At 44.3% G+C, this 72,089-nt stretch overlaps 1 protein-coding gene across 1 annotated transcript; it reads right to left on the bottom strand.

Annotated features, from left to right (window-relative positions):
• Positions 1–17,000: 17,000 nt before the first annotated feature.
• On the bottom strand, positions 17,001–69,046 carry IFITM10 (interferon induced transmembrane protein 10). Its single transcript, XM_054970004.1, has 3 exons — positions 68,984–69,046; positions 67,789–68,196; positions 17,001–17,961 (listed from the first exon to the last, which is right to left on the bottom strand). The coding sequence occupies exons 1-3, from the start codon at positions 69,044–69,046 to the stop codon at positions 17,812–17,814; spliced, it is 621 nt and encodes a 206-aa protein (XP_054825979.1). The 3' UTR covers positions 17,001–17,811.
• Positions 69,047–72,089: the final 3,043 nt, after the last annotated feature.

The raw sequence follows: 72,089 nt of genomic DNA, 5'->3' as shown, positions 1-72,089 counted from the left end.
GGCAGAAACTACTTCCACAGTACAAGGATCTTCATTGTGTGACTGAAGGTAAACTGTAGCAGCTATTTTGTGGCTGGCTCTGCCTCCTGCAGCAACCATTTTGTGACAGTCGTTTTGTTGTTACACCGACCACACTGTGTCAGAATTCTAAATGTGCCTGCAGACTCAAAAAATTTGAGAACTAGTTTAGCCAGTATTCCATTTATTTATTCATTTATTTTATTTATTTCAAATTTCTATTCCGCCCTCCCCTCGGGCAGGCTCACAATAAAAATTTCTTCTACATTAAAACATCATTAAAACAGCAGCATATTTCTGTTAATACAAATTTAAAAACAGGATGGTGGACAGCTTTCACAGGGAGAGTTAGAATTTGTTTCTGTCAGGAAAAGGCAAGGGGAGGGAGAAGGGCCCTTTCCAGGGTTGTTTTGGCCTTGGAGGGAAGACTCATGGGGCCAGGCCCAGAAACAACCACTGGACAGTCCAGAAACAACCACTGGACTTGCAAGACTCACTCAGGTCGAGCTTCTTGCTACTATTCAACAGCAGCCCCCCTAACAAAAACCAGTGTAGTGTAGTGGTTATAGTTTCAGAGTAGGATCTGGGAGACTCAAGTTCAAATCACTACTCTTCTGGGGAAGCTCACTGGGTGATTTTGAGCCAGTCCTACTCTCTCAGCCTATCTATCCTACTTCACAAGGTTGTGGTGAGGATAATTTGGAGGCAAGAAGAATATTGTGAAGAAAGAGCTGCCAGGTCCTCCCAGTGGGGGCAGCAGATCCCTCTCTCCCAGCCTCCCTCCCCCACCATTCACCTGGCTGGTGGGGAGGAAAGGCCCAGGGAATGGGCCCAGGAGGCAAAAAAACACCCAGGCCAGTGTGCTGTGGGCACGTTCCCACCAAGCGTGATGATGTCACTTCTGGAAGTGGTGTCATTGCGCCCAGCAGTGGGCATGCTCCGTCCCATGCATCACAGCATGCCCGCCACGCGCAATAACGTCACTTCCAGAATTAATGTTGTTACATCTCCCCGGGAGTGCTTGTGCACTGTGTGAAAGAAAATCTCAAGATAAGTGCCAGACTTCTCTCCCCCCACTCTTTCTGCAAGGAGGGTAAGGGGATTTGGCAACACTAGAAAGGTGTTGCCAAATGAAGTAAATTAGTAAATATAGGTAAAGGGGGAAGATAAAGGGTAAATTGTTTAGTGGGTTTGAAGGAGAGAAGAACTTAGGTAAGGGTGAGCATATGGAGACTGCAAAGAGGAGGGAAAGAAGATAGTATGGGGTAGGAGATAATGGAGAAAGTGAAATCCCTACCCCACCCCCCACAAGTCCTTGCATACTCCCCACCATGCAACTAGCCTTGGCTCAGTCGGCACCATGCAACTGGGCCATAGTAGAGAAGTTGCCTGTGGGGGGCAGGGGAAAAGGTGAAGATGGGGCAGGGGCAGACAAAGCTTGGTGGGAAGGAGGGAAGGAAGCAGGAAAATGGGGAAAGGCTGTGAGGGCAGCCAGGGAAGGGAAAGATGACATGGTGGGGGAGCAACAAATGAGATGTCCCCCTGCGAGTCCTTATGGGTCCTCCACATGTTTTAATTAACGTGTCAGTGCTGCTGAGGTTGGCATGATTTCATACTTTAAAACTATTTCATTTCTCCCAATGTCCACTAGGTAAATTTTAAATAGTATAAATGTATTTTGTCATTTTTAAAAAATGATTGGATTATACTAGGTTCGCTTTACCTTGGACAGGTTTTAAAAACACAGTACTTTGCAATTGTCTGAGAAGGAGCCTTTGATGTGCTGATGCTCCTCCTATATGATGTTGTTATATAATTACTTGGATAAATCAAGGGCTTGACATATGATATGGAGTATTAGCATTACAGATGTTCTTGAAAATTTAATATGGTGCATGCAATGCTTCAGCCCAGTCATTTTCCCGTTAGAAGGAAAATAAGAAATCATTCACTGGGGAGGTCTCCTTCTGTTGCACAGCTGCATAATTTTCTGCAGATGTCCCACTGAATGCCACTGACTCCTAATGAAATAGAGGTCTGAGACACCTCTTCATCTCAAACTAGTTTTTTAATCTTCAAACCTAAGGTGCCTTTCCTGCCCTTAAAGACTCCCCTTTAATACTGTCCAGTCCCCAGAGCTCCAGGGACATCAACAGTCTTAGTCCATCTGGCCATAGGCAAAAGTCCACTCCAAGCTCACCAGTTTGGCTGCATGATCAGCTTTTCAGTGATGCAAAACCTTTGAAGGCTGATGATGTTGGCTTCAGGCTGCACTCTCAAAAGTTGTGTTATTGTCCCAGAAGAAAGATTCCAAAATTGAGAGAGAGCATTGATGTTCTAGAATCCCCACAGAGGAACAGCCACTCCTATAGCAAATTTGTTCTCCCCAGCCCTATAACAGTCCTATATCTGTGTATTGCAGAACAATGTTGTTAGGACTATTAATTTTTTCCACCCAATTCACCCACCCAATTCTTTCCATCCAATGATTAAGAATAATTTAGCAAAACACCAAACCTTGCTTATTTTCTGTGTGAAAAAATGCATTTTAACCAATTCTTGTTTTCCATGAACAATTTTCATTGTTGAAACCAGGGCTTTTTTTCTGGGAAAAGAGGTGGTGGAACTCAGTGGGTTGCCCTAGGAGAAAATGGTCACATGGCTGGTGGCCCCGCCCCCTGATCTCCAGACAGAGGGGAGTTTAGATTGCCCTCTGCACTGCTCGGCATTTATGGAGGACATTGCCCATCCTGCAGCATTTCAGAATCAGGCCACAAAAAGCACCTGTCTTTGTGGTTTGACACACTAATTAGCTTTTGAGACCAATGGCTATGGACCAACATACCTTAAGGTATGAACCTTCTTGACCGTGTGTGTGTGTTAACTGTGTATGTGGTCTTTTTAATTGTTTTATATTTATACTATATTTTAATGTTTCTTTTAATATTTGTGATTGTTTGCCACCATGGGGGAAAGATGGATGGAAAGGAGGCATAACAATGTTTTAAATAAATATAACAATTAAATAGGCCTGTGTGCCAGCATGAATACTCATATCACATATCTTTTGCCTTCTTAGATCTGCATTAATATTACTCTTATTATTTGCAGTATTAAAAGGAACTAAAATAGCTGCTTTCAGGGGCAGTTTAATTATGAACTAAACTTTGTGAAGAATCTTGTCTGTAAAGAAATCTTATTGACCCTGTCCCTACTGAAATCTGAAATGATACCCCTAAGTGCAGAGGCACTTTTTGTTGATACCAAAAGAATATGAATCAGAGCAGTTTGACACATTGAGGTGACATGTAAATCAAGTTTGTTCTTTATCTTCCTTGACCTGAATAGCCTAGTCAAGCCCAATTTTGTCCAATCTGAGAAGCTAAGCAGGACCAGCCTTGGTTAGTAGTTGAATGGGAGACCTCCAAAGAAGACCAAGTTTGCAGAACCAGGCAAGGGCAAACCATCTCTGTTTGTCTCTTTCCTGGAAGACCCCAGCAGGGGTACCATAAGTGAGCTACGACTTGATGCCACTTTCTACCACCACATGTTCTCTATCTAATAGAGCATACTTCTTTAGCTGTACCATAACATGAATCCCTATGCACATGACCCTTCCTTGCATTGATGGAACACATGTAGAGGAGGAATGAGCAGAAACACTGGCTCCACTCCCTACCGCCACATGATCACCAGCTTGCAAGCACAGCATCTATGCATGGAAACAGCACCCATGTATATGCTTCCTCCCCGTGATTAGATATGCTGCTTTCCAAATATTGATGATAGTGGGAAGGGAGCATAAGCACAGATACTGCTTCTGAGCATGGGTGCTAGCTCACAAGCTGTTGATCACACAGCGGTGGGGGGCAGGTTGCTCATGCCCACTCTGGCTCTCTGTGTCTTCATTTAATATGTGGAGGGGTCACACATACAGAGCTAGGAACACGTCAGCTTTCATATTAAGAATATAAGAATAACCAAGCAGTGTCAAACCAAAGGTCCCTGTATCCCTTTTCCAGCATTCTGTCTCTGATAGAGGCATCCTATCTGCCACCTACCTGCCTTCATTATACTGAAGATCTTGGGAACATATAGACTGCATACTTAGAAAAAAAGAAAAGTTAATTATAGTATTGAACTCAATTTATAGTCTTCTTTAAAAAAAATGAGATAGACAACATGTTTGAACTAGGCATAGATGTCATTATGGTTATCACAATATAAAGTGTAAAGAAAGCCTTTAATCTCTACCACCCATTCTCTTTAATCAGGCATCAAAATCAAAAACATAGCTGGGGATGCCAGAATGATTCACTTTTCTTTAGGATATCTGAGGTTTTAAGAAATAAGAAACAGAAGTTGATAATGAATTTTGTGAAACGTCAGAAATCTGATCAGATTGAGTATTTGACCAGTCAGAAAACATGGGGTATCCAATCCTACATAAACATTAATGAAAAGATGCAGTTATGCAGTCCCTCATTTCAGAGGAACCTAGTTTGTCCACAAGGAAGAATTCACAAGATGATTGTGGCTTGTCTTTTTCTCCCCATTGCGTATGCATACAGCAAGAAGGACATGTAAATGGTTTAGCACATAGCACAACTCACCATTTTGAACTCTCCCTGTATATGTAGTGACATATATTGCATAGTGAGCAATTCTGTTCTCCCCTTTTTCATAGGCATTTTTCACCATTAGAAAGAGGAATAAATGAAACTCTGCATGCAGATCAGTCATTTGAATCTGAAAGTTTAATTGATTGCAGTGAAATTTTCCCAAATAGGTTGGTCACTTAAGTAGCATAGTATTCATCAAGCTGAATTACAAACTGATCATTTAAGTACATTAGCAGAGTAATGGCAAAGCCTTTGTGAGTTTGTACAGTATAGTGAATAAGAGCATGTGCTCTGATTTAGGAAGTCGCTGACATGATCCTTGCCCATTGAAATGGCATTACAACTCTTCTTGTTCACTTTTCCAATAAAAAAATTGTATTGCGTTATATTTATATTAATTATAGTGTAGGATTCTTTCCAGCTGCTTAGAGACAGTCATCGTCATCATTTATACCAACCTTCTGGACAGATTAGCACCCACTCAGAGCAGTGAACAAAGTCAGTGTTATTATTATCCCCACAATACAGCTGGAGAGCTGGGCCTGCAGATCTCATGGCAGTAGAGGGATTCCAACCAGCAGAGTGCTGATTCACAGCCCAACCATGAAACCACTATGCTACAGCAGTTGTCATGCCATGGGAAATAGCTTTGTTGTAGAGAATGAAAATAAAGTCCTGTGATACTTTTCCTTAAAGAGTGGAAAATATGTCCTCCAGTCCAAGACTAAGACCTCACAACCTTCATCAAAGCTGGGCTTTAATATGGGCTGACAAGGAGCTTCTCCATTTTGTCTTGTTGGTAGTAAAATATCCAGTGAATCAAGGCAAAGTCCAGAGAAACCACATGCAACTCCATGGTCAAGGTAAGGTCTCCTATTATACTAAATGGCAGATCCATCAGTGGCTTCTTACTTTTATTATGACATTTCCAGGGAGTGGAGTGTGAAAGGAGAACTCATATGCTCCAGCTGCTGCTGCCCTAAGTCCTAATAGAAAACATGCATATTCTCCCACTGAATACTACACCAGAAATATGCACAAACAAGAGATGTACAACTTGCGATGCATCTCCTGCTCAATGTTTGTTGTAATGTCTCGAGCCACCTTTTCTTTCAGCTCCCATGGCTGCATGGTACAAATGAAACTTTCTAAACTCTTCTAAAAGATTTATTTTTCTCAGGGGCCCCTGTACAGCACATGAAGCCACAACAGCAATAAGGTTGTTGTGTTTTTTGTGCGGTGTCAGTATTGTAATAATATAGATTAAAGCACATTATATTAATGAACACTAAGCTAATACATAGTAGCGGCTTGTATTCTAGGTGAACTTTTAAACTTTTCATGAACTGTGTGCATTTTTTAGAGCGTTAGGTAACTAAAACAGGTGCGATTTAATCTTTTGACAGCTAATTAAAAATAGTGGACTCCATCTAGATTAATGTTTCTTTATCAGAGACTGGACCAATAGTAATCTAGTATCTTAACTCTTCTTGTCATTTCTCACGGATTTATGGCTTTGTTTTGCAAGTTAGCTATAATGTTATTTTTGGCTAATTAGAAGGTTATACAATAGAAATTATGAATATTCAATGAAGCATTAAACCAATCATAGTTTACTTATGCTATTATGTGAAAAGATCTTAGATATTTGCATATAATGGAGCTTCCAGTTTGGGACCATGGTGGTCTGAAGTGATTCAGGGAGCTGGATAACCCTAACCCATCCTCCACAATCTTACTGATTGTTTGCTTCTCCCTTTTCTTCTTCAGTTGCCAAGCCAAATATTTCCCTGGTTTGTTGGCTCCTTCAAATGCTTTTTGTTTCATCCTTTTTAACTCCCATTCCACTTCTTTATTCTCCATTGTTCTAATTTGTTCCTGTAATAGTTTAATTTCTTGTTTTAACTTCTTTTTGCCCGGTCTTTTCTTTAACTGTTGTTCTTTTAGCTTAATTTTTCCTTGAATTTCTTTCAACTTCAACTCTTTGTTTTTCTTATCTCTGGCATTTAAATCCATAAGTACTCCTCGAATCACCGCTTTGTATGCATCCCATACTTTATGAATTGCCACTCCTTGATCCACATTATATTGTATAAAGTCTTTAGTCTCTTTCTTAAGAACCTCCACATTAGCATGACTGCTCAAAAGATCCTCATTTATTCTCCATCTCCTTTTTTTACCTCTCATTCCAAATCTCCAAAACACAGGATTGTGGTCTGAGCTAACTTTTGGCAAAATGTCCATTTCTTTTGTACACACAGCAAGCTCTTTAGATACCCAAATCATATAAATTCTTGGAAAGGATTGATGTCTTGCTGAAAAAAAGGTGTATTGTTTGGCATTAAATTTCCTCCATATATCTTCCAAACCCTCTTGTCCTTGAAACAGGTTAGTCCAGGAAACAGGTTATATCCTGTTCTAGATGGGGTTGCACTCTCCTGAAAAAAGTAGGTTTGTAATCTGGGGGTGCTGATGGACCTGGGCCTCTTGTTAAACAAGCAGGTTGCAGCAGTTGCCAGGGGTGCTTCTCACCACTTTTGGCTGGTGAGCCAGCTGTAGGCTTCCTGGGCAAGAAAGATCTTGCCACTGTAGTACATGCCCTGGTAACACTCAGATTAAATCAATGCAATGATCTTTATGTGGGGCTACCCTCAAAGAGTGTCCAAAAGCTACAGATGGTACAGAATGCTGTAGCCAGAATGCTGACTGAAGTGGGTCATTAGGACTGTATCACTCCAGTCTTGTTACATCTGCATTGACTCCCAGTTTGGGCCCAATTCCAGGTGCCTGTATGTCTTGGGGGACAGCATACTTTAAGGACCATCTTCTCCTATATGAACCTATTCATTTGCTCTGGTCATCTCTGGGGGCCCTGCTTCAGGCGACCCCATCACATGAGGCTAGATAAGTGGTAAAGGCCTTCTTGGTCATGGCGCCAAAACTTTGGAACTCTGTACCCCAGGGACATTTGTCTGTCCTTTTGCTATCTTCCACCAGCGACAACCTTGGTACTTTTCGCACTCGGGTTTTAAAGCATGTCTGTACCTGTTCCGCATCCCATGTTTTCAGGGGTTTCACATTTGCAAGCTGGTCATAGGACGCAGTGCCGCTCTTTTCCCCCATTACCCCAATTTTTCTCCCTGCTGATATAGCCTGATGTTAATTTTTAATCAGCTGCGCAGTCAGGGCAGACGCGATTAATGCCAACATGAACGTTTTGTGGCGCTCCTCCCCCTCTTCTTTTCCCTAGTTGCTGATTGGATTGTGTGAAATTAAGCACACCCACATAACTCAGCTCTCTGAACTCCTATTTTCCGCCATTTTTTTGGCTGCACGTACAGTCTCTCTTACTTTATGACTCTGACATATACTTTTCTTTTGGGTGGGACCTGCAAGGGAGGGGGGGGTTGTTTTAACTTCATTCCCCTTTCTCTGCTTTATGTGCTATCCCTGCACCCCGGCATGTTTCATGCGAGCGCTGCCTGTTTAGGTTGGGTTATTTTCCTCCCCTTCCCCTCAGCCTGGATCCATTTCCTTTTCTCTCCTTCCCTCAAGAGCATCTCTCAAAACGCTGTCAGTGGCGGGGCTTCTCTTTCATCTCCCCCCCTCCACCCTTTCAAGCCAGTGAGTGAGAGCGCGAGGTGGGGGCAGAGGAGTGGGTGGCGGGGATGTTAAAGTTACATTACTGGTGTGAGGGAGAGGGAAAGAGAGAGGCGTACACACAGAGAGAGAAGCTCTCCACTGGCTCTCCACTTCACACAGCCAACTTGCTAAGCTCAGCCAAATTGTGCCGGGTTCAAGAGCTGCTGCAGCCTCTCCTCTCTGGAGTGTGCGCGTGCAATCTCCACACAAGAGAGAATTTCCAGCCCCAGCTCGGCGCTTCTCAGCAGAGCCAGAGGCGGGTATGAGTCTGCTTCCCCCCACACACCATGCACAACCCCTGGGGAGGCAAGTCCTGCCTTACCCCGGGAAGAGTGAGGTGGGAGTGGGTGGTTGAAGGGGTGGCATGGGGGGAGGCTTGTCTGTCTGAAGATGTAATGCAGGGTCATTACCACGCATGCTCAAAGTTTTTTTTTTAAAAAAAAGCTGACGAGCACTGCGATGCCCCGAAAGTCCGAAGCTGAACAGAGGCTTCCAGGCAGAATCACAAGAGGCCAAATCGAAACTGTTGGGAAGAGTGAAAGGATCAGTGCCAAGCCGATGCCACTGCGGTTGCTAAAAAAATGGTGCTTTAAACTCTGAGTGCGAAATCCACCCTTGTTTCATTTGACATACTCTCAATAATTGTTATTGGCCTCCCTGATCTTTGTGTTGCGTGTTTGTGTGTGTGTTTTTATTGAATTATTTTAATACTATTTTAAATGTTTTAAATTTTTTAATGTTTGCCTCCTTGGAGAGCCTATTCAGGTGGAAAGGTGGCATACCAATGTCTTAAATAAATAAACAAAAAATGAAGCAGGTACTACAAAAATGCCTTAAGTCTCCAGACCTATCTTCTCCAAAAGGAACCAAGGCCAGGTAAATGCTACACCTGAATTTATCACTGCTTGAGTATGTGGGGTGTAGGTAACAATATTATAATAGTTGAAATTCAGTATTTTCTAACCAATTTCAGACTTTTCAAAGTTATTTTCCTTACAAGCATCCTTGTATAAGTAAGGTTCTTAGTCTTGGCAAGATCTCTACATTTAATGAACCAGTTGCTCAGTTTAGTTATTCCTTTAAATGATCAAATTTAGTATAAAGGTTGATTGTCATCATCATATAAAATAAAACATGATATATTTCTTTTGGCACCGAACCTTTAAGAAAAGTTTATAAGCCTATGTTAGGATCATGATGAATGTTACGGTTAAATTTCTTCTTACAGTTAAACTGTTAATCATGCCAACAACTTTCTTCTGGAATTTAGATGCTTATGGAACAAGACTGGCTGTGTTTATGCAGACGTTTTTGCACCCAAACCATGGATGGGTCATTAATTGCCTAGAGAATATTTGGGGTGACCCACAACTGGATCCATTGCACATTCAGCACTGAAGATCTTTGTGCATTCATGATGGCATCTCTGCTGTACTTGTATTTAGGGCAAGGAAAATCTTACAGTGCAATCATGTACAGAGTTATTCTAGTGTAAGCCCATGGAAATCACTGGACTTAGACTGGAATGGCTGCAGAGACTGCGCTGCCAAAAAGGTTGGAGATTTTGGAAAATGGCACCCTTCTTAACTGTTTGCATAACACAAAAGCCACAGGAACCTAGTATCTTCCAGTTACACAACTTTTCATTCAGCTAACACGTTTTCCCTGTTTTCCCTCTCTTCCAGCTGTACTTCAGCCCTTATGGATGCAGGGAGGAGGGACAAAAGTTACCTTTGGAGATGATATGGAAGATTTTCCCAAGTCACACAATGTTAAACAATTACAGATAAGGAATAAAATGGAAGAGGCTGGAGCTCTATTAGGACCTGGGCATGCCAGGTAAGGGGAGGGGTTTGCTTCAGGATCTTCAACTCTTATTTATCAAGGGCTGGAAATTTTCGGAGGCAGATACAAAAATCTAGAGCTACCTCTGCCGCTCTTTATACAAACATTGCACAGTGTGAGAGAGCCCTCTATCGGCCACGTTAATGTCATGTAATAATTGCTTGTTAATGGAGCTTCTGCAGAAGTCCCAGTCAGTGCAAGACAAACAGAAAAGAGCTAGATAGCATTGATCCGGAGACCTGACTCGATTGCTGTGAGCAGAAGCTGCGTATTTTAAAAACCCTTGCAAACTAAACGATACCTTGAGCACTTAATGACTCAGATGGCTTGCTCACCACAAGTAGGGAGCAACCATGATCTAAGGAGAGAAAATGTGGGTACCGTGAGCTCAGTGACAACCTGAAACAGCCCAGGTCTGCTTCAATTGGTGGTAATTTTGCATTGGGAACACGAATTAACTAACCAGCTGTGAAGTACTGTTTTCATATTCACATGGTCAAAAGCATCTTATTAAGGCTCCCAACTGAGAATATCACAAAAATGAAGAAAATTCAGAACATTCCTTGTTCAAATATTGAAGTAGGCTTTGAACAGCTACAAATACCTTTCCTTTGAGATGTCCTGTGTAAGCATCCTTTCCACCCATTATTAACATTTTTTTCCATTCAGAACTTTTTATCATTTCTGATTCTGCAGTCCTTCTAAAAATGAAGAACCATTCAGATCAGCCCCTGTTAGCGTCTGTCAGGTTACAAAGTAACATTTCACTGTGTTCTGATATGATAAGACACAAAGCATCTGAAATAAGTTCCCCGTTGCCTCCACGCCTTTGGAGAAAGCTGGATATTTCTGTCCTTTCTCATATGTTCATACGACTTCTTTCTCAAGACCAGTTCAAATATGTAAATTGTTTACTTGCATTATGTCACTCAAGGTAGATCAGCAACCACATGCTTGCTGGCCTTTTTTTCAGTGGAGAGAAATCATTTGTTTGTTTAGTTTTATTTTTATTCTATCAAATTCAAAAATGCATAGAAAAATAAAAAAAACCTCAAATAGAGAACATTAAATCCTGATCAAATTATATATTATACTGAACCAATATTGCCCGTATGTGCCATCGCTTGATTCCATCCATCTATGCCAGTAAAACTTTTAGCTTTCATAAGATAAATCAAACTGACTATTCAAAAATAATCTTTACATTTGTCCAGCTGTTCTTGGAGAAATCATTTGTTACTGACTAATCCCAGAAAACCACGGGTGTAAACTGACACCAGCACTGTTTTAAATCTGCTCAGCTTCAAGCAAAGGATACTGGCATGACCTTAACGACCATGGCACAAGGAATCTGTTCCCCTTTAACCCCTTTTTATTTACTGCTTTTGCAGCACCCAGCCGGATGAAGAATTCTGGGGATCTCAAAAGCTTGCATATTGTTTTATGTTATTTTGGGTGGTCCTAATAAAAGGTATTACATGACCTGTGTTTTTTGAGTTTTCTCGTTTGCTCATGCAAACAACTGCTGACCATAGGCCTGTTGTAGAAAAGGAATGAATGAGAACCTGTTGGACTGCTGTCCTGAGAGTGAAGGCAAGAGGTGGGACTTAATTTGAGCCAAGATCTCCAGTCATTTGGCTCAGAACCTGTTTTCTACCAGAAAAGTTCAGCCTTTCAGTGTGTGGAGCAATAATAAGCAAGAAGGTAACTGACATATGCACCCCAGTCTTTTCTCTCACTACTGAATAATGGGGCAATTGACTCTATTTCAAACCACAGATACTATTTTCCATGAGTACTTTTATTCCTGGTTATTATATGAAAACAGAAATGTTCAGGAGGACATTTTTATGAAGGAAATTGGGCTGTAGTATAGTGAGTGGTTCAGGAGGGTGCTTTTATAAAGGGAGTAGGATAGTCATCTGTTGCACTCTTCGTTGTATGTATTATCTTGGTGTGCTGCCTTCTACTTTTGTAATCTGTTTCCTGCATTATTCATGATATGTCATGAGTTAATGCATTTTTTTGGTCTGCTGGTTTTGTAATCCTAGTCCTATTGCATTGATCATTGGATTTCTTATGATGTCTGATTGCATTGTTTTTATGTTTTGTAATCTTCTTGGTGTCTCAGCAAGTAAAGTAGCTATAATTGAAATAAATAAACTTCATTCTGTACATACTCGTGTCACTTGCACAGCTGCATTCTACACTGCAGATACAATCAAAACTTAGGAGGGTAGGGCAGAGCATCACATATCCTCAGCTTCTTAGTATAGCCTTTTGACTGCTCAGAAAACATGATATTCTCCAAAATATTAGCACTAATATTGACAGGATACAGGAAGACTGCGTTACAAGTTAAAAGATCAAATATGCTTTCCATTTTTCCTCCCTTTCTTAGCTGAGAATCCAGAATCTAGCAGGCACCAAACATCCTGGTGGAACCAAGGAGGCCCATTCTGAGATCTGTGGTTCTTTATCTACAGCATTGTGATCAGAATTGGTGGAGCTCTTCAGGCTGACCCCCAAAGAGCCTTTCATGACTAACCTCTTTTAATCATGTGGTGAGATATGGTGTGTCTTTAACTTTCTTGTTATTTTTCTCTCTCTCTCTGGGTATGTAACGCTGCCACCAGGAATTTAATTCCAACCCAATTAATTATTTTTTTCCATAATATTGTGCCCAAAATCTAAGACTCCTTCGTTGGACTACGCGGTCCTGAGAATGAGTCTGTTGTACGGTAATAGCATATAACTCTAGGTTTAACAAATAAACAAAATAAAACTTTATTTGTACAAGAAGCATATTGATTTCAGGATATTTAGCAACTTTTCTTCAGTAACTAAAATGATGTATGTTAATAACTTTGGATTGAGGTGTCACAATCTTTCATTTCACAATCACCCCTCTCTCTCAAATCCTCCTTTCTCTTCAGAATGTACTTTGTTCAAACTTTATTTTATTTTGCTCAGTTAATCTCTCTGTTTTAACTCAGATTTCTGTCAGCTTCTTCCTCTCACACTCTTATAATACTCTGACAATACACTCTGCCCATACACTCTCAATCACCAACCAGTCACCTCACTCACCCCCTCTTTTACCCCCCCCCCTTGTCCTTCTGCAACTTACCAAGCATTTAAAGAAACATACACTTAAAAATCTAAATCATTACAGAGTCACTTTGAACCTGCGACACCCTTTCATGATGCACTTGGGGTGTGAATTGTTTACAGACTGCACACCACGTGATGTCATGATCTTCACCCAGACAGAAGAGGCATTTATCATGCACATCATATTGGGACATCTTCGTCCCACAACGGGAGCACTTCTTGAAGAGGGCCTGAACCCCACAGAACCGAAGGCTCTAACTTGCATAAAGCATGATGGATCTGAGAAGCGGAGAGAAGAGACATCCTTTAGTGGCAGAAAAAGAAGAAATGATGGAGTCACTTGTTCTGCCTTTTATAGCTGCACCTGGGGGAAAATTTCACAAAAACTAAGCGAGCATCTTGCGCCTCTAGGAGCTTTAGAACATTACAACTGGCAAGCGCATGCACAGATTCCATGATGGTGATGTTTAATTAAATTTTCAGGAATGTATTGCTCTCCCCACGTACTCTATTGTGTTTGGGTGATTCAGTCTTGCTTGCACTGTAAAGCCATTGCTGCTGATCTAACTGAACTGTTAGCAAAGAAAGGGCCATTCTATTAGCATCCTGCAAATGGGGAGTATGTGCATGAATTGATATTCTTAGATTTTCTGAACTTGGCAATTAAAATACAAAGTACTGTGAATGGAGGTACAAAAAGGACCCTCTGCACAGGTTTAGGGACTCTGTTATGACTCCATGTATTGCTGAATGAAAAATGCAACTATTACCAAGCCCTGCACAAAACTAAGCCCTGGAAAAACTTAATATGCCAGTTACAGCTGGAAAGAAAGATCTTTACATACAAAGAACTGCCTTTACTTTAAAATCTTTCTTTCTGAGATTATTAAGCTGCCAGAAATGATAAAAACTGTATCATAAGTAAGAAGTATAAGCAGTATATATCTGCCAGCCTTGAACTGGAATTTAGCTGAGTCAGGCAAATTATAATAAACTTTTTGCTAATTAAAAACTTGCAGTGCTTTGCTTTCTCTTTCTGATATAGTTCTGTTGTGGCCTCCAGTGATGAAAGAAGTGGTTTGCTCCCCTTGTATACCCAGGGATGTCATTGGCAACTACAGAGAAGAGCTGAACCTGTTTCCGTTGTCGTGTGGCAATAAGGCTGGGTAGCAACCAGGAGAACAAAGCTCTAAAACTAGGATTTGTCAAGGCAAACTAGAACAGAATGGTCATCTGTGATCTGAATGCTGCTTTCTCAAGTTAACTTTAAACCATGGTTTTGTGTTATATTTGAAACTCTGAATATTACCTTAAGCTCTATAATATAAGAAAAGTGGAATAGAAAGGCAATAATTAAATAAAAATGAAGGGGATATCTATATTTCATTTCAGTTATGCATATTTTATCATCAGAGCCTTGGAGTTTGGGCATACGTTCTACTGAGAGCCCATATGCTGCAGTGTTTAGAGTGTCCGACTACCATCGGGGAGATCATGGAAGATCACTGGGTGACTTTGGGCCAGTTACACTCTCAGTTTACTCTACCTCACAGGGCTGTTGTAAGGATAAAACAGAGGAGAATAATGTAAGCCATTTTGGGACCCCATGGGGGAGAAAGGCAGGGTATAAGTGAAGTAAATAAAATAATAAAATATTGCTTGAAAATCCCTGACTTCTGGTGGGGTTTTCATGGCAAGAGACAATCAGAGGTGGTTTGCCACTGCCTGCCTCTGCAACCCTGATCTTCGTTGGAGGTCTCCCATCCAATTGCTTAAATGGAATTTAATTATGTCCTCGATTTCTCCACTGTCCAGTTGTCCCTGCAATAGGTCTGGGTGCAAGGAATTGGATCACCTAAAAAATACACACATAAGTTCAAATATGTGTGTGTGTGTGTGTGTGTATATATATATGCATGAGTAAGAGTACTTAGAGAAAGAGAGAGAACTTTGTTTTTCTCCCTCAGCTGTAGTCCTTGCATTTTGCATTCCCCGAACTGAAATCTTTGTCTTTGTGAAGCTGTTATGCATCCCTTGTCCTCTCCTTCATCATGCTTCTGTGTTTGCTGGTTGCGTATCAATTCCTCTGTTGTGCTGACACGTCAGAGCCTATGGCGCTGCTGCCTGTCTGTTATGTATTTGATTTCTTTCCATTTGTTCAAATATGGCTACCAATTACTTTAGGCCCATATTCAAAGCCAGGGAAGAAAGTTTTAAAATAAAAATAGTAATAATCAATTCATAGTGTTAATACCAGCAACGTAATATTGAAAGCTTTTGAACAGCAGGGTTTGGAAGGAGGAAGCAGCTTCTAATACTACTTTGATGCAATTAATAGTACACTCAAAAAATTCTCTTCTTTATACAGGAACTAGTTGGTTAGCAATCAGACTTGGCTATATCTTGTTTGGGATTTTATGTTGTTTTTCATTCTTCAAACAGGTATGTCCATTGAAGAACCTATGTCTGATTCAGTAGTTTGTAAATAATATTTGTAAACAACTGTAGTGTTGAAACAATGGAATCTTTTTTTTTCACCTGATCTAAAATAGGTCAATTGGAATGACCACAACGTGTCTTCCTTGAAAAGCAATCGAGAAGGGAGAACTTGGTATTCAAGACTGAGAGGCCACAGCTATTATGCACATTGGAAAAGGTGGGCATTTGCCAAAAGTGGTGGGTCTATGGGGAGACTGCAGTTATTCAGCAGCAAAGGTGCCATTCCTCATCCAAATGGTTCAATTAATCAGTTCAGCTAACACATAATAATAACCTCTAGCTAGTTGTTGTGCAAGGTGTGATTCATACATGGTGCATTCATTGACACGGCTGCTGTTTCTTCATGGCTACAGTTATATATGAAATGGAGCAATCCTCTGGGAGGTGCAAATAATTTCTTCTATGTGATTTCACCATTTCATATATTACCCAATATACATGAGGTCAGCGTTAGGTAAGCAGCAACTACACCACCTGGACCATTCAAGAAGGAAAACAATCATGAGTCGTACTGGGAACCACAGGGCATGCATCAATTCCAGGTCATTAGAAAATGATTTTAGAACATTTCCTGGCAATTGCTAAGCATCTGCAAGGGTTTCCTTTGGGGCAAGAAAATGAACCAGATGTGAATACAATATCTACTTGGAAGTTGAAGGGGAGGGACTGAAGAGCTGAGATCAGGAAAGGGACTCAGAAGAGAGATTCAACCCTGACTTCTCCAAAGCATCTAAACAGTTTGGACCACACCTAGCAATAGTTGAGTAGCTGCACTGATTTCCTTTTATGTAACTGGCTGAGGTTAATTTGTTGGGAGAGTTCCGTTGCAATATGTGTAGAGAGGTGATTTCAGTTGAACGTTTGTCTAAACAAAAGGATTAATTAAGTAAACTATACACTTGAGTCAAAATGTAGATTAGAGTTGCTGTATTAGGCAAGCAAAGAGAAACCACCTTGGGTCCTGAGATGCTCAGGAGAAAGGTGAGTGTAGAAATATAATAAATAACCTTTGCAGTTTGAGTCTACGCAGTAATATTTACACCAAACAATTGACTAGTTTAAAAGTGAGACACTTCTTATCAAATAAGAACCAGTAACATAAATTTGTTGACAAAGCCTCGTTTTCTCCTGCTGCTGATTAGGCTTATAGAACACAAACCTACAGTCTGTAATAACACAGTGTTTGATGGTTAGAGGTATTTTTAATTGAAAGTTGAGAGAAATACAGGATCTATGCAAATTTTCCAAAGTTGTCTACATTCTATGTGTTTCCATGAGATTCCAAAGAACAATAACATTTCTCTTTCCAGGGATTTTCCCTGGAAAGTTCTAGGGTTTGCTAGGAGAGGCTATGTAAACTTTCTAGAATCCAAATTTCCTGTTTTTAAAAATTTTTGCAAGCCATTATGTGCATCATTCAAACCAATATGAAGATAGAACCTACATGGCAAAGATGTTCCATTTAGGGGATAAAGATGACGGGGAAGCAAGAGGCTGAATTTGGAAGCAATCTGAATGCAACTGATATGTTCCACAAAGGCCATGCCTATCTCTTAGCAGCAAACTATTTTTCTCATTCTCTTTCTTGAGCTCTGAATCTATGTAAGGATGGAGCCAAAGTCAGCTTGCAGTTCATCTTGCTTAAGAGGGCCCTCTGCTGCCTCCCCTCAGTTCAGCACTCAAGCTGGTTATCTTGTATTCTTCACCTCACTGCTCATCCTGTATTTTTATTGTGTCTCCTCCTCCTCCTCCTGTTGCAGTTCACCACCCCCTCCAATTAATCTGCACTGAGTTTCCTTCTCACCATCAAATCCTATTTCTTTATCATGAAAATAAATACTTTGTGTACAAAATCTAAAAGTAAAACTCTGCTACAGAAGTTTGTGTACAAGTCAGGCCTTGGAAGAGTGTGGGGAAAGACCTGGTTGTTTCTTTGATTTGTTTAGGAGTAATTTTTGCCACTGGGAGGGAATCATAGGGGTGAGGGCTGATTTCTTTGTGTCCCTTCTATAGGAAATGCAACAACATCTTCCAGCATGGAGGAAGTTTGGCAGCAACAGCTGGCCACGTTCTAGTAGTCGGTGAGTGGGTATCGCAAGAAGATGAAGACGAGGATAATGCAGAAGGTGGCTAGTGCTGAGCTGGTGATGTTAAAAAGACGGGCGGTCTTGGCATCTTCGACAGCACCATTCAGGTCATTGAGGAGTTTCTTGTCCCGAACCTGGAAACAAAAAAAGTATCCTTAAAACAAGAACAACTATGTGTTGCAACCACAGTCCCATACTCCTTACTGGAACACAGATGCTGTGAAGATTGAAACACTTAGTATTTGTTTCTACATAAACTGCTGCAGCATTATTTCCTCTGGCTGGAAAGTGAAATATAGGAGAGTCCAACCTACCTCTTTTTGCTTTAAAAGATTAAAACAGTGCCACTGTCCTCTTCCCTGCTATGGAAATGGTGCTGCAGTTAAGGTGGTGATGGTAATGGAAACAAGTTATTTAGCAGCTGGGGTTGGTAGGCCAGATAGCTGTAATTTGCCTTTTTGTGCCTGCCTAAGAGCAACAGGTATTTGCCCTGGAGATATTGCACCCCTTCAAAATCTCTATACATAGGATGTGGATAATGGAATGTGGACATTAAAATGTGGATATTGACTGAGCATTGATATGATCTCAGCAAAGTCAAGAAACTGCATCTCCTTGACATCTACCTTTTTGGAAGTAGATGTCAAGGAGATAGAAGGTAGAAACTGCATTTCTTTGATCTACCTGTCTGGAGCCAGAACGATTAGCACACATTGCCCTGAAAGTGAAAAAATCAAAAGTGAAGATTTTCAGCATTCTGAAAAGGTGATCATGTTCAGCACTCTTAGCTGTTTGCTATATCACGGCACCAAGGCTAATAAAGAATATGATGGCCCAGCAGCAGACTGAATTCAAGAGTGATCATGTGGCTTCAGGCAATGATCCTGTTGGATCTGGGCCTTGATCATTTTCACTGTGTTTGTTAATGGGTTGATTAGCCTGTGTGTGTGTTCTACCTCTGCCAGTGGGATGGCAGCAGCCCACTAGATGCTGAGGTCTGGCACAGGATTCCACTGCGGAAAGAAACCACTTATGGAGCTTGCAGTGTATTAATATTAATGGGATTAGACTAATGGAATCTTTTGCGGCAGCTTCTATGCAGTTTAACCTATAGACACACTGCAGCTAGAATGCACTTTTCCCCTATATGCGACGTTGCACATTATTAACATCATTACGGGTGGAATAATTCAGCAGCATACTCTGAAGAGGTCTTTCTGACATCCATGTATTTGTGGAATGATGTGAGTGCAGAGTTATGACCAATATCAAAAGAGCCCAACGTACTATCGCCAAGCAATAGTTTGAGGGTCAACAAGCTATCCAGTTACTACATTTTTGTCCTCTCACACATAATACCACACAGGCTATATATAAGTCTGGACCTGCAAACAGGCAGTGTGATCTCTTGCATATGTATATAAGATGCTGACAAGATGGTGTGTTTAATATAGACTTGCTGATGCTATGATTGCCATGGGGAGAATTCCAATGGCAACTTCCTAGTACAGCTAAGACTTCATTAGAAAAGTGAAATTCTATATTATTCCATTAGCACTCTGCAAAACAGAAGACACCTGTTGAGTGTACATGAATTGCATAACAGATATGTGGTCACTAACATAATGATTGTGTCAAAGGGCTGATCATTATGATTTAATGGAGGGGGGAAACAGGATGCTATAAACTAGCCCAGCAAAACTTGCGACTCTCAAAGCATAACAAAGATCACCATACATTGTATCCTGACAAGCATTTGACACCCACACCCCATTCTTCCAATTCCAAGTTTACTGAGCCCCTGTTGTTAACAGGCTGCATTTGGCTTGGACTTCACAAGCTGGAGAGCCCTGCTATAAATATTGTGCCTAACATTATAACGGGACACTAACATGGCTTCCCTACATGTCCATGTCATACCCTACACCAGAGTCATTTCTTATTTGAAACAATTCCATATGGGATTAATAGCTGCAAGCCACATTAAAATCTGATATTCAAGACAAGTCACCACATGCTTGGATGGTCTCATCCTTACTAAAACTGGAAAAAGTGCAGAAGAGGGCAACCAAGATGACTAAGAGGTCTGGAAGAAAGTGGATAGACAGAACAAAAGAAGAGCCTGATGGATCAGACCAGTGGTCCACCCAGTGCAGCAACCAGTTGGCTGCCAGTTTCACATGGCAGCCAACTGGTTGCCCCAAAAAGCTAAACAAGCAGGGCACAGAGACCAAGGCCGCCTCCTGCTGCTACTTCTCAGCACTGGTATGCAAAGGTTTGCTGCCTCTGCATGTGGAGTTTCCCTTAGTCATCATGGCTAGTAGCCTATTGATAAACCTCTCCTCCATGAAATTATCTAACCCCCCCGCCCCTTAACACCATCTACACTTATGGCCTCTGACAGTGAATTCCAGTTTACTCATTGAGAAAGAAGTTTTTCCTTTTGTCTGTTCTGAACCTATTTCCCAACCATTTCATTAGGTGCCCCAAGAGGTCTAGTATTATGGGAGAGGGGGGGGGAAACACCCTGTATCCACTCTCTCTGAGGTTGGGAGAGCCATCAAGCATAGCTGACTTATGGTGACCCTTGCTGACATTTTCAAGGCAAGAGACTAACAGAGGTGGTTTGCCATTGTCTGCCCCTGCAACCCTAGTATTTGTTGGAAGTCTCCTATCCAATAACTAACCAAGACTGACCCTGCTTAGCTTCCAAGATCCTATGAGATTGGGCTCACCTGCGCCATCCAGGTCAGGACATCCACTCTCTCTACCTAGTGAATAATTTTATAAACATCTCAGGTCTCCCTTTAGCCATTTTCTAGACTGAAAAGTCATAGGAAAAATAGTCAAACTTTTTAATCCTCCCATAATACTAGAAGATGGAAGTACCCAATGAAGTTGACAGGCAATAGATTCAGGATAGACAAAAGGAAGTAATGCTTTATTCAATGAGGGGTTAAAATATGAGATTCGCTGACAGGAATGGTCTCAAGCACATACGGCTTTACAAGATTTGACAGATTCACGGAGGATAGCTCCATCAGCAGTTTCTGGCCATGGTGACTAAAGGGAACCTCCACATCCACGGGCAGTAAACTGCTGAACATCAGTGCTAGGAAGTAACAGTAGAAGGGGGCCGTGGCCTCTACGCCCTGTTCGTTGGCCCTCTGGGGCATCTGGCTGGATGCTGTGTGAAACAGGATGCAGGACTGCATGGACCATTAGTCTGATCTCGGACAGCTTATTTACATCAACTCTACAAGACTGTACTTTTACTCTCCTTCGATGATTCAGGCCCTGTTCAGAGAGCATTTTGGTACCTCAGGCAAAACAGAGCCGGTTCTCACAGCCCAAGGAGCCAGCTGTCTCCTGCTTCATTTACTAGCTTGCTCCTTTCCCCCTCCCACACCTTTCAATGCGACTCATTCCTCAGTTTCAAAAGGTTGGTGTGTCTGATCATACACCAGTGTTTCATATGTGGGGTTCAAATGGTCCTGGTCCACACTTTCTAAGGATAACCAGATGAAGGATTGTGTAGAAGTTGCATCAGCTGATACAACTTTTCCTGGTATCACAACTTGCACCTGTCTAAATAGTCAGGATACCCTAATTTCTAGCACTCTCACATTGAAGAGGTCTGTGGTTCATGGAGGATGGAGCAGCTGTAACTTGTTGCTCTCATTGATCTTTACTGGGGGGGAAAGGAATTAGTATTTCAGTGGCTGTTCGATCAGTTCCACCAACTCATAAAAATTTTACCAGAAACTGTAGTCCACTTGCAATGCGCCAAGCTCAACACCAGGTGCCAGTGGTGGACCACACATAGAAAACATACCCCCATACTTGCCTAGAAAGAGTTTAATGCTTTTATTGACCAAGCATCTCCAGAAATATTCAGTGATTCATGCACGTTACTTTGTAGTGATCTGTTCTATAAATCCCACATTGACTATCTTGAGTGTCTGCCACTGCTCAATGAACATACAGCAATAACTAATGCCACAAATCCAAAGCTTTGGTTTATGATCAGGGCTCACCAGCTTCCAAAGCCTGGAGCTTGTTTCAAGCCTATACGCAACATCCCATGCATTCTAAATATGTGAAATCTTTTACTTCGCTCCCCTATTTGCCTTTACAAATATAGTTGTGTGTTGCAGATGCATCCTTCTCCATGGACTCTGGCACGGTTTCTACTGAAGAAAATTGCTCATGTTGACTGCATTGTACAAGGCTCGGAACCAAAATACAATACATATAAGTGCATATATTAAAATCTTAATAGCTTCTTCTATCGGGGAAAAGCAGCTCTGGGATGGAGAATTTAACTCTATCCATGCTGCTGTTCTTGTACTGAAATTCCCCTTCAGGGTTCCAGATGCATTTGCAAAGGTAAAGGCATTTGAAAGCCCATGATGGAAAATCCAGCAGGGGATCGGGTGGGGATTTGCAGTAGGACATAGGGGGCATATGAGAAATAGATTAATCTCCTCTTCTGTGCCATTTCTCTGCTGATAACTGCCCCCCCCCCAACAGCTGCCCTTCAAATTAGATAAGATTGCAGGATAGCAGTTTGGATCCTTTCTGCTTTCTCCTGCAGTGCAGTGTTTCCGAATGATCTAAACTGGGATTTATAGGATACTGAAGCTGGCAGGTCTTTCAGATCTTGGGCATTCTGCACTAGCTCCTTGGAATACTTCATAAATATGGTCAAGCTACTTTTATGCCCTAGGCTGCCAAGATTAAATGGGAATTGTGAGGGGGGAGGGTAGAGAGAAAGATGGAAAATGTGGGATATATTTTTGCACTACTATTCAAATTTGACAGAAAATGCAAAAGCTGCATTTTTGAATAAATTTAGAATTGTTGCACATTTTCAAAACTTTCTAACTTATTTCACTGGCAAAACCAGTGTTTTCAAAAATCTTTGGGATTGTAGAGGGGAAGTGATGTATAATACATATAGAAAACCAATATGTTGCAGTACCATATGCTACTTTCAATTTATACACTGAGGTTTATCAAATGCAAACTCTTCAATTCTGAACTGGCATCATATTCTCTTACATTTTTATTCCACCACTCTTCTTCCAACAAGATCAGGGAAGCCTATATGCCCTGCCCTTTGTCATTACAACAGGTTTTTTCTTCAGTTCTGGTCCGATACTGCTGTGGTCTGGCCCAGTTTCCACAAGTATTTTTGTCCTTTTGGTTTCTACTATATTTTTGTTTCTTTTCTCCAATCTTTTTCTTGAAGCCAATTCTGAGTTGCCTTTTTTCTCATGTGTGATGTTTCTTTTGGCTACTCAAAGAAGAAAGCCTTTGTCACTAAATAAGGTGGCATGGCTAGGTTTCCATGTAGAGTTTATAAATCTATCCTCCTGAAGAAAATTTAGGCACATAAATTCCTCCAGAGAACTCTTGAGATTTGTAAGGCTAGCTAGAATTCTGCTTGAGTTCCATGCTCAAGGAAAAGTACAACACGTGGCCACTTACCAACTAATGGTTTGGGGCAATTCCTCACAGTTAAAATTGTTTACATTTTAGTGTACATAGTAAATAGGTCACAGCCACAGCAGGCATCTCAAATAAAGTGCCAGTTGTTATCACCAGCTGTGTTGTATGCTGCCTTCCTCTAAAGAATTCTAACAGAGCAATCCGAAGGAGAATTACTGTGTTCCTCATAACCAGGTGATGTAGATGATGCTGTGAAAGATAAGAACCTTCCAAAAAGCCAGCCAAAGAGTTTGATAGCTGAGAGAGGATATGAGGTCTATTTCTTTCAGCCAAGCCCAACACTCTAGACCAGCAATAGGTGACTGCTGATGTGTTTCCTGGTGTCTACTTGCTTCTTGTTCACCAAACAAAAGGGTCTTGAATGGAACGGGGCAGGGGGAAGAAGGCTTTGGGGGTTGCTCCCTACTAGTAGATTAATTAGCAGAGTACTGAATTCATCCTGTGCAGGTACATCACAACTGTGCACCCTTAATTTGGCCATAGATTTTCTTATATCTTCAGTCTTGGCAATATCCACGCCAGGAGCAAATCTACCCCTTTCTCTGGAAATGGAAATCAAACAGCAGCTATTCCCCAAATCAGAGTGATACCTCAGACAGCCATTTTGTGATTGGCCATGCCCTACATGGTGCCATTTTGTGGCTACCAACTAAATTCCAAAAGGGCCTGCATGCTATAGGGTGAAATTATCATTAAACAATTTCCAAGTGAACCTCTGAACTGCCTCCACTAAAAAGTGATCTGTATGAGGTAATTCAAAAGGTCTGCTTGTAATATTTTATCTGTAATGACTGTTACTGTCATTTAGTGTTACAGTCATTGATGATTTTGTGTATGTAGAAAAGTTACATGTGGATTAATGCGTTCTTACTACTTGCCTCTTCACACAGTATGTTTTTAGACATAAAGCTAAGATTTTTCAAAGTGCAACCCTAAAATGTAACATGTGAATGAGACACGTGACGTAAATGCCTAGCAACGCAAGGTACAGGCTTCATCAGAGAGCTACAACTGGCTGCATTTGATGGTCACCTCAGATTTTCTGCTCCACAGTGTGTGAAATGACCCTTTCCCCTTCTCTTTTATTAACTTTTTTGAATCTGCTCTTCTTCTTTTTCCTGTTCTCTCTTCCCAGTCTCTTTTTTCCATACCTCATTGCCATCACAGCTGCTAGCTAAGATGGACCTTAGTAGATTACTCAGCATCAGCCCTCACAGCTGTTCTGATGGCAAGATGCTGTGCCCTGAAGCTATTTCAAAACTGTTGCTGGCCTGATTTTTGAATTGGTAGGCAGACAAAATCCCAGCACAAGTTCATGGGAGCTACAAGGACACGGCACCTTTTGCGGGGGGGGGGAGGGGGACAATCCATTTATGTCTTGGACACAACTGATAATTAAGACAATCTACATAAAAGTGCTACAACACCCATCTCCCAGGAACTCTGGCAACCCCCCACCCCACCCTTGTCACCTTGATTTTTCTATCCTCTTTCTCATACTGCTCTCTTTTCCCTATTGTTCTGAAGATTAACATGGATTATCTGGTACACTGAATGTTTTAATGCTTTGTGAATCACTGCAGAGCATCAACAGGGATTATAGAGACAGCAGACACTGTTTAATCAAGCCAACAATACATTGGGTACTTTTACATGTCCTTCTGGCAACCCACAATAAAGAAGTAGAGGCTGTTCACAGATGTCCTTCATTCCTTCTCCCCTCTCAAGCTCGCTGGCCTTATAAGTTAAGTAGCAGCTGCTGCTGCTGCATTTTTCTGACATAGGACCAAAGCACTGCTGCATTATTGGCGTCACACTGTTGCAGCCACTGATGACTGCTATTTTGCCAGCCATGGACTCAACATGAGCACAGATCTATGCATTGTTCCTGGCATCACACAGCCATTATGGTGGGTTCTTTGGGTTGGTCAGATACAAAGAAGGCTTTAATAATTATGCAGCAAAAGGAATGTCAGCTTGTTATGGAGGGATGATACAAGATTCACCTACTGGAATTCTCTCTTTTGCACAGGCCTTAAAGCCACAGGAATTCTTTTCTCCATTGGCCACCCTTGACTTTAAACAGTTGCAGATATAATGACAGCAGTACAAAATATGTTTTGAGACACTGGGCTTTTGATCTTTTAGAATGTACAATGAAACCACTTTTTAGTTGTTTAGAAAAAACAGACCTTTGTTATACAGAATTCCTGCTCAGTGGCTTCCCTCAAGGTACAACTATTTTCCTCCCTGCTCTCGTTTAGCCTTGTGCTGCAGTTCCTCTCTTTGCTGCTGTTGCATAAGGATCAATAAAGGAGAACTTGGCATTTCAACTTGGAAGACTCTGTTTTCCTGCACAAAAGAGACATCTTGTCCCCAAAATTGTGCACACAATGTTTCTGAAGCACCTACTTGTGGAGTAGTTGTCATCTACCCAAAATGCAGAATTAGCCTTTTGGTAGATTCTCGGTTTCCTCTATCTAGCCCTCTCTACCTAGTGAAAAATGCAGAGTTACTACAGACCATAATCCAAGAGGGATAAAATCCAATGTATTCAAAACTGTGCAAAGTTGTCATTTTCTTTTTAGAAGGAAAATGCTTAATGAACACGATGGGATTCTCCATGGCACATATCAGGAGCACCCTCTTTCTCAGAGAAGAAAAGAGAAGGCACCCCACATATGAGGTTTCACATTCCTCCCCCCTGCCCCACACACACAAATCTGTCCTACCTTGTGTTATTTGATTTTGGTTGATTTGCAAGAATAAAAGATTGCTTCCTGAATACCTTTCAAGAAACAGTAATAACTAACAAATATATTTTAAAAATCTTGTCCAGTCAACACAGTAGCAGTCAAAAAAGAGCAGTCAAGAAAATGCTTGTGCAACATCCTAAAGATCAGCAACAACTGCTTGTGGATCTCATTGGGAAGCACATTTGAGAACATCGCTACCAAAAAGATCTTGTGCCTTAGTACAGCATACTTTAAGTGGGTCCTTTGGGATGCTCTTAAAAGGTGAGGGTGCTGATACGGGTTGAAATATATGAGGTCAAAGGCTTTAGACATCAAAACCAGACACGGGGTTTTTTTGTAATGTGGTTTTGGAGAGTTGCCTCTCAGTTTCCCATTTGTAGTCCAACTTGTTTGCTACAATTGCCCCTCCATGGTCTATCGGCCCCTTTGAGAATTGTTCCTGAGATTCCTTTCTGCACAGCTAAGACTATGTAGTAAGTTATACTGCTTCCTGATGACCTCAGTCGGGGCATGGCCAGGGAAACATTTTATGTAAAACACCACTATCTTCACATCCTACTGAAGTATACCAGATGTAATTACATAATTTATCTAATTAAGAAATTCCACACATTTCTGCAGGAACAAACTTGCATGGGCATGCCTCAGGAGCCTTGACAAGGAACTTACTATTATTTGAAATATTCAAACCAGACAACCCTCATCATTCCATTGTTTTAGACACAGGTAGACAGTAGGGATGTCTGACTATGTAGACAAACTCTATCCTCAAATGCTTTACTGCCAGTACCCCCCAGTTATTTGTGGGGTTCTGCACAGCTATAACAACCTGTACAAAGATGAACTATAAGACATCAGGAATATTATCTGTAATTTGTGGACAACTTGTATCTTTAAGGCAATGATGCTGCCAAGCAGCTTTCACAGTGTGACAACATATTCAGAGCATCAATTAGCACTTCCAAAGCTCTTGTCCCCTGCATGCCTATCTTCTAGTTGAGATATATTGATAATATCTTTTATCATGCTGGCCCACAGGAAGGAAACTCTTGAAATTTTCCTCCAAGACCAACAGCACCCATTGTGACAATCAGCCTGAACCAATCCACACAGGAGGTTCACTTCCTAGACATTCCTGTACAATTCCACAATGGACATTCAAGCTCCATTGTACTGTAACCTCAGCTTAGAAAGCCTCTGTATCTGTGTAGTCAGAAATATGTGCTATCTCTTTAAATACTTGCAATCATAGGAATGGTAGTTATTCACTCTCCCTAAGGAGAGCAGGTAACTTGAGATATTCACAGCTCATCTTCCTGCCTTAAGTGTTAGTTTTATTGCCCCCTTCTCCTCTGTGTCTGTAACTTCTTCTCACCCTCAAACAAGGATAGGAAGCTATTATGAATTTACTGCTTGTCTATGAATACATCTAGACCAATAAAGATGTACCCGCTCAGTTTGAACCATGTGCTGTTTGCTGGCTTGAAATGTAAGTAAGGATCCCTTTGGGTCTGGGTTTAAAAGGTTTAAAAGCTACCCAGGATCAGCCTCCTTTTACAGCTGCTCCCGGAATATCCATCTTGTATCAGAAACCCACTGATCATTACACAGATTTACATGTTTCCAGCTATTACCAAAGGCACATCACAGGATCCTCTGACTACAATCATTCCCTAATTCTTTTGGTTCCTTAGACAGGGACTCACATTTTCAGAATTTGCAACAGGCACTATTAAAATTACAATACCCACCACACAAAGCAGCCTAGCACACGACAGACCCCACCCCCAAAGATATACCACTACTTGTTGCCTAGAGTGCTCAGCTCAGACCAGTCCAAGGTATCACCTATGGTTTATATCCTAATATTCATCTCTCAGACCTTGAGTGGTAATGCTTTTCCTTGCTTATAGGAAATATTCTTGGTCCTTCAAAGAATCAGACCCTAAAATAAACCCATATAAACTTTGTTCCCATATCTACCCAGGCAACACAATTACAGAACCTATTGATTTCCGCTATGCCATTGGAACTCTTTCTTCTGCTCATTCTCAAACCGAATATATTCCATGACATGACAGCCAGGCTTCCCTGATGTCTGTATAGGACAAATAGGTAATTGTCTGTAAAAATAACAAAAGTACAAAAATGTGATTACCCCCCCCCCCCAAAAAAGTTTAACATTGCATTTTGGCTCAGTTGCAATCATGGCTTCCTCTCACACTACAGATGTTAAATTAGCTTCACAATTTATACCATGTTCTTATTATTACCTGCTAATGCTGCAGTGAATAGTCACTGTGTTTATCTTGTATACGTTTAAGCCTTGTCATATTTCTATTGATATTTCATTTGCCTTCTCTGTTTAAATTTTTTTCTCTATGCTCATTGGTCAACTGAGGACACATTTCATGAATATGATGAACTGGACCCAGGTCTACAAAAGGTACCACAGGACTTCTGATTTTCCCTGCAGGAAAAGTGCTGCTAAGTAGCACTAGGAGTAGGACTTCTCCTCAGCTAGGCCTGATGGAAACTTATTTCCAGTTAGGCTATATAAGATGCTGGCCCATGTGAAATAAACTCCCCCTTCCCAAGCTCTCTGGTACTCCTGCCACTATAGGTCCTATCCTTACCTGGCCTAAAGTGACTGAAAAGAGGAAAAGCCCCGTCCAAAGGATGCTGCCAAGTACTTCTGTTTGTATCTGTCTTTATTATAGGAAACCAGTACAAGCTGACTTACTCCATCACACCAGCAAGGGAGTAACTGTAGCCATGTACATGAACAGAAGTTTCTGACCATTCTCAGTTGTCTAAATTGGACCCACTTGCTCCAAGGTCTTAGGGTCCCAACCTGTTTTGACAATGACTGGCTTTGCAATCCTGAGGTCATGAGGAGGTTTTAATTTTGAGCTAAGCACTCTTCTAATTTACAGTATCCTTCTGAGGATGTTGAAAAAAGTGAGTTGAGATAGATTTTTAAATCATTCTTTTTACCTAAAATAACTTCAAATAACTACAATTACTTAGATGGGAAAGTTACCAAGTCTCATAAAGCCTCCAATATATTTATCCTAGTAATGCATTAATGAGGCAAGGAGGATAAGAAAGGGAGCTGAGGCACAGAGTCCAGAGGCCAAATGTTTCCCAAGAGCTTGTTGCCAGATGGTGTGAAAAATCCAGACCCAGACTTTCTGGAAAGGTGCCATTTATTAAATAAATTAGAGCAAAGCCTCTGGGAATCCCGATTCCAGAATATTGCCTTTGGTGTGATTTTCAAGAGATCAGCAAATAGAGGGGAAAAACTATCAAATTTTATTTGATGAAATTTATATCTTACTTAAAATGCAAAGGCACACATGAATGAGAGCCTCTCATGTCCAGCTTTAGTGCCAAACTGGAATTCCAAGGGAAGGCTCCTGAAAATGAAGAACCAAGTGCAATAGAGGCCCTTTTCACACTGCTTACCTGCTCCTGGGACGTTGCGAAATATGCAAAAACTGCGGAAGATAGCGTCTGCTCGCGATGTCACGCAAAACTCTCGTGAGAAGACGCTGTCTTCCATGTTTTTTGCGTGATATTTCGCAACGTCCTGGGAGCAGGTAAGCAGTGTGAAAAGGGCCAGAGTGCAATCCCTGCCCTGCTCTCCCTCACCAAGACGAATTCATGGTTTGTGCAAACAGTATTTTCTCCTCCTCCTCCGTTTTAAAAAATAATTAACATCCAGGCAACATTTTCTTGCTATACTCCCCAACTGCTATGCAAAGAAAAAGGGACCAAAATGTGTAGAACAACAGCACAGCCTTGTGAGATGAGACCAAGGTTGCATCTAATTCAGCATTTTTGTCTCCAAGGTTGGCCAGAAAAGACACAAATGAAATCATCTCAGTGAGGGCAGAATGGAGATGACCACTCTGCTGTTTGTCACCAACATTAGTTGATTAGTGATAGATTGTTTCAGAACACAAAGGTTGTATTTTTAACATACATTTGTGAAACCTTCTGCTAAAATCATGTAAAATAGTGTTAGGGCTTTTTTTCTGGCAAAGGAGGTGGTGGAGCTCTCAAGAGGCAAGTGGCAAGCCACTTTGGGATTCGAGTATTTAAATACTTTGGTATGCTCCTTAATGATCCAGGAATCTTTACAGAGCACACCGAAGCTCAAAGCAGCACTTTTCTTGCCATTTGCAAATGGCAACAAAATTGTTGCTTTCAAAAGCCAGCCACTTTTCAGCTGATGGGAGGGGAATCCTCCTCCTGTCAGCTAAAAAAAGCTGCAGGCTTTGAAAGCAGCAACAGTTTTCTTACGTGGCAAGAAAAGTGTTGCTGCTTTGAAATACCCCCACTTTTTTCAGCTGAGGGGAGGAGGAGGGGGTCCGTCCTCCCTCTTGCCTCAGCTGAAAAAGCTGCCAGCATTTTAAAACAGCTTTTTTCAGCTGATGGGAGGGGAATCCCCCTCCTGTCAGTGGAAAAAAACTGCCATCTTTGTAAGCAGCAACACTTGGGCTGCTTGGGGAGGAAATGGGATCAGGGAGGCAGGGCCACCAGATAGGTGACTACTTTCAAGAGGTGTTGGAACGCTGTTCCACGGCATTCTGGCTGAAAAAAAGCCCTGGGTTTGTCACCACATATTGTTTCAATGAGTTCTATACTTGGTGTGCAAAGTTCTACCCTGTAATGGCAAAAACAAACCATTATCCTCCCTCATGAATACTCCTTACACCAAACAATAAAGTTACAGTTATTTATTAAAATGCAGCAAGATAAGACTCCTAGCGTCAGAAGAAATGCCAGATGGAAAAAGCAGCCCCACCTTAAATTATCTACATTTTGCCATTGTGCTGCACATGCTAGTATTCTGTGCAAATACCTATCAATGTAACTATACCTGAATGAAACATGCCTCCTTTCTGCAGCGTATGTACAAATCCTGTGCTAATGCCTATTTTCATCTCTTACTCTTTAATACCTATCTGCAGACACTGCCCACTCTTTCCAAATCCTTTCTTGGCTTCCTTTCATAATTCATCACCTTCCAACTACTTGTCTCTGGTTTCAGGGTCCATGATGACTTCAACACTTATATCTTTGCCAAATAGCTAATGATGGACCTCTCAGCTTTCCCTCCTTGCTGTCTTCCAACTCTTTCAGGCTTCTTAGTGCATGTCTATTATCCTGGTTAGGTGCTTAGAATGATACTAACAATTTCTGGAGGTGGGTTCGTGGGTGGGATTTTTACTTTGTACAGGATTTTGTGCAATTAAAACTTAACAACTGACATTCAGGATCCTGAATTCTGTATCCACAAAATGTTTGTGCAGAACTGGGGAATTCACAAGGCTGGCATTGGTGATTCTGTTTTGCTATGATAATGATCATATAGAACCAAGTCATCCACAGTGAACTAGCATAGTATATGTAGAGTGTATATTGCATCATGTTGGCCTCCTTAAAATCTGGTGGTTTTAAAAATAATTAGGCCTTCCATGATGATGGTTTTTGACAATCATATTTAAAATGCTACATGTATGTGGTGTTGGTGGTGGTGTTTATTCATTTCTTACTGAGATTCAAGGTGGATTATACAGTGCAAGTAAGATACAATATAATCAACAGAAGGGACATTAATTGAGCAAGTACCATAACAAATACAATAGGGTGTGGTGGCAGAAAATTTGAAAACAAGCATTAAGTCAAGCATAGAGATGAAAACTTCTGAAACAATGCATAACTAATGTATGTGGTATGTTAAGCAACACGGTAACTCCATAGTGGTGCTTATCTGCATCAGCAGACAGTACCCAATAGCGTAGTATGACATAGCCCTGGGAAGAAAGCCATCCTGAATAATTCAGCTTTGCATAGTTTGTGGAAAGCTAGGAGCATGGGAGCTTTCCTGACCTCCTCAGGCAGTCCACTCCATGAGGTGAGGGCCACCACAGAGAAAGCATGTGTGTGGGCAGCTGCTGATGTTGCCCAACTGCAGGGTGGTACTTGCAGAAGACCCTGTTCAGATGAGCGAAGCTGCCATGGTGGAACATAAGGGGAGAGGATTTTACACAAGGCCATGATGGTCATGTGATGGTCATGGCTTTGAATTGAGCCTGGTAACTGATGGGAAGCCAATGGAGTGACTGCAGAATGGGAGTGATAAGCATGCTCTACCTCCTGAGAGTAAATGAGCTGCACCAGCTGAAGTCTCCGAGAACTCTGAGGGGAGATTACAGTAGTCTCATCTTGATGTTACTGTGCCATTATTCCAGGTGGCCAGATCAGCTATGCAAAGCCATCTTCCAGGCTAGTTTGAGTTGTGAGGAAGCCTTTTTTGCAGCTGCATTTACTTGCTTCTCCAGCAGCAGTACTGGGTCTAGCTTAACCCCTAGGCTCTTAACTGAATCTGCCTTGGTCAACTGAACCCCATCAAAGGTTGGAAACACAATGTTCTTCAAGATCACTGCTTTACCAACCTGCATCACTTCTGTCTTATCTGGCTTCAATTTCAATTTGTTTGCTTTCGGCCAATTGACATCTGCTGTCAAGCAGTGACTAAGTATTTCTACAACATCACCAGAGTATTTGGATAACAAGATATAGAGCTGAATATCATATGCATATTGATAGCATCCAATTCCATGGCTACAAATGAGTTCTCCTAAATGCTTTACATATAGGTTGAATAACATGGAGGAAAAGATTGCACCTTATGGAGCCCCACAAGATAATTCCCGCTCTGAAGATAGCTGGTCTCCAGTAGCAAGCCTTTGAGTCCATCCCATGAAGAATGATTTAAACTAGTCCAAGGCACATCCCCCGATATCTACTTCTGCCTACAATTGTCTCAATAGGATGGTGTGGTCTATTGTGTGGAAGGCTGCAGATAAATTCAGAAGAAGCTACAATGAGGCACAGCCTTTTTCTACATTCAGGCATAGGCCATCAGCTAGTATCATCAGGGCCATCTCTGTCCCATAACCTGGCCTAAAACCAGACTGGAAAGTGTCCAGGGCACAAAAGTTGTCCCAGAAGGTACAGAGTTGGTCAGCTACTGCGCTTTCAACCACTTTGCCCAGAAAGAGCAGATTAGAGACTAGGTGATAATTGGCCACATCATTTTTGCCTAAGGACATTTTTTTAAGTAGTTGGGATGAGTGACCCCTCACTCTGTCTTCCTGGCCCAGCTCCCCCACAACTGGTCCTTTGTCCTCCTCTGATCCAACAATTCCCAGTCTCCGTTTCAGTCATGCACTCTGGCAGCACTTCCCTTCCCACCCTTCCCAATCAACGTATTGCAAACTGGGAGGGTAGGTGGAGGAGAGCCTGCTGAAGTCTCCCTGCGAGTTTGGCATCTCCGGGTATGAAGGGGGCTGTTGAAATGCCCCAGGTTCTGACGAATCACGAAACTAACAAATCATTTCAGCAAACGTGTCAATTTTGTGAAGTTTCATGATTCGCGATTCATGGATCATGATGAAACACGAAATGCTTGTTTCAGGCTTTTCCCATTTCATGCTCATGTCTACTCCTAGGAAGGAGCTGATTGTCAAACAGTTGACTGTCAAAGGGAATATGGCTGCCTGACTGGCTGTCAAAGGGAATAGGGGCCAGCTGGCTGGTGTGAGGATCTTTACAAGGTGCATCTGTGACCTCACTGGGCTTGATTGAGGGGATGAGTAAGAGGGGGGCCTAGTGTTGCCTCCATTCCACGCCCCCCCCCCACAACTTTCAAAGCTGGGTCTGGCCAGGAGGGCTTGCTACAATAAGAAAAACTTCTACAGATATGTAAGAAGCAGACACAAGGTAAAAGAGGCAATTGGACCACTGTTGGGAGTAGATGGAGAAACTCTGATGCAGGACAGAGAAAAAGCAGACAGGCTTAATGACTTTTTTGCCTCTGTTTTCTCCCTGAAGAACTCAGGCACATCTAGAGATAGTAGAAAATGTGGCAGGACACTTGAGTGGCTAACTGACATTGACAGAGAGGTTGTGGAGAGGTACCTGGCTGCACTGGATGAATACAAATCCCCTGGGCTGGATGGGGTGCACCCAAGAGTGCTGAAAGAACTTTCTAGAGAACTTGCAGAACCCCTGTCCATCATCTTCAAGGCCTCCTGGAGGACTGGGGATGTGCCACAAGATTGGAGAAGAGCGAATGTTATCCCAATCTTTAAGAAAGGGAAGAAGGATGACCCAGGAAACTACAGGCCAGTCAGTCTGACTTCTGTTGCTGGGAAGATATTAGAACAGATTTTAAAGGGATCAATCTGTAAGCATCTGAAGGACCGCTCAGTGATCAGGGGAAGTCAGCCTGGTTTTGTTCCTAACAGATCTTGCCAGACCGGCCTGGTTTCCTTCTTTGATTGAGTGACCAGCTTATGGCATCAGGGTTGACGTGATTTATCTGGATTTCAGTAAATCTTTTGATAAGGTCCCCCATGACATTCTGATGGGCAAACTGGAAGACTGTGGACTGGACTACAGGACAGCTTGGTGGATAGGGAACTGGTTAGAGGACCGTACACAAAGAGTGGTGGTCAATGGTGTTTCATCAGATTGGAGGGAGGTGTCCAGTGGGGTACCACAGGGCTCAGTTTTGGGCCCGGTACTTTTCAATATTTTTATCAATGACCTGGATGAAGGAGTGGAAGGGCTGCTCATTAAATTTGCTGATGATACCAAATTGGGAGGAGTAGCAAACACCCAAGAAGATAGAATTAAAATTCAACAAGACCTGAATACTCTGGAGAAGTGGGCAGCTGTGAATAGGATGCAATTCAACAAAGACAAGTGCACAGTATTACATCTGGGCCACAAAAATTGGAAGCACAAATACTGGATGGGGGATACACTTCTGGGCAGTAGTATATGTGAAAGGGATCTTGGGGTAAGAGTGGACTATAAACTAAATATGAGCAGTCAGTGTGATGCGGTGGCAAAAAAGGCTAATTCAATCTTGGGTTGTGGCAAAAGGGCCATAGCGTCGAAATCGCAGGAGGTCATAGCCCCCCTCTCTCTTTTTTTTTTAAAGAAATTTTTATTGGGAGAGTAAAAATTAATATTACAGATTTTCAATTAAAACCCTCACTTCCATGTTCTCCCACCCTTTCCCCTCCCCCCATAATCTAAGACTTCCAACAGTTTTCCAACCCGCTGTCTGAATCTACTACTTATATCCCCTTTTCTATTCTTAACTGTCTTAACACACTACTAAACTAGATAATATATATTAGATTAAACAAACCCTAACATCAAACTATCAGTTACATTATGTTTCTAACTTATCTTGTAAAGATCAGTATCTCCTCCTTTCTGCAAAATTAATAATTATCTAACAACCATAATTGTCCCTTTACGCCCCACTTCTTTTCCAAATACTGTTTTAGTTTACCCCAGTCCTTAAGAAATTCTTCTGGATTCTGTTCTCTCAGCTTTCTCGTCATTTTGTCCATTTCTGCCATGTACAGCAATTTTTGTATCCAATTTTCAATAGATGGTATTTCTTGCGTCTTCCACTTCTGAGCATATAAAATTCTTGCCGCTGTTGTCATATAGAATAATAAAGTTCTTTGTTGCCTGGGAATCTCTTCTAATTTCAGATTTAGCAACAACAGTTCTGGGTTCTTATTTATTGGGATTTGTAAAATTTCAGTCATAACTTCTGTAATATCTCCCCAGAACTGCTTTCCTACCTCACAGGTCCACCACATATGATATAATGAACCTTCATGGTTTTTACATTTCCAACACTTGTCTGACATTTTGTTGTTCTCATATGCTATTTTCTTCGGCGTTAGGTACCATCTATATATCATCTTATAAACATTTTCTTTAATATTGGTACAAGTCGATATCTTCAATGTATTTTTCCACAAGTATTCCCATGCCTCCATTGTTATGTCTCTATTACAATTTATGGCCCACTTCACCATCTGGACTTTAACAGTTTCGTCTTCTGTATACCATTTTAACAAAATCTTATAGACTTTAGAAATCTTTTTCTTGCCTTCTTGTAGTATACTTTCTTCCAATTCAGAGTTTTTCCATTTAAATCCCGATTTTAAACGATCCTTGTCATATAAGTCTTTAATCTGTCTGTATTGGAACCATCCATAGTGAGAGGATAATTCGTCTCCTGTTTTAAGTTTAATCATATTTTGCTCCATTTTCAACACCTCCTTATATGACAAACATTCCTCTCTGTTGTAAATTGTTCTCAGGTCAATAACTTCCAGTGGCACCACCCACGTCGGGATACCCTCATCCAAATATTTTTAATATTTTTGCCAGACCGTGTAGAGGCTTCGTCTAATGTAATGGTGCAGGAACATAGAGTCCGCTTTAATTTTATCATACCATAAATACGCATGCCAACCAAAGAGTTTCTTGTATCCTTCAAGTGTTAAAAGTTTAAGATTCTCTAATGACATCCATTCCCTGAGTCACACCAAACATATTGCTTCATGGTATAGTCTTATATTTGGTAATTGTAGCCCCCCTCTTTCTTTGTCATCACATAACACTTCCATCTTCACTCGAGGCTTCTTCCCTGCCCATACAAAGTCCAATATTTTCCTTTGCCACTTATCAAATTGTTTATTGTCTCTTATTATTGGTATTGTTTGCAATAAAAACATAATCCGTGGTAGTACATTCATTTTAATTGCTGCTATTCTTCCCAGCCATGACAAATTCAACTTATTCCATTTGATTAAGTCTCTGTCTATTTGTTGCCATAGCTTTTCATAATTGTTCTTGAATAAGTCAATATATTTAGCAGTAAGTTCTATTCCTAAATATTTTACTTTATGTGTTACCTCGCAATTGGTAATTTCCATTAACTCTTCTTGTCTTTGTTTCACCATATTCTTGCACAATAGCTTAGATTTTCTTTTATTAACATAAAATCCAGCCAAATCTCCAAATTCTTTTATCTTATTCAACAATCTTGGCATGTTTTGAATTGGATCTTCTACAATAACCATTACATCATCTGCAAAGGCTCTGACTTTAAATGTAATAGGGTCATAGCCCCTCTCTATACTGCCTTGGTCAGGCCGCACCTGGAGTATTGTGTGCAGTTCTGGAGGCCTCACTTCAAAAAGGATGTGGACAAAATCGAGAGGGTGCAGAGGAGAGCGACGAGGATGATCAGGGGTCTAGAGACTGAGCCCTACGAGGAAAGGCTGAGGGCCTTAGGAATGTTTAGTTTGGAGGAGATTGAGGGGGGACATGATCACTCTTTAAATATTTGAAAGGCTGTCATTTGGAGGAGGGCAAGGAGCTGTTCCAGTTGGCAGCAGAGGGTAGGACCCGAAGCAATGGGCTTAAATTACATGCACAAAGGTACCGGCTGGGTATTAGGAAAAACTTTTTCACAGTCAGAGTAGTTCAAAAGTGGAATCAGCTGCCTAGGGAGGTGGTGAGCTCCCCCTCACTGGCAGTTTTCAAGAAGAGGCTGGATGAATATTTGTCAGAGATGCTTTAGGCTGATCCTGCACTGGGCAGAGGGTTGGACTAGATGGTCTGTATGGCCCCTTCCAACTCTTCGATTCTATGATTCTATCATTCTTGATTCTAAATGGCAAAAAAGTCATCTGTCAACTAGCATTACAGAAACTGCAAAGCCTCTGAGGGGCAATGCTGCAGCACTGGAAAGTAGTGGATTTCTCTTTTTTCTCATACTACATGAAAACTCTGCACAGTATCTCCTTGTATATAAAAAGTGGAATGGGAAATCCTTTGCCTGGGTTCCCCCTTATACATAGGACAACCTAACAAGCCAGTTAAGTGAGAAAACTTGGCTCTGAATTCTTTTATAAGCATTTAAAGTTTTTATTCATCTGAACAAATCAGACTAAATTGGCTTCACTTCACATGTACTTCAGTTTAGGTAGAGAACTAACCAGAGCCTAGATTTAGTTGAATTCACCATCACAGGATGCATCCACACAGAGGTTTTTCTCTGCCTTGGCTTTCAAACTGCAGCAGGGTTTTTAAAATAACCCCATGACATCACCCTGTAGTTGTTCACTTTTCAGGCCTTCCCCATCCTCAGAATGCTCTTTCTTAAACCCAATGTGGTATAATCTTTCAAAAAATAATGCACTTCAAGGGTTGGCAAGTGGGCATTTTCAAAGGTCCTATTAATATTGGGCCCATTTCCCTTCCGTTAGCTCCTTGGGGACATAAATTTTCCACATTATGCCATTGGAGAACTTGAGGGCAGGGGGAGGGGGGCTTCAAATACAGTAACTGGTATTTTGCTATAGTAGAGTAATATTGTCCTGACCTGGAGAGCCCAAGAAAACCTGATCTTATCAGATTTTGGAAGCTAAGCAGGATCAGCCTTGGTTAGTAATTGGAGGGGAAACTTCCAGGGTTGCAGAGGCAGGCAATGGCAAACCATCTCTGTTAGTCTCTTGCCATGAAAACCCCGCCGGGGTTGCCGTAAGTCAGATATGATTTGATGGTACTCTCCACCACAGTAATATTATTTTTTTAAAAAAATCTATGTTGCTTCTCTGCCCAATTAAGGCCTTCAAGGTGATGAACAATTAAAAGAGATTAAAAATCAGCTTTAAAAAACAGTACATATATAAAAAACTGTCAATTAAAAACAAACAATAAGGAAGAAGAGTAAGAGGACACCAGATTTATTTATTTATCTATCATTTACTTCATTTATACCCCATCAGTCTCCCCAATGGGCACCCAAAGTGGCTTACATAATTTTCCTCTCCTTTATTTATCCTCACAACAACCCTGTGAAGTAGTTTGGGCTGAGAGTATGTGACTGGCCCAAAGTCACCCAGCAAGCTTCCATGGCCAAACAGGGACTTGAATCTAGGTCTCACAGATCCCTAGTCCAGTACTCTATTATACCATGCTGGCTCTCTGAAATAGAAAAGTCTTCACTGATGGAAGACAGCAGTCAAGGGGGATAGGCAGTATGCTCACTGCAGCTGCGGTTTGACATTCTTCAAGGGCAGCCCCGTATGCTGCGCATTGCAGTAATCTAATCTGGATGTTGCCACAGCATGTAACAATATACTGCTGTTACCTATTCATTCCTTGTATTCCCAACTTTCATTTTTTAAAAGTAAATCTCAGATGAAAAAAGTAAGAGACTTACAGTGCAATTTTAAGAAGAGATATTCTAGTCTAAAGCCATTGAAATCAATGGGCTTAGACTGGAGTAACTCTTCTTAGGATTGCATTGTTCGTTTTAAAAAAATGAAGCTAGGAATTCAGAGGAACGTGTAGATCATAACAACAGACTGTTGTGTACATACATGGTTGTGTAATAGTGCAATAGCAATTACTTTTTTTTTAAGCCCTGAAAAAGCCCTCTGGTGGTACAACATGGGAAAATGCTGATGGAAGAAAATGCGTACGATATTCCTGTATGGATGCTGCCAGTGCAAATGCATTTGCATTTGAGGCAGTTATGAGACAGATATGGAGAATCTTCTCCATGTGGATGCAGCTATGGTGAGTTTTCGAGGTCAAAAGATTGTCATTATCTTGGCTCTGCATTGGCAATGAGTCTGACCAGGTAAGAGGTAGCATGAGATGTCTATAATCTGTCTGGATTCTGTGGTGACTGAGAATCTACCTCATAGTCCTTATGCAGAATAGACAACTCTGAGATGTTTTCTGTTTCTGTGTCTGTTTCAAATCCTCCTATTTCAACCCTGCTGTGCTCCACAAAAGCTGAAGTGACCACTTTATCCACTTGCAGTGATTTGTGAATGATGAACCCTCCCTATCTTTGGCACCCATTTCCGTGGAGACTGACAGGAGCATCACTCTTGGTTCATCTGCCTACACATGCCTCGATCCCTCTTGAATCCTTGGTGTTCTTAAGAGTTCTACAGATCCTTGAGCTTCAAAGGAAATAATCCCAAGAACCTGGCAGCTCTTTATCTTCATTAGGAATCTGCTGCTAGTCAACTAACCACCTGCAAGTCCAAAAGATGCCATCTTCTTTATTTTTCAGAGAAGACACTGTGAAGACCTCTTTTTATTAGTGCTGGATATTTAAGCAGGAATACATTAGGGAGTGGTTCCACTGAACTCAATGGGACCCACTTCTAAGTAAACATGCTTAAGCTTGTGCAGCATGTTGCTCTAGCCTGTCCCTTCCTCTTCAAAAGTACATCAAAGATTGCACTGGGCAGGTCAGTCAGGGCTGTCACATATGAACACATATGGCAGCTTTTCAAATTGTTTCCCATGCTGCTTCTATAAGGCCAGTTGTGTTCAGAGGTTAGCCTTGCAGATAATGGGTGAGTGGAATTTTCTCCACATAACTATATATATATATATATTTATTTAAAAATGGTGATGGTGTGTAGAAAATCCCAGTTCAGTGTGGTGAGTTGCTGCTGTCAACCAGCTTTCTGCATGGAGATGGCTGTCCCATGGAATCCAAAATGGTATCCCTAGGACTATTGTTCCACATTCATTAGACCTCAGAGCCTTATTGTATATTGTAAGGGTTCATTCTGAAAACAATGTTCTGCTTACAACTGAGGATGTTCTTCATGATCTGTCCAAGCATACCTCTATTGCAATTTTGCCTCTGTGCAATGACCCCAAAACTCCTTTTTCACTGGTAAGTGCTGCTTTATCCTGCCCAAATAAAATAGTGCTCCTATGCTGGAGTTACAAAACAGAAAGGAAGAGGGTGCAGAGCCTATAAAACTTTATTCATTTTTTTAAAATGACACAAAACTTTAAATGTTTATTAAAAGATGCAAGTAGAGGAAGGGGTGTTCTGTAAATTCTAATTCTAATTTTTTACCAGTTGCAATACTTACACAGGTCCTATATTTCCACACAACTATTCTAGCATTCTCGGGGGTGGGGGTGGGGGGGTCATTTACAAAATAGTGCCGTTTGAATGCTGGCAAAATGCAATACCTCTGTAGTGGAAGTGTGGCCTTTTGTGAAGATGTGGGACACAAATGTATATTTACTTACTGTGTGAAAAACAGACTGCACAGGAAGCTCTTAGATATGATAAAGTGGTGTTTAGAAATCCCAGCCAACACCAGATTCCCTCAGTGCTGGACTCTGTGTAAACACAGTGCTTGTTTGCATATTAATCACTTATCCAAGATCACTGCTCTTTAATTCTGTTTCATCCTTGCACAGTCTGCATGATCAAAAGATAACTCATGGGCAAGCCAGAGTTGAATTGGAAAAACAAGAGACCATTGCTGAGACAGAAATAATGACTCTCTGACACAGAGAAGGAAGGCAAACTTTGCCCTTGCCCAATTTTTTTTTTCCAGAGTGAAGCCCTGTAATGGACCGAAGCCCGACTTACCGGGCTGAGGCGTTGCGGCCGGCGGCGCGGTGGGGAGGGAACGGCAGCTGGTGCCCGGCTTCCTCTTCCCGGCGGGCTCGGTTGGGCGGCCAATCGGTTTGAATCCTGGCCGCCCAATCAGAGCTGCCGGGGTGGGCGGCTGCTGGGGGGGGCGGGGCCAACCGCCGGACCTGGAGGGAGAGGTTTTCCCTCTGGTCCGGTGGCTTGGTACTTAAGCCCGCTTGGCCCCGCCGCCCGACAGTCTGCGCCGGGACGCGAAGGAGAGAAGACGCCGGGGAGACGCGCGACGGAGAAGAGCCTGTTCAGCATTCGGCTTCTTGACGCTGGTCAAGTGGGAGCGCCGCGTTCCGAGGTCGGGTTTAGCTGAGCCCGAGCCTCGGCGCGGTGAAGGGAGAAGGAGCGGCGGCCAAGCAGGAAGACAGCAGGATCTCTCGGCGCCGGCTCCCTGACTGGGTCAGGTGGGAGCGCCGCCGCCGGAGGTCGGGTTTAGCTGAGCCCGAACCTCGGCGCGGCAAAGCAGAAGCGGCGGCGAAGGGCAGCAGCTGCGGCCACGTGGCTCCGGGTAGCCACCGAGCCCTCCCCCGTCGCAGGAGAAGAGCAGGAGGCAGTGGCCTCTGGGCGATCCCCCCCGCCTTCCTCGCTTGCAGTCCCCCCCCTTCCTTTTCAGCCCCCCATCCTCGGCCTGCAGGGCTACCCCTGGGGGGCTCGCTCATCGATGGCACCCTTGCGGAGCGGCAAGGGAGCCAGGCCCAAGGCCGGGGGAGGCGGCAGCAAGCCGGCTCCCCCAGGCAGGGCCAGGATGCCTCAATCCTCACGGCAGAAGCAGGGGGCCTCCAAAAAACCTGCTGCCTCTCGGTCCAAGGTTAGAGGCAAACCTTCAGCAGGGCAAGGGGAAAAGGGCGGGGGAGCCACAGGGGGGGCACGGCGGGCAGCTCCTGGGAAGGGCAGCCCTCCTCCTCGCCGAGTGGCCTCCAAAGGCCGTGGGGGCCAGAGGGCTGGGGCCCGTACCAAGCCAGGGCAGAGCCGGAGGCCGGGATAACAGTAACCCTTCCCCCAGCTCACTCCAGGAGATCGGGCGGGCCTTGGAGCTGCTCTCTGCCAGGGTTGAGCAGCTGGGGAACTCTGGGCATGGGGGGTCTTCCTCCCCCGGGCCTGTTGAGGTCCAAAAAGACCCTGGAGGCCGGGCGAGAGGGGACAAGGCCAGCAGAAGGCGCCGGGCAGCCCGGTCGCCAAGTACAAGCCACAGCAGTTCCAGTGGTGAGCGGCAGCCAACCAGCAAACGGAAGAGGACTTCCAGGAAGAAGGCCCGGAGGCACAGACGGCACGAGGAGTCAGACAGCGGGGGATCATCAGGTGAGTCCTCCTCCTCTGACGAGGATACCCCTGGGGAGAGCTATTGGGAGGCGGCCGCCTCCGTCCCTGGTCTCCCTAGGTGGGCGCTGCGCAGAAGGGCGGGAGGTCCCAGCAGCGGGAATGCGGGTGACGTTTGGGATGCGGGTCTGGACCAGGCTCCCACTCTCCCCAAATTGTTTAACGACGACGAGGACCCACCTGGTATTCACCTGGCCCGTAAGGTCAGAGAGCGCATACTCGATGGGTATTATGTCGACGTCCTCTCCCTGCTCAGGCCTGAGGCGGAGGATGGGAGGAGTGGCCCCCCGTCCAGGAAAGAAAAAAAGGGGGTTAGGAAAGAAGGCGCTGAGCGCACATTCAATAACTGGCTGGAGGGGTTTACCGTTTATATGGGCGTAGTGCAGGCAGCTTACCCGGACAGGGGATGGCATCTTTCTAACCACCTGGGAAACGTTCTGCGGGCCCGGGCACTTGCGGGGGATGGGGCTGCGCTGGACTACGATGAGGCCTTCCGTAAGAGGGCCTCCCACAACCCCAGAGCCAGGTGGGACCTAATTAGCCAGAAGCTATGGCTGTGGCTGGTTGGTCCCCACATGAAGGGAAAAGGGGAGGGCTCCCGGCCTGGGCGGTGGTTCGGACGCCGGGAAAAAACCCGCTGGCTGTGCTGGGAATTCAATCAGGGCAAGTGTTAGCGGCAGAAATGCCGCTACGAGCACAGCTGCGAGTCATGCGGGGCCCCTCATCCCCGCTCTGCTTGCTCCCAGGGTCCCCCTCCCCCAGCCCCCTTTCGTGGCACCCGGGCCTCCAACGGCGGCTCCCATAAGGATGGTGGTTCCGGTGCCAACGCCGCCTCTGCCAGCGGCAGCGGCAAGTAGCCCCGGCCACTCAGACCTGGGCTTGGCGTCCACCCCCGTGAACGTCGAGGCCATGCGCCCGCTCCTTGCACGGTACCCCGACAGGAAGGCGGCTGGCTTCCTGTTGGAGGGCTTCTTATCTGGCTTTAGGATCCCATGCACAGGCCCCCGTATTGCCACCTCCTCCGGCAACCTTAAGTCCGCTAGGGAGTTGCCTGAGGTGGTGGCCACCAAGATAGCCAAGGAAGTGGCAGCGGGCCGGGTGGCTGGACCCTTTGCCACCCCGCCTCTGCCTAACCTAAGGGTTTCCCCCCTGGGGGTGGTGCCCAAAAAGACCCCCGGGGGGTTCAGGCTGATTCATCATCTATCCTACCCACGGGGTGCCTCGGTTAATGACGCCATCCCGCAGGAGCTATGCTCGGTCAAGTACGCCTCCTTTGATCACGCCGTGCGTCTGGTCCGGTCGTGCGGCCCTGGGGCTCTCATGGCCAAGTGTGACGTGGAGTCAGCCTTCCGGCTGCTTCCGGTCCACCCCCTCGATTTCTGCCTGCTGGGGTTCAGGTTCCAGGGTTATTGGTACGTGGATAAGGCCATGCCCATGGGGTGCTCGGTCGCGTGCGCAGCGTTCGAAGCCTTTAGCACGTTCATGGAGTGGGCGGCCAAGGATCGCATGGGCTCCCCACACATCACCCATTACTTGGATGATTTTTTGATAATTGCCCCCCCCCGGGACCCCCACTTGCGCAGACCGGCTGCGCATCTTCCAGTCACTGGCCCAGGAACTAGGCGTCCCCCTGGCGCAGGATAAAACAGAAGGCCCCACGTCCAGGTTAACGTACTTAGGAATCGAGCTCGATTCACTGGCCGGGGTCTCCCCCCTCCCCCGAGACAAGCTGGCCCGTTTGCAAGCGCTCATCTCGCAGTCATTGTTGCGCCAGAAGTGCACTTTAAGGGAGCTGCAGGCCATCATCGGGCACCTTAACTTCGCCTGCAAGGTATTTTCCCCGGGGCGGGCCTTCTGCGCCCGCCTCTCCTGGGCATGCAGGGGGGCCTCTTCCCCTCACCATCACATCTGCCTGACTCGGGGGATCAAGGAGGACCTCCGGGTGTGGCGGGACTTCTTATCAAACTTCAATGGCGTATCCTTGTGGCAGGATTCCCTGTCCCCAGGCTCGGACCTACAGGTTCGGTCGGACGCGGCAGGCAGCCTTGGGTTCGGGGTGTACTACAAGGGCAGGTGGTGCGCACAACGCTGGCCAACGTCCTGGGCCGGGTCGGGCATTCTCAAGGACCTTACCTTCCTGGAGCTCTTCCCTCTCTTGGTTGCCGTTACAATTTGGAGGAGGGAGTTTCAGGACAGACGCGTCCTATTTTGGTGCGATAATCAAGCCTCGGTCAAGGTAATCAATAAGCAGTCATCTCGCTCTGAGCGGGTCATGCGTCTGGTGCGTCGCTTCGTGTTGGTTTGCCTTGCCTCTAACATCTCCTTTTCAGCACGGCACGTGGCGGGGGTCGAGAATGGCATTGCAGACGCGCTGTCTCGATTCCAGATGGAGAGGTTCTTCGCTCTGGCTCCCGAGGCGCAACGGACTCCCGACCCATTCCCCTCAGAGCTCTGGACGGTTGGCGAGACATCATCATGCAGGGAATCTGCAGCTCCATAGCACCATCTACTCTGCGGGCCTACTCGGCGGCGGCGTCAAGATTCCTCGCCTTTGCGGCTGGGACTGGGGGCCAGGCCCCATGGCCGGCATCTCAGGAGCTGGTCTTACAGTACCTGGCCCACTCCCGGGGCCGGGGGGTTGCCCCAAGGACCATGCAGAGGGACTTGGCTGCGATCTCCTTCTTTAGCAGGGCTCAGGGGTTCCCCGATCCTTGCGTGAGCTTTGCTGCGCGCCGGGCGGTGGCAGGGTGGAGGCGGGCCTCCCCTCCCCCCCCGACCAGCGGAGGCCTATCACGCTGCCCATCCTGGGCGCCATGTTGCGGGCCCTACCGGGCCTCTGCTGGTCCCCATTTGAGGTCAGGCTCTTCCGAGCTGCCTTTGCACTGGCATTTTTCGGGGCCCTCCGGGTCGGCGAACTAGTTGCGAGCTCCCGCTCGGACTCGTCTGGCAGAGCCCTCTCACTGGCCGATGTGGCCCTTTCGAGGCAGAGGGTCACTCTTACCATTCGGAGGTCAAAAACCGACCAGCTCGGCCGGGGAGCGGCTATCACTCTGCGGGCCTCCCCGGGCGGGGTGGCTTGCCCGGTCTCCACGGTGCGGGATTACATCGAGGTCCGCCCACGCCCAGAGGGGCCCTTCTTGGTACACGTGAACGGGGACCCCCTTACCCGCTATCAGTTCACTTCCGTGCTCCGGGCATGCCTTCAGGCTGCCGGGCTCCCCGCCCGGGAGTTCGCCGCCCATTCCTTTTGCATTGGGGCAGCCACGGTGGCGGCAGGCCTGGGCATCCCTCCACCCCTCATCCAGCGCATTGGCCGGTGGAGGTCCCGGGCCTTCCGGTCGTACATCCGCCCCGGGCGGGTCCTCCGTTACTAATCTTGATGTCCCCCCCCCTTTTTTCTTCATTCCTCAGGAGAGTGGAAAACAGTCTGGATCTGCGGCCACAGTATCGTGCATTGGGCCGGACAGTACGCGGCAGGTTCCGGATGGGGAAGCAACCTCGGCCTGGACCAGCACATCAAGATTCTGTGGGTCGGCCAGCGCGGCATGCGGTGGGAGGCGCTGGTCCCGACCCTCGAAGGCCTGGCTCGGCGGCGGGGCCCGCCAGACGCAGTGATCATCCAGCTCGGCGAGAATGACCTGGTTCAGCGGGGATGCCTGGATTTGAAGCTCGCCATGTGCAAGGACTTGGATCATCTCTTCTCCATTCTCCCAAGGACTTATTTTCTTTGGTCCGACCTGCTCCAGAGGCGTGTGTGGCGGGGGGCCTTGCACCCCGAGAAGATTGATGTTAGCAGGCAGCGGTTGGCCCGGGCCATGGGGTGCCACGTTACCTCGGGTGGGGGGTGCCTCATAATGCACCCGGACATCTCCTTCCGCATGGAGGCTCTGTTTCGGCCTGACGGGGTCCACCTGTCCAGCTGGGGGCACGACATCTGGCTCCAGGACCTGAGGGATGCTCTGCTGGGGTGGCTTGGTTGCTAGGAGCCTTGGCGGGAGCCACTCGTGGCTCTTGTGGCGGGTAGCATTGGATCGGATCTCTATCTGGGGACCAGGGCCACGGCTTTGGTACCCTTTTCAGGGGATTCCCATATGGAATCTTGGGAGTGAGGTGAGGGGCAGGCCCATCCGGGGGGTCGCCAAGGTGCTCACTCCCAGGTGGCAGGGGAATCAGGCAGGGGTTTACACCCAGCTGATCCCCCGTTAATGTCACTCCTCGGTGCCCCCCCCTTCAGCGGGGGTCCTGTAGGGGGGGAGGGCTCTATGGCTGGCAGGCGGGCCAGCCTTTGCTCGGGATCCGATCCATATGCTGGCCAATGCTCCTTTGTTTGTTTTCTGTTCTCAATAAAGTTGTGGCCTGTTTTACTCCACCCCTTGCATGGATCTGAGTTCTTCAGCGCGCCGTCCTCCCCGCCGGGCCTCAGCATAGGCTGCAAAGATCTCCTTTAGATAATATAGACAGGAGAGAACTGTGAAAGTTCTCAATGAAAACTATGTGTCTCCATGTGTTTTTTCTATCAAATACCATTCTTTTCATACTACATTTCTAAAGGATAGATATTTCTTAGAGTACAGGAGACATGGCACATTAAATGACAAGTTTGGCATGATCAAAAGACACATTGATGAATAAATAGCAAAAACTAGGAAGGGAAGAAACAACGAAATGTTCTTTCCCTGAAGTGGTAACTCACAGATCAGATCTGAAGAATCAGCATGCTTGATGAGGGTCAGAATGTCTTCCAACTATTCCACATTTGTCAGTATGAAAAATGCATGAGTTACAGCACCTCGTGTCATATTGCTCTATGTCTCCAGATACAAAAAGATTATATTCTTATCTACACAAACCTGGATAAATTTAACACACAAATTGGCTGAAGCGTAGGTTCAGCAGAACTTCATTGCAGATTCAATCTATTGGCTGATAAGATTTTACAACCTGCAAAATATATAAACTTATAAAAGTATAAAAGTAACTATAAACACTGAAGGAATATCAAGAAATTTGTTCAATAAAGTAAGTTAAGATTTTATATAGGCCTATCTATAATTTTGGACTTCACTTGTGAAATCCCACATGGCAAAAGTGATTTCTCCAGGAAAATGTGAGAGACTGGTTGAAGGTTGATCACTCCAGAAATCACTTAAGGACAGTATTTAAGGAGGACTGCATTTTCCAGAGGTCAGTTTGATGATGAACATTTTGGCAGCATGCATCACACTGAAATGATGAATAGAAAAGATTTTACAGTCCCTCCTACAAAATATGCCCTGATGTGAATAGCCCAGGGAAGCCTGATCTGATCACCTCTCAGAAGCTAACCAGGGTTGGCTTTGGTTAGTAATTGGATGGGAGACCCCCCCCCCCAAAGAAAACAAGGGTTGCTATGCAGAACCAGGCAATGGCAAACCACATCTGTTAGGGTCTGGATTCCCCAGACCTAGTGTGGATTCCTGCAGCCACACAGCAGCTGTGGGGAATGGCTGTTAAAAAATAAAGGAGAACCCAAATAAGTTCTGAACACAACCTCAGGAGGAGGAAGGGCTCCTTCCTCCCCCCTCAAGACATTTTGCCATTTCAAAATAGTATGTGGGGAAGATATTTCCCTGTTTTTACTGCTCCATGTGCACAGCATATGATACATGGAGCAGCAAAAACAGAGACTCCACCTTGCTTGCCCTTTTGAAAAATGGCTTGGGGGGAGGAAGGAGCCTCCCCCCCCCAAGTAGCATTCTGAGGCCATTTGGGCTCTCCTTTATTTTTAAAGAGCCATTACCCATAGTTGATGTTTGGCTGCAGGAACTCAAACTAGGTCTGGTGAAATTGAATCCAATTCTTTAAAAACCTACACGTTTAGTTTGACCCTTCATCTCTTGCCTTGAAAACCTCAGCAGGGGTTGGCTACAACCTGATGGTACTTTCCACCACTGCCACCTACAATATATACTTGATTCTAGGCAACTGCTAAATGTACCATTATGATAGTATGTATCATTATGATAGTAGTATATGAAGGAGTTTGGCACTTTACAAATGCCTCTTTCGTTCAATTAATTAATTCATTCAATTATCTATCAATATGCACTGATGACTAATTCGTTTGTGCTTGGCATTTAGGACATAAATAAATTGGGACATTTGTCATAAAACAACCATTGTGTTCTGACACAAAAATTCAACACTCTTTCCACTTTATGTCAGTTTATGTAAGGGATGGTTCTTGTTTGAATCCTGGCTGAAATTTAAAACACTTACAAAGCCATGAGACCTATGTGCAGTGTGCACACATCAATCATTACAACTAAGTGCAACATGCCTGGTTCTGTTCCTTGTAAATGTCCCTAGTCAACCAGCTTTAGGCTTTTTTCCATAAGTTACAGGACATTTACACAGAATCCTAGAATCTAAAGGCTGGTTTAGAGACACATGACAGCATAAAAACCACCCAGTTCGGTTTCCTGAATAAAAGCAGGACCATCCTTCCAGCAACCCTCTGCATATCAGACTGTGTAATCTAAACCATGGTGCAATTCATTATGCTATCTGCCACTATGCAATCAAAACCTGCTGCACAGGGAAAAGTGCACACAAAGCAAATAGCTCCCTATGACTCACACAATTAACACAAACCACACATCGCAGGGAGAAACAACCTCTTCCTGCACCAGCCCTGAATTGCTGCCCAAACTGCCCTGATTAGCAACATCATGCAATGTATCTGTTGCTGTACTTTACTGCTTCAGACTGCAGGCGAGGGATGACAGCAAGTGATAAGTTATGCTCTGCTAAACCTATTGACTTCCATGGATTTAGAAGGATGTAACTCTGCTTAGAATGACACTGTGAATGCTAAAAATTCTTCTCTGCCTTAATCTAACTAAATAATCAACATGCCAGGGGTAAACCTGCATTAGGGCCTTCTCCCTAACATTGTTTGTTTTGTTTTATGTTAAACCTTAAGACTGGCAAAGGAGAGAACTATATGGCTTTGCCCATGTACCAAAAGAGCTTTATAATATCCAAAAGGGAAGTTTGGGATTACAATCCTTTTCCCAAGTTACTCAAATGGCCTTCAGAATGCCAGGCATTCCAGAATGCCAGTTACTGATGCAGCCAACCTAATGCATTTCTCTTTGTAACATTTCTTTGCTTTGTAAAATGCTTGTCACGTATGACACTAGAGGTTGCAATTTCATGTTCTGTCCTGACAAAGGGACACAGAGTTTCCAGGTACAAGATAAATCACAAGGACAGTTTGGTGAGATAAACAAGTGAACTGGAGTTTGTGATTTGAGTTTAAGAGATAAAGTAAACTGTGTGATTTATCACCACTCTTGCATCAGTTGTTTCCCTGTCTGTAAAAAGTATATAATGTGATTTGAAATTCATCATGGGCACTTGGCTCTCTCCAGCCACCCTCGTGTAGGGCTGAATCCACACTTACCAGCATAGCGCTAAACAGTCGGAATGATAGCGTCTTCCTGGCACGTTTTATGATGTCATTGTACCACAATGCCACTCTCATGGAGCAATGACGTCAGAAAAAGCGCCAGGAAGACGCTATCATTCCGACTGTTTAGTGCTATGCCAGAAAGTGTGGATTCAGCCCTGGTGTGAGCCAAGTCCTCAGCTGTGTAATTTTGTCTCTGTGTATCTTTGTCTCTTTGTGTATTTTCAGTTTTTCTGAGCATGCTCCTGTTCTCAAATAAAGGTTTTTTCCCACATACCAGTGTTTTCAGGTTCCTGTATTAAAACTGCCACTACATCACTGATGGCCATCTAGCCGGTCCTGGGCTTCTTAAGCATTAATCCATCAACCGTGGTACTGATGGAGTTAGGGTTACCAACCTCCAAGTGAGGGCTGGAGTTCTCCAAGAATTGCCACTGATCTCCAGACTACAGAGATCCATTTCTTTACAGAAAATAGTGACTTCAGAGCGCCATTCCATACCACAGAGTCTAGGAGAAATGGAAGTTCCTCCTCAGGTACCCCAAGTTCCTCCCCAAATCTCCAGGAATTTCCCAAGCCAGAGTTGGCAACCCTAGATGCAGTAGCATATCCAGTATTTTCAAAATTACCCATAGTAAAGTCCATTTGAATACGCATGAAGCTGCTTTATAGTGAGTCAAACCACTGAACTGTCAACGTCAGTATTAGCTACTCTCTCTGACAGTAGCTCTTCAGGATCTCAGGAAGTGGTATTTCACATCACCCACTATCTGATTCCCAGAGACTGAACCTGCGAACTTCTGTGTGCAAAGCAGATGCTCTGCCACTGAGCCACAGCCTCTCTACAAATATTATTTAACATCAGTGTTGAAGTTCTGTATTTTGAAATTCTTAAATTGTTTTATGTTCAAAGAGCAAAGGCCTGAAGACCCCATAGCTTTCAGCATGCTGGCTGCCTATGAATCACAATAGTCTGAGCTTGCTTTAATACAGTGGGTTTTAAGAGACAGCCCCGGTTGTATTCATAACTGAGGATTCAACTAACGTTGTCTGAACAGACTCACAGGCCTGGTGATGTTAGTGTGTCAAAGTTCCTTGTAGAATTGTGGAAGTTGGTGCATTGCCTGGAGTAAGCTATTTCTGAATAAATATAACCAACCTGATTTCAAAAAAACAACTGGGTTATTCATATATATCCTTGCAGTGCTATTCTAAGCATGTACGCTCAGAAGTAAAGGTCACTGAGTTCAGTGGAAATTAATCCCTAGTAAGTGTTGTCGAAGGCTTTCACAGCCGGAGAATGATGGTTGTTGTGGATTTTCCAGGCTGTATAGCCATGGTCTTGGCATTGTAGTTCCTGACGTTTCGCCAGCAGCTGTGGCTGGCATCTTCAGAGGTGTAGCACCAAAAGACAGAGATCTCACTGTGTCACTGTGACAGAGTGTGTTTAGAATTGCAGCCTTAAAATCTCATCTCTTGACTCCTAACAACAACATTTGATTTATATACCGCCCTTCAGGACAACTTAATGCCCACTCAGACCAGTTTACAAAGTATGTTATCATTATCCCCACAACAAAACATCCTGTGAGGTGGGTGGGGCTGAGAGAACTCCTAGAAGCTGTGACTGACCCATGGTCACCCAGTTGGCTTCAAGTGGAGGAGTGGGGAATCAAACCCGGATCTCCAGATTAGAGTCCCGCGCTCTTAACCTCTACACCAAACTGGCTCTCCTCAGCTTCTAATGACTCCTAGCCAAACTATGACCACTGAAAAGTCTGTGCTTGAGTTGACATCAGATGGTATGACCCCCTGCTCCTACTTCGAGATCAATCTTTGTGGCTGATTCACACATGAAAGTTAACACTTGAATACATAGTACAGATATGAAAATGTAAGTATGAACCAGCCTCAGGATAGTATATAGTAATCTGGGAGATGTACATTTTCTTTTCTGTCCTGCAGACTGACTCAAGAAATAAGAAAAAAGTAGTTCAGTTTTTAAAACCAGAGCATATTCTACTGGTATGGAAGCATACAAGCTTTTGGGGGCAGTTGAGTCAGTGATGGAAAGGTTCCTTGTTACTACTCAGAGCTCCAGCTTTTGGGTGCTCCTAGATCCACTGCTGATTGTGGAGTTTTTGTTTACACTAGTAAGTAGCATGCTTTTTTACAACTTCCACCTGCAAAGAAGACTGGAATTCTTTATGTTGGATGCAGACCTGACAACTGTGATTCATGCGTTCACACTGTCACTAGGTATTTGTAATATACTTAGAGCTGTTCCTTATGATGTTGTGAAAGCACCAATTGGTACACAACAAACTGCAGCAATCCCCTGAGGAGAGTGGGCTGACAGAAGCAGATTTCATCAGTGCTCTAGCATCTACACTGCTTCCCAATGGAATCCCAGGGATAATTCAAGGTGCTGATTTTTATTTACGATTTCCCTTGGGACAACATTGACAAGAATTCATTGCCCTCCCGTAAACCTATCCTATCACCTGGAAACAGGGTTGCCAACTATGGGTCAGGAAGTTGCTAGAGATTTTGGGGTGGAGCTTGGGGAGGGTGGGGCTTGGGAAGGGCAGATACCTCAATAGGGTGTAATCCCATAGAGCCCACCTTCCAAAACTGCCATTTTCCTCAGGAGAACTGATCTCTGGAGATCAGTTATAATTTCAGGAGATCTCCAGACCCGATCAGGAGGTTGGCAACCTTAATAGAATGCTTAGGGCCATTTATTTACAAGCAGACAACGGTTTGCCCCAATCACAATTTAGCCAGTACATCCACTGCAAATTACTCTGCAAACTGTAATTCAGATACTATAGTACAACAGCTTCTCTGCACTATAGGGAGGGTGATAAAGCACCCGCCACACACACATTTTAAAACTTGCTGCGTGTATGCACCACTCTACCACATGAGAGGGAGAGTACATGCAATCCATTTAAAAATTTAAATGAAAGCACAGAAACAGAACAATAAGAATTAATATTTATATTCAAGTATTTCAAGTATTTCAGCTCTCTTAGAGAGTCTAGGAAGGGTAGAATATAAAACATGTATGGAAATAATTTTATAATCTATCTCTGCAGGCCTTTCCCTAGAAGGTTACCCTTCCTGCCTTCAGCCTCTGACCCACAGGCCACTGTGCAGAAATCACAAATGCAATGGTCACTGCCTCTTCTGGCCTTCTCTGTTCTGCTGGAATTTTCTTTCTCCCAATCTCCTTCTCATCCCTTCCCCCTACAATAAAATCAAAGCTGAAAAAGATTTTTAAAAGCCCTATAGGCTTGCTGCAGGGAAAAAAATCTTCTGACCTGTGCCATGCAGAAAGTCAAAATAATTGACCATAACAGTCCCTTCTGGGAATGACAACTATGAAGATATAGAAGCTGTTTAGATTACTTATTCCTTATATTCTTTTTTCATCAGTACTCAGTTATTTCATTTATTTCTCAATGATAGCAAACTGTTGCTGCTCCACACTGTGACAGACAATACCGCTGTCCTAATGATAAATTTTTATATCTATTTTCTTAATACAAAACCATTTGTCATATCTTTGGAACTGTTGCACTCCAGCAGAGTCAATGGGTACTACATTCTGAATATCTACAATAACCAAGCTTCTATCTATATCCCAGTGTCTGAGCATTTACTTTCTCAGTAGGTTATGTATTCAAATGACATTTACAGACAGCAGATGCTGCAAAATATCATGTGTTTTCTTCAAACTCTGTCTTTTCTGAAACCAGGACTAAACACTATTGTAGTTTTTTCACTAGCTATATCTTGCTCAAAGCTTAGTTAATGTACCTGTGAGAATTAGAGATTATAAGGCCCACCAAAAGCAGAGAAAATTATGCATCGCCTAAGCAACTGTTAAGGATTTGCTCATTCTCTAATGGAAACATCTAGCTGATGCTGACATCTTTAATTATTGAGTTGAGAATTTCAAAATATCTGCCTTACTTCTTTGCCCTGAAATAAAAGTCATTCCTTGAGCTACAGTTCTAATTCACAAGAGTCTATTTTATTAAAACAATAAATAATTGAGGGAAGAGTGAAAATAAGCGTTTTCAAAAACTATTACTAACAGAATCTCCTTAAGGAAGGCTTATATCCTACCTTAATATCTAATCCTTAGCTGTAAATGTTTTTCTGTTGAAACCAAATCTTATCACTTACTACTCCAATTAATATAGTATTGCACAGTGTATTTTTTGTTATTTTGGTTTTAAGCTTAAAACAAGCCCAATGCATAAGTTTTACCCTATAATCAGCATGCAGCACATCTTATGAACAGCATCCAGTTCAAATGAACTAGTGTGGCTGGCATGTGTAGTGGTTAAAGTTTTGGTCTAGGTCTGGGAAACTAAGGTCCAAATCCCTTCGCACGTTGGGACTCACTGGGTGACTTTGGGCCAGACATTCTCCTTCAGTCTAACATACCTCAGAGTGTTCTTCTGAGGATTAAATGAGGGAAGGGAGAACTATGTATGTCACTCTAAGCTCCTTAGAAGACGGCAAGATAAAAATGTACTAAATAAATAAACAACATGATCATCCTTGTAACATTCCTTCTCTTATACATATGAAAAAAATAACTTAAATGTGATTTCATCATTTGAAAGTAAGTTTAATAGTTTTAGGAATATGATTTCAACCATTTCCATTCCTTCTGAATATTAGTTCTGCAGTTAAGTGAAGAAAAATTCACAGGATTCGACACAAGAAGAATCATAAGGTACTGCATATAATGAACTTTTGGATTTGTCTTCTGAACAACGACCATGGTTGCCAATTCCATGTTGAGCCATTCCTAGAAATGTGGAGGCAGAGCCTCGGGAGGGCAGGGTTTGGAGAGAGGAAGGAGCTCAGCAGGAATGTGATGCCATGGGTTCCGGTCCACTCTCTGAAGCTGCCACTTTTGTCCATGGGAACTGGATCTCCATTCAATCTGGAGACCACTTGTAATTTTAGGGGAACCCCAGACCTAGAGGATGGCAACCCTTAGCACTCCATAATATATATGGTGAATTTCATCTGAAACTGAAGAAAACATTAACAGTAGTTTGTGTATAGCAAGAGTGAGGGGGGGGGACCTCATTGGGCATGACCCTGGGTGTTCCTAAAGTATCTCTTAGGATCCCAGTTACATTTTCATTTCACCTTGTTCAAATAATTTCTAGTACCTCTACAAATCTGCTATATAAATACATAACTATTCCTCCTAACTAGTTCTACACAAATCTTAATTATTGTATATATTTTACTAAGCTTAAGAAGTATAACATATCATTGCTATATAGTCTTAAAATCTTTCTCTTTTACATTAATGTACCCAGAATCAGGGCCAGTTGTGGGTTTTGGGGGGCCCTGGGCAGAGCATACTCAGCCTTCCTCCATGCCCACTACTAGGCTCCCCTTCTTGCCCTTCCACTCACGTGCCTCCACTTGCCTGTGCATCCATCCTTTGCCTACTTGCAAACGCTTCCACCACCTACACTCACAACTGCCCACTCTGCTTGTATGCCCTTTCCCCAGTGGTGCTGGGAGTGCCACTGCCATGGCCATCTGGAATGCTGATACTTGGTGCTCCTTATGCTTTTCTCCAGCAGCACCAGGCAACATATGCATCTGGAGAAGACTTGACAAAGCACATGGTGGAAGGAGTCAGGGCAGGAGTCAGAGTAGATGCATGAATAGAGAGTCAGCAGTTGCACCCCCCCCCCGCCCCTTGCCATGTACTGTCACCTACCCTGCCCAGAATACTTGGCTGTTTACATTAATATCTGATTCTCAGCAAGACCAAATCTGTAAATTCTTAAATCTGGAGTTTCGAGCCATTAACAGGGCAGATCTTTCTATAAACCTGAAAAACACCCCAGGTGTGCAGAAAAATCTGAAATTAAAAAAAATACATCACAGGGATTTGTTGTTTTTTTTAAAACCCTCCAAAATAATAGAAGTAGCACCTGTAGCTTTAAGAAATGAATGCCCTCCCAGTGGTTGTTATGGCTATTGCTTGGCAACCACAACAGCATTGCCAGCGTACAAACCTCAGTTTATGTCAGTAAAAGGCAGGGGAAGGTTAGGGTCACTTTCTGGGCTGTTTTGGCCTTTGAAGTGACTTGCTATTGCATGACTTTTATAACTCATCTTTGTCTGGCTGCTTGCTACAGTTCAACAGCAGCCACCCCACAAAAGCCACTGTGATGAAGTGGTTACAATTTCAGACTAGGATCTGGGAGATCCAAGTTTTCCTCTGCCAGGGAAACATGCTGGGTGACTTTGGGCCAGTCACTCTCTCTCAGCCTAATCTACCTCACAGGGTTGTTGTGAGAATAAAATGGAGGAGAGGCTAATGATATAAACTGCTTTGGGTCCCTACGGTGAAGAAAGGTGGAGTATAAATGGAGTAAATAAGTAATAAACATAGCTGGAGATTGGGGGAGGGCAGATAAAAGGTAGGTTTCTTGGTGGGTGGGAAGAAAACAAAGAAACAAGGAAAGGTTAGGGATATGGGGGCAACCAGGAGAAGGAAAAGAGGAAAGAGTATGGGGAAGGGGTCACAGAGAAAAGTAAGGGTTTGCCCTCTGCAAGTCCTTACAGGTTCCCTACTCACATCTGGGTCTAACTCAGACTTGTTGACACCACACAATTTTACCAGAGTTTTCCCGAGGAGAGGGTGCTGCTGAGTGAAAGAAAGAGGGAAAGCTAAAGGGGAAAGTAATGGTAGGTTGGCTGATAGGTGGAAAGGAGAGAAGGGGAAAGGGGAAAAGGAGATACTATGGGGACTTTCAGGGAAGGGAAAGAGGAAATAGTGGAGGAGGGGAAAATGAGATGCCCCCTGGAAGATCTTGCAGGTCCCCCACTTGCACAAGTGCTACTCAGAGCAAAGCCAACAACGATATGGATCATCTTCTGCTGGACTGTGCAAGCCCAAACCAGAAACAGAAGAAGCTAGAGGAAGAAACTGGCGATAATACATCTCAAAGGAAGGGGCCTGACACCAGAAGTCATGTTCCCAGTCAGGATGATCATAAGGATGCCAGCTATAAGAGTTATAAAGGACAGCAGACCCTCACTCAAAACGGATGTGTCTATCAAGATCCCTCTAGGACACTGGATGTAATAGAAACAGATTGACTAGCAGAGAGACAGCTTCGAAAGTGGAAGGATGTTAGGGGGTTTTTAAAGAGTTTTGCTTTTCAGTTTTTAAGGGGGGAGGGGGAGGGGTGGTTTATACGACCAGGGTGGGTTTGGGGGGCAACCCATCAGGGTCAGAACCAGGTCCAGCAGGGGGCTGCAGCACTGCAGGTGGGGGTCTGGAGATCAGGGCCGGGGTTGGATCCCAGACTGATGAGGGTGGTTCCATCAGTACTGTAGGTGGGAGGGGCAGATATGGTGGCGGCAAGGGGCCATATCATGTTTTGGGAGCGCGCGGCCGCTGTCTGCGAGAGGTTGCACGCTCCGGCCCCCAATGTTTTTCTCGTTCCCTAGGTTGCACAGACCTTTGGGGTCTGGGCCCTCGACTGATGCTATGCAATGCAAGGTCCATGGTAAATAAAGCTTCCCTCATTCATGATCTTGTTCAGGAGGGGGGAGTGGACCTGGCGGGTATTACGGAGACCTGGCTGGGCCGGGATGGGGGGGCTCCCCTCGTTGAAATGTGCCCGCCAGGCTTCCGTGCATTCCATCAGCCGAGGGCTCAGGGTAGGGGCGGGAGAGTGGCGGTTGTTATAAGGGAAAGTCTTTGTCCGAGGGAGACCGATGTGCCTCAGAGAGCCGGATGTGAGTCCCTACTTGTGAAGTGGGGCCGTGGGGTGCAGATGGGCCTGCTAATTGTGTACCTGGCTCCCTGCCGCGTAGCGGCGGCCATGCCTGAGCTGCTTGATGTGACAGCCGGGGTGGCGGTTGATACCCCTAGGCTGGTGGTCATGGGGGATTTCAACCTGCCATCTGTCGGCGAAGCATCGGAGGCGGCTCGGGAGTTCATGGCCTCTATGATGGCCATGGACCTGACCCAATTAGTTCAGGGCCCTACACACACTGGGGGGCACACTTTGGATTTGATTTTTGTCTCTGGCCGGTGGTTGAATGACCTAGGAACAGGGGAGTTAGTCATTGAACCCTTGTCATGGTCAGATCATTCACTCCTTCGACTGGACTGCCGTTTAGCTACCCCCCCACCGCAGGGAGGCAGAGCCGACCAGGTGGTTCCGCCCCAGGCACCTGATGGACCCGGATAGGTTCCTGACAAAGCTTGGGCCATTACCCGAGGCGCTGGCTCACGCCCCGGCTGAGGAGCTGGTGGCTGGCTGGGATAGGGCGGCGGCTGGGGCTTTGGACCGTGTCATGCCTTTGTGGCCTCTGACCCGGTGCCGATCCCGAGTGGCCCCCTGGTTCTCTGAGGAGCTGAGGGAGATGAAACGCCGGAAAAGACGCCTAGAGAGTGGTTGGAGGGCCAGCTGTTCCGATTCTGACCGGACACTGGTACGGTCTTATATTAAGACCTACCTAGGGGCGATAAAGGCAGCAAAATCCAATTATTTTTCCGCTTTGATCGCGTCCACAGATAATCGCCCGGCCGCCCTGTTTAGGGTGACCCGCTCCCTACTTCACCAGGGAAAGCTGGAAGACCCTTTGCAGGGCAGGGCTGAGGATTTTGTCCAATATCTGCACGACAAGATCGCTCAGATTCGGGAGGGTCTGGACTCTGACTGGGTGGGTATAGATGGGGGGACAGAGGTGGGTCTTGTGAATGTCATCTGGTAAGAGTTTGACCCTGTGACTCCCGAGGACATGGACAGGATACTGGGTAGGCTTAGTGCTGCTACTTGTTTATTGGACCCGTGTCCCTCCTGGCTGGTGGTGGCCTCCCGGGAGGTCACACGAGGCTGGCTCCAGGGAATTATTAACGCTTCCTTGAGAGAGGGTTTCTTCCCAACGGCCCAAAAAGAGGCGTTGGTGAGGCCCCTCCTCAAGAAGCCTTCCCTGGATCCGGCTGTATTAGCAAACTATCGTCCAGTCTCCAACCTTCGTTTTGTGGCGAAGGTTGTTGAGAGTGTGGTGGCGCAACAACTTCCCCAGCACCTGGAGGAAGATGTCTATCTGGATCCGTATCAGTCGGGCTTCAGGCCTGGGCACAGTACGGAAACGGCATTGGTCGCATTGGTTGATGATCTCTGGAGGGCTCGGGACAGGGGTTGCTCCTCTGTCCTGGTCCTATTAGACCTCTCAGCGGCTTTTGACACCATTGACCATGGTATCATGCTGCGGCGGTTGGAGGGGCTGGGAGTGGGGGGCACTGTGTTGCGATGGTTCTCCTCCTTCCTCTCTGACTGCTCGCAGTTTGTGCTGACAGGGGGGCAGAGGTCAACCCGGAGGCACCTCACTTGTGGGGTGCCGCAGGGGTCGGTCCTCTCGCCCCTTCTGTTTAACATCTATGTGAAGCCGCTGGGTGAGATCATCCGTGGTTTTGGGGTAAAGTACCATCAGTATGCTGATGATACTGGGTTGTACATCTCTACCCTGGATCACCCCAATGATGCCCTTAACGTGATGTCCCAGTGCCTGGAGGCCGTGCGGATCTGGATGGGGAGAAGCAGGCTCAGACTCAACCCTTCCAAGAGGTTTCCGGCGCCCCGTTATAGCCAGCTGGTTCCATCGCTGACTATCGTGGGCGAGATTTTGGCTCCCACAGAGAGGGTTCGCAACTTGGGTGTCCTCCTGGATGCGCGGCTGTCGTTAGAAGATCATGTGTCGGCCGTGGCCAGGAGGGCTTTTTATCAGGTTCGCCTGGTTCACCAGTTGCGTCCCTTTCTGGATCGGGATGCCTTGTACACAGTCACCCATGCCCTTGTTTCCTCCCGTCTGGACTACTGTAATGCTCTCTATATGGGGCTCCCCTTGAGGACCTCCCGGAGGCTGCAATTAGTGCAGAATGCGGTCGCGCGGGTGATTATAGGAGCGACACAGCACACCCATGTAACACCTCTCCTGCGCGAGCTACATTGGCTTCCGGTGGTCTTCCGGGTGCGCTTCAAGGTGCTGGTTACCATCTTTAGAGCGTTCCATGGCTTCGGGCCTAGGTATTTACGAGACCGCCTGCTGCTACCGATAGCCTCCCACAGGCCAGTATGCTCCCACAGAGAGGGCCTCCTCAGGGTGCTGTCGGTCAAACAATGTCAGTAGAATTAAAGAAGGAAATTTCCACAGAAACGTTAGCACTCCATGTGCAAACCGCAATAATAAATAATTAAACAATTTTTCAAAAGTGCATGTGCCTCTTATTTCCTTTAGCCAATATTGACATACAATAAATCCAATTTACAATTTATACAAATTCATCATCGGCGCAGTACAGCACTACAGTTCCAGGTACAATACAGATAATATTTAATTTATTTCTTCACGTTTATTCCTTCTTCTCTCTTCACTAATTACTCTCCACTTCTTCCCATCGGTGATAAGACATCCGGACTGGTGAGTAGATAACACCATGCTCAATCTGGGGCCGGCTACGAACGCAGATTTCGTGCCACCTTCTTCACGCTACTAACGAATATGCGTACCTACTAACCAGGAGGAGAGGGAAATGTGTTGGTGATGTCTATCCGTGAGGTAATTCAGATGGCACGCTCCTGAAGAAGGTGGCACGAAATCTGCGTTCGTAGCCGGCCCCAGATTGAGCGTGGTGTTATCTACTCACCAGTCCAGATGTCTTATCACCGATGGGAAGAAGTGGAGAGTAATTAGTGAAGAGAGAAGAAGGAATAAACGTGAAGAAATAAATTAAATATTATCTGTATTGTACCTGGAACTGTAGTGTTGTACTGCGCCGATGATGAATTTGTATAAATTGTAAATTGGATTTATTGTATGTCAATATTGGCTAAAGGAAATAAGAGGCACATGCACTTTTGAAAAATTGTTTAATTATTTATTATTGCGGTTTGCACATGGAGTGCTAACGTTTCTGTGGAAATTTCCTTCTTTAATTCTACTAAGTTTAGCAGAAACGGCCATTCATTACTGATCAAACAATGTCGGCTGGTGACCCCCAGGGGGAGAGCCTTCTCTGTCAGGGCACCTGCCCTCTGGAATGAATTGCCCCCGGAGATACGTATAGTCCCTGACCTACACACCTTTCGCCGTGCCCTTAAGACGTTATTATTCCAACAAGCGGGGCTGGCCTAAATGTGTTTTAATTGAGTTGTCCTGTTTCTGAGTTAAACTATTTAATATGTTTATATTTTATATTCTTATTGTTTTATATTTGTATGTTTTATTTTTGCTGTACACCGCCCTGAGTCTTTCGGGAGATGGGTGGTATAAAAATTCAATTAAAGTAAAGTAAAGTAAAGTAAAGTAAAGTAAAGTAAAGTGTATCTTATTATCTGTACACCAATTTTTCAATTTATAATAATGTACCATATTTCTTAATAGGCAATGGTTGACTTATTTTATTGGTAATTTCTCACACCTTATTAGGTCTTTCCATTGTTCTCAATACCAAGAAGTTACAATAACTATATCAAATGTAGAGAGATAGATACTGGTAACATGATAGCATTTCCCCTCCAACTTATGTTACAGCTTTTCCAAAACTATGATATGATTATCCTTAACAAAATTAACTTACTGAACATGAGAACTGTTTCTGCACAGAAAATTCACCTTACTACAGCACTAAGCTGAAATCTTCGTAATATATAGTATGCTCCAAAGATGATGGGATTGGATTCCAAATTCATTTAATGCTTGTCTACACATACTAATAAGTCACTTTTCATGACTCTTAGGATTTCCAAATGACACATCTCCTTTAAAATAACACAGCAGTGTATCCAATGCACATCTCACTATGGTTAAGGTGAAACAGCCTCCTCAGTTGGACTGTTCCTGGCTGCAAAGTGCCTCCCACCCCAGTGATTCTTGGAATAGCAGTGGAGTGGGCCAGAAATAGACTCTGACTGGGACAGAACCCTCAGAGTATGAACTGAAGAAGCCAAGGACTGCCTGGGGGAGTAGATCAGGGGTCTTAGGTGATGCCCAGCACAGCATTAATAATAATAACAACATTTATTTATATACTGCCCTTCAGGACAACTTAATACCACACTCAGAGCAGTTTACAAAGTGTGTTATTATTATGCTCACAACAATCCTCATGACAGTCTGTAACTCACGAAAGCTCATACCCTAGCACAAATTTTGTTAGTCTTATAGGTGCTACAAGAGCCCCGTGGTGCAGAATGGTAAGCTGCAGTACTGCAGCCTAAACTCTGCTCACAACCTGAGTTCGATCCTGGCAGAAGCCGGGTTCAGGTAGCTAGCTCAAGGTTGACTCAGCCTTCTATCCTTCTAAATGAGTACGCAGTTTCCGGGGGTAAAGTGTAGATGACTGGGGAAGGCAATGGCAAACCATAACAAAGTCTGCCAAGAAAACATCATGATGCGACGTCCCCCCATGGGACAGTAATGACTTGGTGCTTGCACAGAGGACTACCTTTACCTTTATATGTGCTACTGGACTTTTGCTCTTTTCTACTGCTACAGACAAACTAACACAGCTACCCATATTGACAATCACCCTGTGAGGTGGGTGGGGCTGAGAGAGTTCTGAGAGAGCTGTGGCAGAGCCAAGGTCACCCAGTTGGCTTCAAGCAGAGAAGTGGGGAATCAAACCAAGTTCTACAGATTAGAATCCTGCCACTCACCACTACACCAAACCAGACAAGACCCAGAACCCCTGGACTCTGAGATCTCATTGAGGGGCCTGCCCAGAAGCCACACCTTGAAAGGAAACTGCCAGCTAGCCAGACTCTGAGGCAGCTTCCCCTCTTCCCTGAGATTCCAGACCACCAGCCCTCCAGCTTCTCCCCACACTCAGTGAGACTGGTGGAGGCAGCTGGCCTGTGAAGAGGCATCACAACAGCAAAGAAGCATCAGGTTTGCAAACCCATGTGTCTGGCTGTTAATAAGCCTAATGAGCTCTGTAGTATGTAGTTCCATACGGAATCAGGCCTCAATCAAGTCCTAGCTGCATGAAGAAGTCACAGGCCTAAGGCACAAAATCTCTTTTATAGAAATTACATAGTACCTCCCACTGTTTTTATACTATAATGTGCAATCAGATAACAAAAGTCCTTCAGAAAATTCCACTTCTGTTTTGGTTTTGGTTCTGGTTCATCCTTATTCTAGGAGCACTTCATCAAATGCCTTCTTCCTTTACAATTCCTTTAGGTGCCAACTCAGTAGGCAAAACATATTCTTTTCTTCCCTACCCAGGACTACATTTGTGACAGGAGTACCACTGAAGGATCAATCTAGGGATCTGTTTACAATAACAGCATGGTTCATAGAACAAAGCCCTCACAAAAAGCCCAGCCTGTTTCTTCCCCTCAGCTATCTTCTCTCCCGTGACAATAGTGGAGTTATTCCCCAAATAAAGTGGAAGGAAAGGCAGGACATTTCTTGATCTATGAGATGGAGCCTGAAGTAATGGGAAGGAGATGGTGAAATTTGTGGGAGAGCACTTGTATGAAAGTAGCAGTGATAATCTTTTTTTTTCTCAATGGGAGGTTTTAAAATGTGCAACAACTTGGAAAGTTTGTCCAAATGTGGCAGTGGCCACCAAATAACTTGCTGTCATGCAACATACCTGGGCCTAGTGACAAACAGCAGATAAGTTGAATGGGCTACTTGCTACTGTGCAATTTGTTCAACTTGGTCAGGCCTAGCTGCAGCCACCAAACCACTCACTATCACAATGCACCCTGTCCAGGCAGCTGTCACCATGCAACTCACCCAGATTATTTGTCACTATGCAATTTGTGCTGCAGCCATCTGAGTAACTTGCTACCACATTATTTTTACAGCTTGGCTGGACTGTTTCTGGAGTGAAAGAGCTGTCAGGAAGGGAAAGAAGGAAAGCTGAAGACTAGGAGATAGTAAAAAAAGGTAGGGTTTTTAGTAATTCCTAGAAGCTACTGACATGACTTTGGGGGAAAAATGGAAGTGATGTCAGTCCTCTCTAGGAATCAGTGGAAACTCCTAAAGTTTTCTGCAATTCCTAGAGTTTCTGGCAATTCTCCATAGAGTTTCTGGCAATTTTCTGAGAGGCATGACTTCACTTCCAGGTTTTCCCCAGAAGTGATGTCACATTGTAGGTCTGGTTGCCATTTCACTTTTTTTCTTTCTGACACTGCTCTGAGTGGTGGGCCCCATGTTCGACCAACAAGATCACACAAAGTGTCATTCTTCCTGACTGTGGAATTTCCTTTCCCTGGAGGTTTGTCAAGCCCTGAGTTCAAGTTTTACTGAAGCAGTTTTGTTTGGGCTGGTTCTTGGAAAGAAACATATATCCCTTCTTTGTTACCTATTCATTTTATGAACACAACTCCTACCTTAAAAATACAGTATGTGTTGTTAACGCTAGCAATCTGTTTCAAAGATTACCATTGAACAACTTCACACATAACCTAGGATCATCATACATTTTATATCATATCCTCCCTATAATCCAAATTCTGTGGTAGTTATTATTGCATTTTTCTCATTACATCTTAATTTCCAGATTTTCTAGAAGCAACAGTATTCAAAATAGTTCAGCTAAGAGCAGAAATGTGTCATGGGAAGATCATGCATAGAGCTCAGAGGCCTGGCCACGTGAGCACTGAAAATTTAAGTCAACTTCCTGCTGAGGTAAAAAATGTTAAGCATAGATTAGTTGCACCGTTTCAGATGTTTCTGTATTATTCTGAGAGATAAAAATGTGACTTGTCTTTTAAAATGTACTAGAGATTAATTGAAATCCAATCTGTGCACTAAATTATGTATAATGCCTATGTGGAAGCATCACACGGAACTACCATTCTGATATTCTTTCCCACTTCGCAATAAACTTGTTAAGAAAGCAGTTAACAGTATAGAAGCAGCAGTCTGAAAATTAAACGTATCTCAGCAAAGGGTCTTATGATCTAAATGACCTTCCTATAAATACTGTCTGCCACAGCACATCCATTATAGGCTGTTTCTTCTAGGCTACTGGATAATCAAGATAGCTGTTAAAATGGGTGCAAAACCATGTTTCGAAGGATACCAGTGGTAAGGCTGGTATAAGTTGTGAAACCCTTGCATAGCTATTAGCACCTAACTGCATGCTAAATATGTTAAACTTTCTGAAACTTTCTGACAGCAAAGAGAACAGCTGAATAACATTATTTCACACACAGTGAAAGGTAGGGAATTGAAGAGTGCAAATAACACAGGCAAGTCCCTAAGCATAGCCCAAAAAAACTTGGGGGCATAGGAATCCCTTGGCATTTGGCATCCTGCCTGTAATACCAGAGTCTGAGAATGCAGCTAGCTTGGAAACAGCCCCAGTGCTCTTTTGTGGAATTCATGGTTGCTGGCATTATATGCAATTAATCGATCTGTTTCTGTGATGAAACCCTTCTGAAGTGTGTACGCTAACCTTCTTATAAATGCTATCTTCCCAAGCATGTCTGTTAGGTGCCGTGTCTTAGAGGCCAATGTATCTCTGATATATTCACAGCTGCTCTACAGCCCAGGGTCTTCTTCTTTCTCATATCCAGTGAGCTATTCTCCCACCCCACCCCTTTCTATTAAAAAGAAAGATGAAAGGAGCAAGAGGGGGAAGTAGCCATCCTTTCTTCTTTGATAGATGATCACAATTTGCTTGTTGGCTGCACTGAGCAATGAAATCCTGGAGCCCAGCTGGCTCACATTCACTCTGCAGTTATGAGGAATAATTACAGCAGGTCTAGTGTGCACACAGAGTAGTGCTACCTTTAAAAAGGTTATTGAAGCTAGACAAACAAACCAGTCTGTGCCTTCTCTTGGTATAATCGTCACCCCATCCTGACTATCTCCATTTCTCGGATGAAAAAGCAGTCCAAAGAGATTGTACTGTCTTATAACTGGCTGCAGCTTCCCTTTAACTCAGCCGCCTTAGGAAATCATCTTCTGCATGCTCATTGATTTCTCATATTTATCAAAATATCCTTAATCAATCCAACTCCTTTATTCCTGTGGACGTTCCCCCCCCAAGACCTTCCACGCTCCCACCAGCAGCCCTGCTCTCCTAGAAGGTCTCCACTGCTGACCTTGTGATTTATGAGGCCCAAGGGAGAGCAAGGATGAGTTGCTTTCCCTCCTTGCCTGGGTAATCTGAACAGCAGCAGAACAGCAGCTGTTTCTTTCACCCCTTTCTGCTCTTGTTCTTACTTGCCAAAAGGAAGGAACTGGCCTGTGCAGAAAGTAGCACGGGTTGCAAGAGATCTAGAGGTCCTCCAAAGAGCAGATTTAGAAGCTAACAGCCAATCTGCCTGCACTTACAACTGCTTTGCAAGATCTTCTGTTTTCTCCCACCACCTCAGATTCCAGAAAGAAAAGTTTTTTTTTTAAATGAAGGCTTAGATCTCAATGCCACAAGTAACTGATTCTGATTAGATTGGTACAATGCATGCTACAGAGTTAATTATATATATAGACACACACACACATATATACATACATACATACACAAAATTTTATATATAATATTATATTAAAAGTAGAGCCATGCTTTAACCTAGAAGTTGTTGCAGGCAACAGTACTGTTAATGCTGTCACAACAGTTTGACTCCACATGTTTGCATAATATCAAATTCAACAAATTCTAGTGCACTGTGTTCATGACTTATACCCAAAAAAGCTGAACCACATCCTCTATTCTGATGAGTCTAAGGGAGCTGATAATTCATCTAAAACTTAGCTGTGCCTCAACATTCTTGCCCTTGAAGCAAGGAAACAATTTTGTTTTCAAGAACACTGTAGAGCTGAATTAAAGTTTGTAAAGTGCTAAAAACAGATGAAACATGAGCACTGGCCCTGTGAATAGGGGAAAGGGCAATCACTTAACTTTAATTCCCTGCCTATAAAAAGGGAACAGTGACCTGTGGGCATAAATGCAATCCCATTTGTAAAGGATGTCACAACTGATAAAGGAATGATGTATGATAGTGATCATGATGATGATGGCAGTGATGCTTATTCCTCTGAGCAGCAGCGTGCAAGAGCGCCTAACCTACCAGCCTCTTCTGCCCTGTGACAGGTTATATGGCAAATCGGAAAAAGCAAACCACAAACCTACAGTAATAACAAAAGCCAAATCAGATCTAGAATGACTGCTGCTTCTCAGCTTATCCATTATAATTTTTATATTATTTACAGCTCTGCCCTTGTAATGAGAGTGCCACAGGTTAACCTCACCCACCCCATTTTCATAGTTTTTTTGGACTTCATTTCAGAAACCAACCTAATGAACTATGAATGTGGTTAATTAAAGAACATTTCTATCTTAAACACAAGCAATTCTCCTCCACTCCCACCCCACATATATGAACTAAGGAACAGTTCTTATTTTAAACCTGGCGTAAATCAGCATCACTCCAATGAGTCCAGTTGGAGAGACACAGACTTACTGCGGGTGCAGGCTGAGATCAGTACTTACTTTCAGAGAATACGCCAAGGCAATGAAACCCAGACAGCAGAAATTGAGGTATACAAAGTTGAAGATGGACCAGAGATAGTAATCGTTCACCTCGGTGGTGTCTGGGTAGATTTCAATCACCGTGGTGGGATTAGTCATTGTCTTCTTCTCTACAGAGTGTTTGCATTGGATCGGTGGCCGTAGGCTATCCCCTTTGCAGGTCTTGGTCTCCATGAGGCAAACAGCAGAAGAGGGAGGCAGGACAGGTGATCCCTGCTGCACAGGAGGTGTCTTGGAGATGCAAGCAAAGCACCCCTGCTGGGGCACGTGGGGGGGTCTTCGAGTCCAAAAGGCCCCGTCAAAGAGACATGGAGGGCCCAAGGGAGGTTCCTGTGATCTCTCCGTGGTGGCAGCACCCAGTTTACCCAACTATATCCCAGCAAAGTGTGGTCGTCTGAGAAAGATGGGGAGAAGGAAGGCAGGGAAGGAAGGAGAAAAACAGAATGGAGATGCAGGAATCAGAAAAGGCACAGGGAAGAAAATGAGGAACGGGAAGAGGGTGGGATTTTCAGGCAAGAAAGGAAAAGAGAGAGGACACTGTTTACACACACGAACCACAAAGGAGTATTCTCTGGCACACTGAGCAGTCATGAATGCATGCAGCAGTGTAACAGTTCCTGGTCTGCCTGCAGCTGGGTGCCCCAGCTCCCTCCCGCAGTATGCTTGACTTCTCCCCATCCCTCCCCCCCCCCAGGACAGCCCCAGAGTTCATTAACATAGTGGAGGAGGCCAAGAGCTCCAACACGTCCACCACACACGCTTCCTCGCCCAGTTCTTCCCCATGGCCACCTTCTTGCACTCATCCCTGCCAAAGTCCTTTGCGGTATTGTCTGACAACAGCTCACACGCTCTCTCTCTCTCTCTCTCACTCACTCTCTCTCACACACACACTTCCTTTGTACTGTCATCCTTAAAAGGAGAAACACTTCCAAAGAAGAGAGCGGCGACTGGGATTGCAGCGAGTTCCCAGAGTGTCCCGGCGCGACCCTCCCCACCTCTCGATGCGACCCTTCTCATCCCCTCGGTCCATCTGTTCATCGGAGCCCGCCTGAGCCCCGTCCCGCGCCAGGCTCGAAGCTGCTTGCTGGAGCGGGGTGGGTGCCTCGGAGATTCAAGCGAGTCTGTTGCTGGAACGGGCAGCACAGCTGCGACAGACCTGCCCTGCCCTGCCTCGCCTGTCTCCGGCTCGCTCTTGCTCCGTATTTTGCTGAGTCCTCATCTCCACAGGATTCCTGGTGTAATTGACTTTCCCTTCCCCCCTTTCACCTGTCAGCAGTTTTCCCGTTTGGACAATGTCGCGGTCAGGGGTGACTGTAAGAAGAGCAGCAGCAGGCGGGAGAAGCCTGAGAGAAGCTCCCCCCTCTTCTTTTCCCTCCCATCCCGTCAGCTTCGCAATTAGGAGAAAGCGCCTGCCTGTAGCCCAGCGTCTAACCGTCCTTCCATCCATCCATCCATCCATCCATCTCCGACCGGAGGAAAAAAGCGGGCGGAGAGGCTACTTACAAGGAGGGAGCCAGCGAGTCGCTGCATCTCCAGCTCAGACAGCACCGCCTCCGGCTCCTCTTCTTAAACAACTGGAGTCGGGGGAGGGGAGGGGGAGAGGTCAACTGACACCCCCCACCCACCATCCCAGTCAGATCATGGCACGGAGGCACACACTGGCGCTTCCGAAAGCCTGGCCGGCTCTATTTTGCCGGCCGTTTGCTCCCTCCTCCCCTCCCTGGCGGCTGCCCTCCTGGCCTCAAGCGCGCGGGCGCGGGCGCGCACCCGACCCCCATCCCCTGGCAACCCCCTGTTTGCCCCTACCTGCTGGAAACGCGGCCGCCTCCTGCACCGCGGGGCGGACATCCTCGGGCCACGCGTGCTCGACGCGCGAAGAAAGAGTTTTTCAGGAGCGCCATGGAGGCCACTTCTGGGAAAGGCGGCTTTGTGAGGAGCCAGCCGCTGGTTGAGGCCAGGCCTCGACACGCTCACGGAGACACCACACGCGCGCACACGCCGGAGAAATGGCATGCCACAAAGCTGCGTGGCCCACAGGCTCAGCCACCCCACCCCCTTCAGCGGAGGGAGAGCGCGGCCAGGGCAGTATTCAGTGCTGACGCTCAGCAGAGCGCCCAGGGGCAAGGAGCGCTCTATGCTCCAGTCATGAGGAAGGGATAGAAATAAGATAAATATTGAGTGCAGACTGTGCAGACACGGAGAGAGGCCGATCTGCAAACATCCAACATTTCCTCTGGATGGGAATACAGGGGGAAATTCAAAAAAAGGGAGGGAAATAGTGTTAGGCTTGGGAGCTGGAACTTTGTGCTGGAAGATTAGGAGATAAAGGTCTTGTAAAACAAAACAGTACATTGGACAAGGCTCTTTTCACAGATCCACGCTCAGTGAGTTGGTAGATGGTACTCCACACACACCCCTGTCAGTTTTTTTAACATGCTGCCAACATTTATTTTATTTTACAAATTCTCTATACAGCTTTGTAGCCAAAAGCTCTCAAAACACAAGCAGTAACAATAAGAACACAAAGCATTACTTAAATTTAAAACAACAGACTGTAGAAAATTCCAGTTCTACTGTTTTGTATCAAATACCCAGCAAAAAACAAACAAAAAAGAAAATAGTACACACAATCTACTTGCTCTTGGAAAGAAGAAAGCAAGGGGAACAAGTGAACAGCCTGGGAAGTAATGTCCATAATTTTGTGCCATCTAATGAAAATACCATACTCCTGATGGATGCCAAAGTTGCATCCTCTTAAGCTGAAAACTTGAGCAGGATCTTGTTGACAGACCTTAAAGAGTGGAAAGGTTTGCACAAGAATGGATGTTCATCCAGGTACCTTATGTTGGCAATGTAGGGTAAATAAGTAAATAAGTAAAGCAGAGCAATTCATGGAGCACAGCTAAGCATTTGTGCATGCATACTGATGAGGCAATAAACTCACACAGAGTCCACTTACTTTATTAAAGAAAATAAGAGTCCTTTTATTTAGGAACTCCACTCAGAATAGAAAAGTGGAGAGATAGAATCTAATCTATCTAAGCTAGGATGCTGGTGGATACAGGGAACAAGCCCTGTGTCCTCCGAGAACAAGTGTACAAGTCCTTCACTTCTTACACCTTAGACCCAAACCAATTGTGATTTTAAAGCTAGCATTTTGAATTCTGTTTGGAAACATACAGAAAACCCATGTGGTTAACTAAGCAAAATTTTGATAAGCTTCTTCCTGCTCATCCCTAACAGTAGCCAGGCAGCCCAAGACATATGTCTCTGCTAATCTCCTATCAACATCATCTTTGGGTTTTTGTTTTTGTTTTTTTACTTTGAGCTGCAGTTTATTCACCTTCATCCAATACATTATAATGCTTGGACAGAAACAGCTAGAGGATCATCAGCCAATTGATGACACCATGCACCAAATATCTCTGAGAGGTTTCATATAGGAAACAGAGTGGAGCCCTAAGTAACACGGGACAATGACTGAAAATAACATTAGTCTCCTAACAATGCAACAAGGTAGTGCCTCATAAACCTAACTCCACTAAGTGGTATCGAAAGCTGCTGAGAGGCCCAGGAGAATTAACCAAGTCACTCTCCTCTTGCCACCTCCCACAGAGGATCAATCAGCAGCCAGAGCAGTTTGCGTCCCAAAATTAGGCATGAAGCCCTGTGCTTGCCTGATTATTACAATAAGAGAATGCTACTGGCAAAATTAGTAGTATGAAAAGTCCTGATACATTCCAAATCAAATCTAAGTATCAGAGGTAAACAAAAATCAAGTGTCAACTCTTCACTTGTTAGCTTCATAACTGAACACTCTGATGAGATTTTCTTATTACAGTTATATTTTACCCGTCTTTTAACATGGAACTCAAGGCAGTACAATTAAGAGTTCATAGGAAGTCTCCTGTCCAGGCACTTCCATGTAAGTACCTGCTTAGCTTTAGTGTAGGTTGTTGTGTTTTCTAATTACAATGTGAAATATTGTTCTTTTCTTATAATGTGAGATTACATTTATATTGTAAATTTGAGGGTAATGTCAGTCACAGGTATTCATTGTGCCCTCAACTTTTACTTATTCCTTGGATTTTTTAATGCATTTTAAGATCACTGTCAATGTATTGGTATTCTTCTCAAATAATGGTGGTACATCTCTCCAGTTCAAGGACCGTTTTGCTGGAGCAAGAGGCTCTTCTGCCAGAGCAAGTGCCACTTACCATGGGAAGGAGGCTCTTTAGGCTACAAAAAGTCTCATACACTGT

This window comes from Eublepharis macularius, chromosome 2 (assembly GCF_028583425.1).
Source record: "Eublepharis macularius isolate TG4126 chromosome 2, MPM_Emac_v1.0, whole genome shotgun sequence".
Lineage (NCBI taxonomy): Eukaryota > Metazoa > Chordata > Lepidosauria > Squamata > Eublepharidae > Eublepharis > Eublepharis macularius.
Note: the sequence above shows the minus strand (reverse complement) of the source record. Positions and strands in the feature narration are given on the sequence as shown.

What these genes read in the sequence shown, in the direction of transcription:
- IFITM10 (XM_054970004.1), bottom strand. Translation starts at nt 69,046, where the DNA reads ATGAGGACTCAGCAAAATACGGAGCAAGAGCGAGCCGGAGACAGGCGA. An exon ending in GGCGAGGCAGGGCAGGGCAG is followed by an intron (nt 68,197 to 68,983) that starts GTCTGTCGCAGC and finishes GCTGGGATATAG; the next exon opens with TTGGGTAAACTGGGTGCTGC. An exon ending in CCTTGGCGTATTCTCTGAAA is followed by an intron (nt 17,962 to 67,788) that starts GTAAGTACTGAT and finishes TTTTGTTTCCAG; the next exon opens with GTTCGGGACAAGAAACTCCT.